This window comes from Triticum aestivum, chromosome 2A (genome assembly GCF_018294505.1).
Source record: "Triticum aestivum cultivar Chinese Spring chromosome 2A, IWGSC CS RefSeq v2.1, whole genome shotgun sequence".
In the NCBI taxonomy this organism is placed as follows: Eukaryota; Viridiplantae; Streptophyta; class Magnoliopsida; order Poales; family Poaceae; genus Triticum; species Triticum aestivum.
The window spans coordinates 561,529,304-561,601,392 of NC_057797.1; positions in this window are offsets into that span (position 1 = coordinate 561,529,304).

The following is a 72,089-nucleotide window of genomic DNA, read 5'->3' on the forward strand; positions in this document are numbered from 1 at the left end:
TGGGCTTTTGGAATCGCTTGATGCTTGCGAACCATGCATGCCTCATGGGCAAAATGACTAAGACTCCGTTCTCCGGAACAATGGAGCAAGCAACTGACTTATTGGAAATAATACATACTGATGTATGCGATCCGATGAGTGTTGAGGCTCGCGGCGAGTATTGTTATTTTCTGACCTTGACAGATGATTTGAGCAGATATTGGTACATCTACTTGATGAAACATAAGTCTGAAACATTTGAAAAGTTCAAAGAATTTTAGAGTGAAGTGGAAAATCATCGTTACAAGAAAATAAAATTTCTACGATCTGATCGTGGAGGTGAATATTTGAGTTATCAGTTTGGTCTTCATTTAAAACAGTGTGGAATAGTTTCACAACTCACGCCACCTGGAACACCACAGCGTAATGGTGTGTCCGAACGTCGTAACCGTACGATATTGAATATGGTGCGATCTATGATGTCTCTTACCAATTTACCACTATCGTTTTGGGGTTATGCATTAGAGACAGCTGCGTTCACGTTAAATAGGGCACCATCTAAATCCATTGAGACGACACCATATGAACCATGGTTTAGGAAGAAACCTAATCTGTTTTTTCTTAAAGTTTGGGGTTGCGATGCTTATGTGAAAAAGTTTCAGCCTGATAAGCTCAAACCCAAATCAGAGATGTGTGCCTTCATAGGATACCCAAAAGAAACTATTGGGTACACCTTCTATCACAGATCCGAAGGCAAGATTTTTGTTGCTAAGAGTGGATCCTTTCTAGAGAAGGAGTTTCTCTTAAAAGAAGTGAGTGGGAGGAATGTAGAACTTGATGAGGTAATTTGACCTTCCCCCGAATTGGAAAGTAGTTCATCACAGAAATCAGTTCTAGTGATTCCTACACCAATTAGTGAGGAAGGTAATGATGATGATCATGAAACTTTAGATCAAGTTACTACCGAACCTCGTAGGTCAACCAGAGTGTGGACCGCACCAGAGTGGTACAGTAATCCTTTCTGGAAGTCATGTTACTAGACCATGACGAACCTACGAACTATGAGGAAGGGATGATTGATACGTTTCCGTCGTGTCTACTTTTCCAAACACTTTTTCCCTTGTTTTGGACTCTAACTTGCATGATTTGAATGGAACTAACCCGGACTGACGCTATTTTCAGCAGAATTACCATGGTGTTATTTATGTGCAGAAACAAACGTTCTCGGAATGACCTGAAACTTCACGGAGCAACTTTTCAGAAAATATGAAAAATACCTGCAAAATATGAAGGCCAGGGGGCCACCACCTGTCCACGAGGGTGGGGGGCACCCCCCTACCTCGTGGGCCCCCTGTTGCCTCTCTGACTCCAACTCCAACTCCATATATTGTGTTTCGGGGAGAAAAATCAGAGAGACGAAATCATCGCGTTTTACGATACGGAGCCGCCGCCAAGCCCTAAAACCTCTCGGGAGGGCTGATCTGGAGTCCGTTCGGGGCTTCGAAGAGGGGAATCCATCGCTATCGTCATCATTAACCATCCTCCATCACCAATTTCAGGATGCTCACAACCGTGCATGAGTAATTCCATCGTAGGCTTGCTGGACGGTGATGGGTTGGATGAGATCTATCATGTAATCGAGTTAGTTTTTCTAGGGATTGATCCCTAGTATCCACTATGTTCTGAAATTGATGTTGCTATGACTTTGCTATGCTTAATGCTTGTCACTAGGGCCTGAGTGCCATGATTTTAGATCTGAACCTATTATGTTTTCATCAATATATGAGAGTTCTTGATCCTATCTTGCAAGTCTATAGTCACCTATTATGTGTTACTATCCGTTAACCACGAAGTGACAATAATCGGGATACTTACCGGTGATGACCATAGTTTGAGGAGTTCATGTATTCACTATGTGTTAATGCTTTGTTCCGGTACTCTATTAAAAGGAGACCTTAATATCCCTTAGTTTCCGTAAGGACCCCGCTGCCACGGGAGGGTAGGACAAAAGATGTCATGCAAGTTCTTTTCCATAAGCACGTATGACTATATTCGGAATACATGCCTACATTACATTGATGAACTAGAGCTAGTTCTGTGTCACCCTAGGTTATGACTGTTACATGATGAACCGCATCCTACATAACTCTCCATCACCGATCCATTGCCTACGAGCTTTCCATATATTGTTCTTCGCTTATTTACTTTTCCGTTGCTATTGCTATCATCACTATAAAATACCAAAAACATTACTTTTACTAATGTTACCTTTTGCTACTGTTATCACTACTATCATATTACCTTGCTACTAAACACTTTGCTGCAGATATTAAGTTTCCAGGTGTGGTTGAATTGACAACTCAGCTACTAATACTTGAGAATATTCTTTGGCTCCCCTTGTGTCGAATCAATAAATTTGGGTTGAATACTCTACCCTCAAAAACTGTTGCGATCCCCTATACTTGTGGGTTATCAACACTATTTTCTGGCACCGTTGCCGGGGAGCATAGCTCTATTCTTTGAGTCACTTGGGATATATATATCTGCTTATCATTATGAAGAACTTGAGAGATCCAAAAACCAAGATCTATCCCTCAACTACGAGGGGAGGTAAGGAACTGTCATCTAGCTCTGCACTTGATTCACCTTCTGTTTTGAGTAAGCTTGCGACTCCTACACCTGCTTCTACTATTCGTTCTGATATGTCGCATGTTATTAATGATGCCACTTCTGCTATGCATGATACTTATGATGAAACTACTTCTATGCTTGATACTACTGTGCCACTTGGTAAATTACTTGATGAACAACTTGATAGAGCTAGAGAGATTGAAAATATTGAATCTGATGATACCGATGAAAGTGATGACACTACAACAAAAACACCCCTATGGCAACACATATCTACCAATGAATCCTAGCTATGTGTTGTTTGGTCGACCTCCCACCTCCCCACCTCGCATAAATCGCTAACCTCCCTGTACCCACCTTCACATTATCGATAGAAAAAAACTTCACATTATCTCTAACTTCTTCGTCCAAATAGTACCACCTAGCCAAGCCAACTACTTTCTCTCCGTGAATATATTACGCCGCCGCCGCCGGATCTGGCTAGCTCTGGCGCTCTACCACGCCACCGCTCACCGGACCGGCTACCCCTCACTGCCCTCCTCGGATACCCCGCCATGATGACGTCCTCCGCACCCCTACATGCGACCAGCAGCAGTCCTAGTGGCCACGGGTCACCAATGCCTCCTCTGGTTTATCTCCCTACTACCCACACGGCACATCTGCGCACGGACGGCTGCCGGCTCGGCCTTGGCTACCTCGACTCCGAAGCCGCTGACGGTTCAGTAAGCCACTCCTCCCATGACACCCTTTTCTCTTTCTTTTTTGTTGTGAGAGACACCCTCTTCTCGTACCTTATCTTGTTGTTTGTGTGTCAAGCCATGGCAGATTCTTTGCCAGTCATCGTGGCGACAATCTGCGGCTGTGCTACATTGAACACTCAGTCTGATCAACCGCTGCTGGCGCTAGCTTGTACCAACATCCATTTCGCTTCAATTCGTAAATCATAGAATGCTCAGCGATGATGGTTTGTCCCCTCCCCTTTTCATTCCTTCCTTTGAGACTTTGTAACTCTGAGCACTCACTTGTTTACCACAATCCCTTTCTCGTACTAGTGCCGCCATGGCGACATTGGAGACATGCACTGACTACCAGAGACAAGGACCTACTCAACACATCCTCTGGCCCTCTGTTCATGCTGCCAAGGTACGGGACAACCATAAACCCTAACTATGGACTCCGTCCAATCCTAAATCCAAGCTGCATCTGCCCAGTTAATCTGCTCCCATAGGCGTACATACTAGAGCTTCGATCCAGAATTTATTCTATTCTTTTGACTCTTAGCAGGAGAGAGGAGTTGTTTGGTCCAACTTGTTTTGGACTCAGATCTGCTATGGAAAACTTGTTGAGACTCGTGAGTTACTATATTGTAGTGCTTATGCAAGTTTACTTTAGTTGAATTTGAGTTTATTAATATTTGCTAGCGTACTCATGTCGATGCAGCCGTACAATCATGAAAATTGTTAATGCAAACTAATGTACGTAAAAAGCCAACACATGGTACTTCTTGCCGCAAGAAAATAATCTGCAATTGATCCACTTATTTTTTTTATGTTTGGAAGGATGGATTCTCTGGGATATTGCAATGAATTGGTTCTCAATCAAGAAAGTATTTTTATAACGAATCTACTATTTTAGGATATTTGGTGATTTATTAGTTTTGTGTGTTATTGATGATGCTTAGTGGCTAGTTTCATGAGAGGAAATTGTGTTCTGGTGTACAACGACAGTGTTGTCCAAGGGACTTCTGTCGGTCTGCAGAAGTTCGGTGGAACGAAATGTAGACCTAAATGTAAGTTACAGGATCAGTTTCTTTATCTTAGTTCAAGTTTTCTTTTTGTCAGGTTAGTTGAAGTTACCCCCACAAAAAAATATGTTAGTTCAAGTTACACTTCCTTATTTCAATGGTTGGACAAAAAAACATATTATGTGTGGGTATCTTAATTAAAGTTACAATTACTCGGTGGCAGAATGCATTTACATTTTTTGTGTAGATTACAGTCTAGATGCCATAACGTCAATATAATCTTTGACCTTAGGATATGATTTTTCTTTTTGTGCCATGAAAAAATATGTTCATTATGGCATGCATGTCTACAACGCTAGATATATGATCCTGATGTATATTTGGCTTGCAACACATGAAAAGGAAAAATAAAGGGACAAATTTTTAGACGAGTGCCTAACACAATGGGATGCCTAGTTCAGATCTATGCATTGTTAAAATTAAATTGAGTTTCTTAGGTAAAAAGAAATGACAAGAATTTTTCTTGATCATTGAGATTAAACTGAACTGATGTGAGCCTTCCCTCAACAAAAGGATCAACTCCAGAATATTTAAGTGTTACATGCGATCTTCCATCTCTGTATGCTAATCTTTTATTCTGTTTATTTCAGCTGTTGGATTAGCACTTTGCCATTCAGACCCAATACCGAGAAATGGACGGGGTGGTGACGATTAATCCAGTAACAATGTCATGGAAGGTATTCACATTAAGTTTTTTTTCGATGGGTATTCACATTAAGTTCATAGAAAATATTATCAGCCAGCATGAATCATGGGAATATGAAGATGGTAGAGTCTAAATCTTACGCATGGCCTTCAACCTTTGTATGTTGCTCCTTTTTTATTTCTCTATTGACTTGATTTTTTTCTCTAATAATACTTTGTTCATTCATGTCAGTTCTTTGTTGCTGAAGATTGCCAAGATGAATGGATGATGCATGGCTAAGTTGTTGATTGCAAGGTGGAGAATGGGGCTGCTACCAGATAGTTTTACACCAAAGTTGTAGAATGTAATTTTCATGGTCAATGTATAGAAAATCATGTATGTATTCTATGGATTGTGTTAATTAATGCAACCCGATTGATTTAATACATGAGCTATTTCTGGTCACTGGATTACTCCTCCTGTGCACTATTGGTATCGACCTAATTATTGTCCACAATATATAAAAATAGTAGTTCATGCTACGTAGGAATGCACAAAAGCGTCTGTTATGTCTGCTTGAAAATTAATTGGTGTATTTTATGACCAAGCATCTGTTATGTCTGCTTGAAAATTAGTTGGTGTATTTTATGACCAACGCATACAAAGTGTTGTTAGGACGCAACTATATACGTTGCTTCATTGCAACACATCTTTACTTCTATTACCAACGCAATTATATATGTTGTTGTAGACACTTCCAACGCCACCAAAGGCAACGCATAATAATCCGTTGGTGTGGACCTTAGCAACAGTTATACAGACATACGACAACGCATCAATACGTTGCTGAAGGGGGGTTCCTGTTGTAGTGTGATGAAGAATCACTTGTTATTCCTAAGGGTTATGTTTTTGATCAAGAAGCTTCTTTAGCTATTTTAGCTTGCAAAAATAGAAATGAACTCAAAAGGTTATTAGCTAAATGGAGTAAGCAATCTCTAAATGCTAGAATGAAACCTGACCCTGCTTTTGCTACTTCACCTATCTTTGTTACTGATAAGGATTATGAATACTCTGTTGATCCTGATATAATTACTTTGGTTGAAGCTGATCCTTTTCATGGCTATGAATCTGAAACTGTTGTGGCACATCTTACTATATTAAATGATATAGCCACCCTGTTCACTAAAGATGAGAGAACTCGTTACTTTTACATCCTTCAAATATTTCCGTTCTCATTAAAGGGTGATGCTAAGATATGGTTTAATTATCTTGATCCTGGTTGTGTGCGTAGTCCCCAGGCTATGATTTATTACTTCTCTACTAAATATTTCCCTGCTCATAAGAAACAAGCTACTTTAAGGGATATATATAATTTTGTGCAATTGAAGAAGAGAGTCTCCCACAAGCTTGGGGTGGCTTCTCCAATTACTTAATGCTTTGCCTGATCATCCACTTAAGAAAAATGAAATACTTGATATCTTTTATAATGGACTATCCGATGCCTCCAGAGATTACCTGGATAGTTGTGCTGGTTCTGTTTTCAGGGAAAGAACACCGGATGAAGCTGAAATTCTATTGAATAATATGTTGGCAAATGAAAATAATTGGCCACCTCTGGAGCCAATTCCTGAGCCTATTCCTAAACCAACTCCGAAGAAGAGGGGTATTCTATTTTTCAGTCCTGAAGATATGCAAGAGGCAAAGAAATCTATGACTGAAAAAGGTATTAAAGCCGAAGATGTTAAGAATTTACCTCCTATTGAAGAAATACATGGTCTTAATTTACCGCCTGTTGAAGAAACATATAATCTTAATTCATTACCCATTGAAGAAACTCATGGTCTTGATAACCCGACATAGGTAGTAAAGGTAAATTCTCTCTATAGATATGATAAAGCTGAAATCCCATTTACTAAGTTTGCTAGCCCATGCTTAGATGAGTTTGATAAAATTATGGCTAAGCAAGAAGATTTTAATTCTTATTTTGGTAGACAATTGAAATACAATTCAAATATGCTTGAACACTTGGGTGATTATATGGCTAATGTCAAAGGTGAACTTAAACTTATTAGTAAACATGCTTATATGGTTACCACTCAAGTAGAACAAGTACTTAAAGCTCAAAATGATTTTCTCAGTGAATTGAATAATAAGAATAATGATCATGCTATAAGAGTTATGACTAGAGGTGGTAAAATGACTCAGGAACCTTTGTATCCTGAAGGCCATCCTAAGAGAATTGAGCAAGATTCTCAGAGAAATAATATAGATGCACCTAGTCCTTCTAAAAGGAAGAAAAAGAAAAATGATAGGATTTTGCATGCTTCTAGTGAACCTATCACCGAAACACCTGAGAATCCAAATGATATTTCTATTCCTGATGCTGAAACATAATCTGGTAATGAACCTGAAACTAGTAATAATGTTAATGATAATGTTCATGATGATGCTCAACCTAGTAATGATAATGACATAGAAATTGAACCTGATGTTGATCTTCATAACCCACAATCAAAGAATCAACGTTATGATAAGAAAGAATTTGTTGCTAGGAAACATGGTAAAGAAAGAGAACCTTGGGTTCAGAAACCCATGCCTTTTCCTCCCAAACCATCCAAGAAAAAGGATGATGAGGATTTTGAGCGCTTTGCTGAAATGATTAGACCTATCTTTTTGCGTATGCGATTAACTGATATGCTCAAAACCAATCCTTATGCTAAGTACATGAAAGATATTATTACAAATAAAAGAAAGATACCGGAAGCTGAAATTTCCACCATGCTTGCTAATTATACTTTTAAGGGTGGAATACCAAAGAAACTTGGAGATCCCGGTGTACCAACTATACCATGCTCCATTAAAAGAAATTATGTTAAAACTGCTTTATGTGAACTTGGAGTCGGTGTTAGTGTTATGCCTCTCTCTTCATATCGTAGACTTGATTTGAATAAGTTGACACCTACTGAAATATCTTTGCAAATGGCTAATAAATCAACTGCTATACCTGTCGGTATTTGTGAGGATGTGCCTGTTGTAGTTGCGAATGTTACTATTTTAACGGACCTTGTTATTCTTGATATTCCCGAGGACGATAGTATGTCTATTATTCTTGGAAGACCCTTTTTGAATACTGCAGGGGCTGTTATTGACTGCGCTAAAGGCAATGTCACTTTTCATGTTAATGGTAACGAGCATACAATACAATTTCCGAGGAAACAACCTCAAGTTCATAGTATCAACTCTATTGGAAAAATTCCATCGATTATATTTGGAGGTTTTGAATTTCCTCTTCCTACTGTCAAGAAGAAATATGATATTCTTATTATTGGGGATGTGCATATCCCCGTTGAGGTAACATAGTGTTATTTGAAATTTCTCCGGTTCCATGTTATTCGGAATGAGTTCGTTAACAAGACTTGATCAACCTTGTTAGTGGATTCCTTTTGATGACCATGAGATGGATGAAACTAGAAGGCACAACCTTCTGTACCCCACTTTTACTTTCCGTTATTTATATTAAATAAAATAGAAACAAATATTTTTCTGTCTGTTATCTGATTATCCATGCAATATAAAAATACCTCAAAAATAAAAGTTCTCCAAATGCCCTGAAATTTAAATATGATTTTTCTAGAATATTTGAGAATATTTGGCAGTGAGAACACAGCAGGGGGTCAACCACCTGCCCACGAGGGTGGAGGGCGCGCCCTACCCCCTGGGCGCGCCCCCTGCCTCGTGGGCCCACAGTGGCCCTCCTCCACTTATCTTTTCACCCATACACTTCTTCTTCCTCCCCCAAACACGAATAACCAGCTCAAACCCGAGTCCAAGCTCATTTTGCTGCCATTTTCGATCTCCTTGCTCAAAGCACCTCTCACAAAATTGCTTGGGGAGATTGTTCCTTGGTATGTGACTCCTCCATTGGTCCAATTAGTTTTTGTTCTAGTGCTTTATTCATTGCAAATTTTTGCTGCTTAGGTGACCCTGTTCTTGAGCTTGCATGTCAAATTTATATGGTCAAAAGTAGTTTTGATGCATGATATATGCTCTAGGCACTTGTAGGAGTAGTTGCTATCAATATTATTGAGTTTGGTTTACTTTTATTTTGAAGTTACTAAAAAATTTCAGAATTTTTCAAAGGAAGAAATATGCTTAGGAAAATGTTCCAAAGTGGTTCTTCAAGGAAGCAAGGACCCAGGCTTGCAACGCGTGATGCTGATGACGAGCCACCAAGAGATGCTCCAGTGCGTCCTTGTGAATGGCCTTCAGAAAATTTTATGGATCGAGCGGGAATTAAAGAAGAATTTAATGCATATTTGCGTAATGTTGATCTTGTGAGATTCAAGGAAGAGAAGTGCAGCCAGTATCACAATCTGACTAGTTCCTTTGTGTGGAGGTTTGAATTTTCAACTTCACGTAATTCTCTGATTGTCCTGTTTTATCTTTATGAAAATTCTTACACTATGGACTTAGAGGATTTTACCACTTCTTGCAAACTTCCACAATGGGGTAGTATAAGGGATCCTCGCAAATCTGAATTAAGAGATTTTTTTTGCTAGTATAACTGTGGGGGAATCTAGAGATATAACACAAGCCACCATAGGGAGCATTAACTTTCCTGCTATACATTATTTTGCTCTCTTCATAGGTAGATGCATTAATGGTAAAGATGAGGCATGTCACATGTGTGTCCCTGACCTCAGTATTCTTCGGAGTGCTGTGTTAGGAGATAAATCTTATAATTTGGGAGCCATTGTTGCATGTAGGTTGCATCTTAATAGATTCAATGGAGATTTCTTTGGTGGAATTTATGCAACCCGCATAGCTAATTTTCTTGGTATAGCCATACGCGAAAATGATATTGAATTACCTCCTGCTTATCTAGATTTTAATGCTATGGTTCACCACCAGTTTGTCGAGAGGAATGAATCACCTCTCCAGTATCGACTAATCTTTGACAGACGCCATGCTGTCCATATTACTCTCCCTGCTCCTGCCTTCTTTGATCATCAGGTAAAAGGAAGATATACTATTACCAGAGAGGAGGTAGATGAATACGAGAGGAGAGCGGAAGCCGCTCGTCACCACACTACAGCTCAGCAGGCGATAGCCGCTGCATCTCAGTACGACCCCAACTACTATTATGGATATCCGCCAGGCCAGCCGTGGCCATAGACCAACTTAGGCCAAAAGCCTAAGCTTGGGGGAGTACGTATTTCCCACCGACATTACATTTATGTTCACACACTCATTGCTAGATGTCGGTGCTCATACTTTTTCATTATATCATCCATGCTAGTTTATTTTCCTTTTTATGCTTTCTTCTTGTGTGTTTAATTAACCTTAAGAAAAACCAAAAAAATTAGTTGTAGCTTTTAGTTAGTTTAATTTCCATGCTTGTAGTAGTAATTAAAAATAAAACCCGAAAAGATTTCATGTTCTTCTTTTGCTTGTTGGGAGCTTTCCCATGTAAATAGTTTTATTTCTTTTCTTTGGGGGTCGATAGGAGAAGACCATGATTAAATTGTTGAAGTGGCTCTTATATGCATTATTGTTGATCTGACAAAAGATCCCATATTGCCTTGTCTTCTCCTGTTTATTGAATGCCTGCAGATTCCAACTTAGTCCAATGCACGTGCACTATTATTATTATTCACATCATTCGGTCGTGCAAGTGAAAGTCAATTATGATGATATATGATGGACTGGCTGAGATGAGAAAAGCTGGTATGAACTCGACCTCTTTTGTTTTTGTAAATATGATTAGTTCATCGTTCCTGATTCAGCCTATTATGAATAAACATGTTTGCAATGACAATTAGAGATCATAGTTTCTTGTGCCATGCTTGATTAGCTATGAGTTATAATGGTTTACCTTGTGTGCCAACATGCTATTGAGATAGTTATGATGCGGTATGATAGGATTGTATCCTCCTCTGAATGATTTAGGTGACTTGACTTGGCGCATGTTCACGCATGTAGTTGAAACAAAATCAACATAGCCTTCACGATATTTATGTTCATGGTGGATTATATCCTACTCATTCTTGCATACAGTGTTGATTAATTTTAATGCATGTTCACGACTGTTGTCGCTCTCTAGCTGGTCGCATCCCAGTCTTTTGCTAGCCTTCACCTGTACTAAGCGGGAATACTGCTTGTGCATCCAATCCCTTAAACCCCAAAGTTATTCCACATTAGTCCACTATACCTACCTATATACGGTATCTACCTGCCATTCCAAGTAAATTTGTATGTGCCAAACTCTAAACCTTCAAATAAATATCATGTTTTGTATGCTCGAATAGCTCATGTATCAACTAGGGTTGTCTGTATCTTCCATGTTAGGTGGGTTATTCTCAAGAGGAGTGGACTCCGCTCCTCACTCATGAGATAAATGGCTGGTCACCGGGATGACCAGTCCCATGCTTTATGCAAACTAAATCAAAATAATTGCAAACAAAACTCCCCCTGGGACTCTTGTTAGTTGGAGGCACTCATTGTTTCGAGCAAGCCATGGATTGATGCTTGTTGGTGGAAGGGGGAGTATAAACTTTACCATTCTATTTGGGAACCGCCTATAATGTGTGTAGCATGGAAGATATCGCCATATCTTGGTTGTTATGTTGACAATGAAAGTATACCGCCCAAAATATTATTCACCTCTGTTTCAAAACCAAGCTCTGGCACCTCTACAAATCCCTGCTTCCCTTTGCGAAGGGCCTATCTATTTACTTTTATGTTGAGTCATCCCCCTCTAATTAAAAAGCACTAGTTGGAGAGCACCGCTATCATTTGCATTCATTACTGTTAGTTTACATTGGGTATGACTTGACCGGATCTCTTTTACCATGAATTACAATGTCTAGTCAGTCCTTGGTCTTTAAAGGTGCTCTGCATTTATGTTTTGCGGTCTTAGAAGGGGCTAGTGAGATACCATCTTGTTATATCATATTATGATTGTTTTGAGAAAGTGTTGTCATCCGAGATTTATTATTATGGATCGCTAGTTGATTATGCTATTGATATGAGTAAACTTGAGACCTATGCTTTATTGCGAATGTGGTTAGTTATAATCTTTGCTGAAAACTTGAATGCTGGCTTTACATATTTATAACATTAAGAGCAAACAAAGTTTGTAAAAGTTTTTCTTTATCACTTTCAGTTTATCAACTGAATTGCTTGAGGACAAGCAAAGGTTTAAGCTTGGGGAGTTGATACGTCTTTGTCGTATCTACTTTCCAAACACTTTTGCCCTTGTTTTGGACTCTAACTTGCATGATTTGAATGGAACTAACCCGGACTGATGCTGTTTTCAGTAGAATCACCATGGTGTTATTTATGTGCAGAAACAAACGTTCTTGGAATGACCTGAAACTTCACGCAGCAACTTTTCAGAAAATATGAAAAATACCTGCAAAAGATGAATGCCAGGGGGCCACCACCTGTCCACGAGGGTGGGGGCGCGCCTGCCCCCCTAGGATGCGCCCCCTGTTGCCTCTCCGACTCCAACTCCAACTCCAACTCCATATATTGTGTTTCGGGGAGAAAAAAATCAGAGAGAAGAAATCATCGCGTTTTACGATACGGAGCTGCCGCCATGCCCTAAAACCTCTCGGGAGGGCTGATCTAGAGTCCGTTCGGGGCTCCAGAGAGGGGAATCCGTCGCCATCGTCATCATCAACCATCCTCCATCACAAATTTCATGATGCTCACCGCTGTGCGTGAGTAATTCCATCATAGGCTTGCTGGACGGTGATGGGTTGGATGAGATCTATCATGTAATCGAATTAGTTTTGTTAGGGTTTGATCCCTAGTATCCACTATGTTCTGAGATTAATGTTGCTATGACTCTGCTATGCTTAATGCTTGTCACTAGGGCCCGAGTGCCATGATTTCAGATCTGAACCTATTGTGTTTTCATCAATATATGAGAGTTCTTGATCCTATCTTGCAAGTCTATAGTCACCTATTATGTGTTATGATCCGTTAACCCGAAGTGAAAATAATCAGGATACTTACCGGTGATGACCATAGTTTGAGGAGTTCATGTATTCACTATGTGTTAATGCTTTGTTCCGGTACTCTATTAAAAGGAGGCCTTAATATCCCTTAGTTTCCGTAAGGACCCCGCTGCCACGGGAGGGTAGGACAAAAGATGTCATGCAAGTTCTTTTCCATAAGCACGTATGACTATATTTGGAATACCAAAGGGCAGCAACATAACCACAAGCAAATTAAATCCATCATAGAAATTCATCAACCACCGATAGGACAACGAAAATCTACTCAGACATCCTAGGATGGCAACACATCATTGGATAATAATATGAAGCATAAAGCACCATGTTCAAGTAGAGGATATAGTGGGTTGCGGGAGAGTGGACCGCTGTAGATAGAGGGGGGAAGGTGATGGAGATGCTGGTGAAGATGGCGGAGGTGTTGGTGTAGATCGCGGTGATGATGATGATGGCCACGCAGCGTCTCGGCGCCACCGGAAGAGAAGGGGAGAGGGGGCCCCTTCGTCTTCTTCTTCCTTGACCTCCTCCCTAGCTGGGAGAAGGGTTTCCCCTCTGGTCCTTGGCCTCCATGGCATGGGAGGGGTGAGAGCCCCTTCGAGAATGGATCTGTCTCTTTGTCTCTCTCTGTTTCTGCGTTCTGTTCTGCTGCCCTTTCACCGTTTCATATATATATGGAGATCCGTAACTCCGATTGGATCGAAACCTTCGCCGTGATTTTTTTTCCAGAAATTAGCTTTCTTGCGGCTGAAGAAGGGCATCAACCGCCTTACGGGTGGCCCACGAGGGTCAGGGGCGCGCCCAGGGGGAGCAGGCGCGCCCCTGCCTCGTGGCCACCTCGGGCACCGTCTCGCGTTTATTTTCTTCCGGAATTTTCCATATATCCCAAAAATAAGCTCCATCCATTCTTATCCCGTTTGGATCCCGTTTGATATGGATATTCTGTGAAACTAAAAACATGCAACAAACAGGAACTGGCACTGGGCACTGGATCAATATGTTAGTCCCAAAAATAGTATAAAAAGTTGCCAAAAGTATATGAAAGTTGAATAATATTGGCATGGAACAATAAAAAATTATAGATACGACAGAGACGTATTAGCATCCCCAAGCTTAATTCCTGCTCGTCCTCGAGTAGGTAAATGATAAAAAAGATAATTTTTGATGTGGAATGTGTCACATCCCTAGTTGTGACAATGCCTAGTACTAGCATCTGGTATTGCATCATGTTTACTTCTCACAGAAAGTTGAAATGGGGATGAGAGAGCCCCCAAGCACCCCCTTAAATCAACTAGGGTTTACTAAAATCATTTTCAATGAACCCAAAATGCCCTTCTAAAATGTTCATCATCTTTGCATTGGTCTAGAACCTCTCCCAAAAATGGTGCCCATTTTTCTAGGACATTATGGATTTTTTTGGAATTAAATCATATTGTATTTGACTTTGGGCATTTAAATACTATAAATAACTTAAATGCTCAAATAATTCTAAAACTAAATGTGGGTCACTGGAATTATCCAGAGAGAGTCCACAAATTATTTCAGGAGTTTACAAAATGGGTTAGTACTTTTACTAATTCAAAACAGAGGAAAAGAAATAGAAAAATAGAAAGAATTAGGAAAAGGCAGAGAGTGAGAGAGTTACCTGGCAGCCATCTGGCTGGCCCATCCCACTAGGGGCAGGGAGGTCTTCTTCCTCCTGCCAGTCGGACGCACGGCGCGTGGCCGACGCACGCAGGCGCGCCCCGGCCACCTCCTGCTTGCTGACGATCCCCTAGACGCGTGGACGATTTTCCCGTGTCGTCCCGATTCCGCTGACCCCCTCGCTCACTCTCCCTCTTCTCTGGCTCTCTCACTCACGCGCGACCAGACGCAGCCATCGCCACCGACGAGCTCCACCACGGCCACAGCCATCTCCGAGCCTCTCCGACGCGCCCCCGAGCTCCGCCATGACGTCCCCGTGCTCTTCACCGAGCCACATGACGCCAGAGCGCCCCGCAGCGCCGCTATCGCTGTTGTCCTCTAACTCTGCTCGGAGCGCCGCCCCGTTCGATTCGTCACTGTCCGGGCTTCCCCGACCTCACCGACGATGCCATAGAGTTCACTGTGATCTCCTGTTGCTTCCCCCTCCGTTCCCGTTCCCTAGCCCCGTCTTCCGACCGAGCCCGAGAGCTCACCGCCGCCGGCCATGGTGCCGCCATAGCTAGAGGCATCCACGACGCATTCGAGCCCGCCCCCGTGCTCAGCGAGTCCGCAGGACTCCGTAGCAACCCGCAGCTCGTCCTCCCGTGCACCAAAACACTGTGTCCGAGCGTGCCCGTACTCCGGCCGCCGCGGAAGTGCTCGCCGTTGTCAACTCCGGCCATCCCAGCTGCTGCTTCTTCCACCACTAGATGCGCGAGAGCGCCAGCAATCCGTAGGAGCAAACCCCGCCTCAAACTGTGGGCTGTAGCGAGATCCCGACGATCTCCGCCGCGCGAAACCGTGGGCTGTAGCGAGATCCCGACGATCCCGACGATCCAGACATGTTAAGCTTCCGCATGTGCTTTGACTTGTATGCTCTGAATGTTGGGTCATGAGACCCTTGTTTGTAATATCTCGCTCCTCGGAGCCTAATGAATAAATACTTTGATTCGTAGAGTTTTGTTGTGATGCCAAGTTGTATTTACACATATCGAGCATATTGTGTGTATGATTGAAATGCTTGGTATGTGTGGGATCCGACAACCTAGTTGTTTATCCTTGGTAGCCTCTCTTATGGGGAAATGTAGTCTTGTGCTTCCATGAGCCATAGTAGTCCGCTACAGCCCGGTTCACCGGAGTCCTGCTAGCCCAGCACTACTGCTCCGGAACACTTGACTGGCCGGCATGTGATTCACTTCGTTCCTGTGTCTGTCCCTTTAGGGAAATGTCACGCGATGACATCCGGAGTCCTGCCTAGCCTGCTACAGCCCAGGTTACCGGAGTCCTGTTAGCCGAGTGCTACAGCCCGGATTCGCACGCTGCTGACCGACATGCTCGAAGTTGATTCATGTATGCCTGTCCCCATGGGTTAGTGCCGCTTTGGGTTCATGACTAGCCATGTCGGCCCGGGTTCTCTGTCATATGGATGCTAGCAACACTATCATATATGTGAGCCAAAAGGCGCAAACGGTCCCGGGCCACGGTAAGGCGACACCCGTGGGAATACCGTGCTTGAGGCCGCAAAGTGATATGAGGTGTTACCGGCTAGATCGATGTGACTTGGAATCAGGGTCCTGACAGCATTGGTATCAGAGCCTGACTGCCTGTAGGTTCGATAAGCCAAACTGGTCGAAGTTGAGTCTAGAAATGCTTTAGTTATATAAGGGAATTGATTGTGGAAGGGAACGTAAGGCTCTTTTTACTCCTTTACTTTATGCCCTTCTGATCTGAGTCATCCTCTTCTCTTATACGGGGATTAAGAACTAGGCCTTCTCATCTATCTATCAGGATGACGAGTTACTATGGTAGAGACTTATAGGATTGCTGAATTCAAGCCTCAGTTCAGTTTCTACTAATTTTAGTATGTTGTCAGTTGAACCAGAACCTTGATATTGTGATTTGAGTGGTTATGCCACAATTTTTGCAGGATGTCTCAAATCTTTTTGAGCATTTATAGCCGTTATGCTGTCTGAGTCATCCCAGGTCTCTACATAGTCTGATGCATTTGCAAATCCTTTCTTTCCGTTCCCGATGTCCTTTTGGGCCAGATTAATCACACTAATCAGTGAGTTGAGGTACTTTGTTACCTCGACATATAGGTTGGAGCTATTATTATGACCCTAGGTGTTTTAGGGAGTCACCTAGTAATCTAGCCATGCTTTGTGTTCCCGGTGTGATGAATCTGGCCACCATTCTCGAAAGCATCCCGTGATGCTACTTAGTTGTAGGTATTCTACTCCTGGGTTTTTGAACCCGAGATTCACCCTACTTACCTCATGTCGATAGTGTTTGCTAGTTTCTTTAGGATATTAGTAACCTTTGCATTAGTCCTCGAGGTCCATGGTAGTTCCTTCTTCCAGATACTACGAACCGCTTATGGCAGAAGTTATTTGAACCAAAAGATCACAACCAGAGTGCTCTTGATGAGTTCTCCATTCTGCATTGTGAATCTGCCCGTCCTACCTTTCTGCATGGGTTGTCCAGAAGAAATGTTGAGCTTGCTCGACATACTAATCTATGCATCCACAACTCAGAAAGTTATATGTTCCTTGAGTTGTTCCTCTTCAGTTGTATCCCGACCATCCTCTATCAGTTGATAGCCAAGAGTATGTGTGCATTTGTGTTCATCGATGCCTTTTATTCTTGTGGTCCGTCAAGCCATTCTATTCCGGAGTGACTAGGAGAAACAAACTCCAGTACCTCATCCATTTCTAGGATTGGGTCAAAGTAGTTGTATCCCGCAGATCAAAATGCCAGTCCAGCTTTTGTTCTGTTCTACCCTGGAGTATTACCATCTTATGTCAAGAATGTCATGAGAACTGTACCACCTCCTATGAATTCTTGATTTAGTGATACTTCTTTCCATCATTGTTCATTCCTCGGTTCCTAGTTGTTGTAACCGGAATGCCGACAAGTGAATCATGATGTGTGAAATCAGTACTCCTAGAAACTCGTTGCTTTGTAGTAAATGGACAATATTCTCATTCTTAGCGTGTTGGTTATTGAATCACCATCCTAGGACTAATCGCGCTACCTAGTCCTTATTTCTGGTGCACTCCTCATTCAATGAGTGAGGATTATTCCATTCCTTGCTTATCTGATCATATCGTCTTGCTCTGAAAAGCAAGATTGTTCTCGAGCTTAGTAACATATCGGTGGTTCATGATTTTCCAGATATCTTCTCGAAAGTGTTACCAGGTTGTCACCTGACCACATTATTGAGTTCATGATCAAGTTGGTTTCTTGTAAACCACCGCTTCTCCAAGAATCTGTGTTGGATACCCCTGAGCTAGTTGGTTAAGCTAAACAACAACTTGGAGAGTTGGAAGATAAAAAGCTTTGCCGAATTAGGTTCTTTCGGAAGGGATATTCTTGTGTGTGTGTGTGTGTTGAAGAAAGATGATATCTCCATTGATTGGTCCTCGTGATCAGTTGTTGGACCTATTGCCTTGTCAAAACTTTGACTTGAGTATGGGCTATTGTCAAGTCAAATCAGAACCAACGATGTTCGTAATGTTGTCTTACCCGTGGATGATCCCTCAAACATACACCATTACATCTTTTGGTCTAACCAATACTATCGCATTGTTCACATAATGGTGTAAGTCCAATGATATGGAAATTCTGATGAGTTGCTGTTGAGCCCATCAGCAGCATTTTGTCTCCCCCATGATTCATGTTGAACATCAACCTAGTGTTGAGAATTTTGTAAGCAATGCCTTCGTGTTCCATTCATGAAGCTTATGCTTGGATGAAAGAAGTGACTTTCTCCATGTTCGCGTACATTAGGTGTAAGTTGCCGCCATGAGTTCGAGAAAGATTGTTTTTGGCTTCCTTTGGAATCATCCCAAGTCAGTTATGCATGTGCGAAGTATACATTGGTTTGTGAGACTAGCTACCTTCATTCTATGTGTATCCCTAGCACACAAAGCCACTGATTGATTTGTTCAAGGAGAAGAAGTTCCTTCTTAAGAATCATGACTTATGTTAGGACTTCGCCATCCTTGTTGATGGTTCCCCACCTGAACTCGGTAGTGTTTTATCATAAGACTACTATGTGGTCATGCTTGTCTGGGACAGCGTGTTCACATGTGTTTAACAGAACCAGCTCATGTTTTGGAGCTTGCTATCTTAGTTCATTCCTCGAGAATCTCGCAACACCATCTTGTCGAATTGTGTTGCAAACTTTCTTTCCAGACATGCTAAGTCTGAAGTATCCTATCACCAATCGGATCTGAGTCTCAGGCAGATATGATGGTTGGAACATTCCCAACAGTTGCATTTTGTTCCTAGCTTGCACCGCCATTGTGCCAATTTCCCATAGGCTGCCCTTCTCAGCAGATGTTGTCCAAGATCATTTTCAAAAGTGGACATACCATGGGTCCCATCCATTTCCGGTGATAAGCAAAAGTCATCCATTGCGTTGTCTTCAACAAGGTAGTCCATGTCATCCATCCTAGTCCGAGTTTGCCATTTCTTTGAGCTCTTTCAAACGATCAATTGTAAATTGCCTTAAGCTGGTATGAAGAGTTTCAATGATCTATGGATCAAAAGTAATTCTTTTTGCCACTTAAGGGAACAATCCATTAAGTCACCTTTCCCAAGGTGCCCCGTTACGGGATCATGGCAATTATTTCCCCGCCACCTTGACACCATCCACCATCTTTCTAAGCATGGAATTGTTGCCCACCAAATCAAAACCCGTCGTTTGTTCTTCCATCCCCCTCGATGCGTTTTGTGTCTCAACTCGAGATGTTTCAACATCTCATTCCGTGAGTTGATATTATATAACTCGATCTTCGAGGAGATCAATCCTAGTAGAGTTTATTTCCGTCGTCATCATGTGGATGAAGATCTCAAAAGTGAGGATGTCAAGATCAACGTATGAAACGAATCAACAACCTTATGGGGTGCAACCTGGATCTCGAAGATTGTGTTGGTCTTGTGCCCCCTCTGTCTTCTTACCTCACATTTTGAATCTCGAGACGAGATTCTTGTTTAGTAGGGGTGAGTTGTCACATCCCTAGTTCTGACAATGCCTAGTACTAGCATCTGGTATTGCATCATGTTTACTTCTCACAGAAAGTTGTAATGGGGATGACAGAACCCCCAGCACCCCCTTAAACCAACTAGGGTTTACTAAAATCATTTTCAATGAACCCAAAATGCCCTTCTAAAATGTTCATCATCTTTGCATTGGTCTAGAACCTCTCCCAAAAATGGTGCACATTTTTCTAGGCCATTCTGGATATTTTTTGAATTAAATCATACTATATTTGACTTTGGGCATTTAAATACTATAAATAATTTAAGTGCTCAAATAATTCTAAAACTAAATGTGGGTCACTGGAATTATCCAGAGAGAGTCCACAAATTATTTCAGGAGTTTACAAAATGGGTTAGTACTTTTACTAATTCAAAACAGAGGAAAAGAAATAGAACAATAGAAAGAATTAGGAAAAGGCAGAGAGTGAGAGAGTTACCTGGCAGCCCATCTGGCTGGCCCAGCCCACCAGGGGCAAGGAGGTCTTCTTCCTCCCGCCAGTCGGACGCACGACGCGTGGCCGACGCACGCAGGCGCGCCTCGGCCACCTCCTGCTTGCCGACGATCCCCTAGACGCGTGGATGATTTTCCCATGTCGTCCCGATTCCGCTGACCCCCTTGCTCACTCTCCCTCTTCTATGGCTCTCTCACTCACGCGCGGCCGAATGCAGCCGTCGCCGCCGATGAGCTCCACCATAGCCACAACCATCTCCGAGCCTCTCCGACGCGCCCCCGAGCTCCGCCCTGATGTCCCCATCCTCTTCGCCAAGCCACATGACGCCGGAGCGCCCCGCAGCGCCGCTATCGCTGTTGTCCTCTTCCTTTGCTCCGAGCACCGCCCCGTTTGATTCGTCACCATCCGGGCTTCCCTGACATCACCGACGACGCCATAGATTTCACTGTGAGCTCCTGTTGCTTCCCCCCTCGCTCTCCCCCTCCGTTCCCGTTCCCTAGCCCCGTCTTCCGACCGAGCCCGAGAGCTCGCCGCCGCCTGCCATGGCACCACCATAGCTAGAGGCATCCATGACGCATTCAAGCCCGCCCCCGTGCTCAGCGAGTCCGCAGGACTCCGTAGCAACCCGCAGCTCGTCCTCCCGTGCACCAAAACGCTGTGTCCGAGCGTGCCCGTACTCCGGCCGCTGCGGAAGTGCTCGCCGTTGTCAACTCTGGCCATCCCAGCTGCTGCTGCTGCTACCACCACTAGATGCGCGAGAACGCCAGCAATCCGTAGGAGCAAACCCTGCCTCAAACCATGGGCTATAGAGAGATCCCGACGATCTCCGCCGCGCGAAATGGTCGACGCCGGCGAAACTCCGGCGACTGATGTCGTGGCTCGTCATTAGCCACTAATGACCCAGCCAAACCACCCCTAGTGCCACTGCCATGTGGGCCCTGTGCCTGTTTAGTTTAATTTAATTTTCTGTTTAGATTAGTTCATAACCCACTGGGACCCACACGTCAGCATTGACTTTGCTGACGCGGCCGTTGACTGGTCCCACATGTCATCCACCCAAACCAGCCCTGTTACACTGACCCGTGGGTCCCAGCCATCAGGTTTGACTCTGGGCGACCCTGTTGACCAGCTGACGTCACAGTGACGCAGTGCTGACGCAGTAACTCCTTTTTCTTGATTTATTCTTATTCAGGAAATTCCAGAAAATAGTGCTAACTTCTAAAAATCATATAAAATAAACCGTAGCTCCAAATGAAATAATTTATATATGAAAAATGATCAGAAAAATCCAATCTATCCATCTGTACCATTTTCATGCATGATAAAACAACTTAGGGCTGCTGTTTAGGCCAAATTTTATAATGGCATTTAAACCTTCACATATGGAGTTTGAATTTGAACCTAGGGTTCAAACCAACTTCATTTAACCTGCTACTAGTTGCATTAGGTCAAACCACAGCATATTGCCATGTCATGATCATGAATCATATTGTGCATTGCATTGATGGTGTTTCCTTCTGTGTTGCCAGTGTTTTTCCCCTCTCAGTAGACGACGTACCGATGATGAGTTTGATGACACCGATGAAGAACTATACTATCTTCAGAAGTGCCAGGCAAGCAAAACCCCCTTGTTCATTCCGATACAATCCCACTCTCTCGCCCCTGCTCTCTTTTACTGCATTAGGACAACAACGATTTAACTGTTACAGGATGCGGTAGCTGAACCCCTTTTCCTCGGCATGACCTGTCATTGCCACAGTAACTAGATGAAACCCACTAGCATGAGTAGGAGTTGTTTGAGCCCTGATGTTCCTACTCATTCATGCTTGTTTGTCATGCCTGCTACTGCTTAGAGTTGAGTCAGGTCTGATTCATCGGGAATGAATTGGAAGTGTCTAAACATGTCCTACTATGTGTGAGCTAAGTGTGTGAACACGATTTGGTAAAGGTAGCGGTGAGAGGCCATGTAGGAGTACATGGTGGGTTGTCTCATTGAAGCCATCCTCAAGAACTGAGTTCTGTGTTTGTGATCCATGAAACAACTACTACCACACGTTGGGCCCTGAAATATGACCCCGCTCGACTTTTTAACCACCCTAGTTCTCTGTCCAGGAGTTGCAAGTAGTTTCTGGTGTTTGTAGTATGCTGGAGGCCGTGCGCAGCGCTAAGCGACGGGTGGGCTGTAATGCGGTAGGCACGTGGCACGATGTACAGGGAGCCTGTTTGGTGTCTCGGGAACCCTGCACACATCGTTCGGGGCCGTATGTGGAAACCTCGGCCGGACTCCCTGCAGATGGAACCTGGATAGGCGATAAACCTAGAGTAGAGACTTGAGTGTTTAGGTAGGTTGTGGTCTACACCCACGTTGGCTTTCGCTTGAAGTCTGCCGAGCACATGACGTGTGCAGACGCTAAGTGGTGGAAACATGTGTGAAGAAGTACACCCCTGCAGGGTTATAAATGATCTATTCGAATAGCCGTGTCCACGGTAATGGACTTCTGGGTTGCCTATAACAGTTCATAGACAAGTGAAAGTGGATACTCTAAAACCTGCAAGATAAGCGTGAGTGCTATGGATGGCATTCTCGTAGGGAGACGGGAGCGGATCCATAGTGGTGTATTGATATGGTGAATATGTGGACTCGTGTGCGCCACCTCAAAAGAGTTACTTGCAGTCATAGTTTAGGTTAGCCACTGAGTCAAAGCTGGCTTGCTGCAGTTAAACTCCACTACCCCCTTTGTTGATACCGATGCATATGTAGTTAGTTCTGATGTAAGTCTTCTTGGGTACATTTGTACTCATGTTTGCCTATTTTATGTTTTGCAGAGAGACGTCAGTCTCGCTAGTAGTTCCATGTGGACTTCGACGTTTAGCTTGATACCTCAGCTACGATCTTGTGCCCTCGGCAGGATCTGGTAGATAGTCTGGCTTCTCAGCCTTTTTCATTTGTAGATGTCTGTACCCAGACATGTTAAGCTTCCGCATGTGCTTTGACTTGTATGCTCTGAATGTTGGGTCATGAGACCCATGTTTGTAATATCTCGCTCCTCGGAGCCTAATGAATAAATACTTTGAGACGTAGAGTTTTGTTGTGATGCCATGTTGTATTTACACATATCGAGAATATTGTGTGTATGATTGAAATGCTTGGTATGTGTGGGATCCGACAACCTAGTTGTTTATCCTTGGTAGCCTCTCTTATGGGGAAATGTAGTCTTGTGCTTCCATGAGCCATAGTAGTCCGCTACAGCCCAGTTCACCAGAGTCCTGCTAGCCCAGCACTACTGCTCCGGAACACTTGACTGGCCGGCATGTGATTCACTTCGTTCCTGTGTCTGTCCCTTCGGGGAAATGTCACGCGATGACATCTGGAGTCCTACCTAGCCTGCTACAGCCTGGGTTACCGGAGTCCTGTTAGCCTAGTGCTACAGCCCGGATTCACACTGTGCTGACCGACATGCTCGAAGTTGATTCATGTATGCTTGTCCCCATGGGTTAGTGCCGCTTTGGGTTCACGACTAGCCATGTCGGCCCGGGTTCTCTGTAATATGGATGCTAGCGACACTATCATATACGTGAGCCAAAAGGCGCAAACGGTCCCGGGCCATGGTAAGGCGACACCCGTGGGAATACCGTGCGTGAGGCCGCAAAGTGATATGAGGTGTTACCGGCTAGATCGATGTGATATGGAATTAGGGTCCTGACAGAATGCTACCTAGCATAATCTTGATCACATATCTAATCATGGCATGAATATTAAGACACGAGTGATTCAAAGCAATAGTCTATCATTTGACATAAAAACAATAATACTTCAAGCCCACTAATAAAGCAATCATGTCTTTTCAAAATAACAAGACCAAAGAAAGTTATCCCTACAAAATCATATAGTCTGGCTATGCTCCATCTTCACCACACAAAATATTCACATCATGCACAACCTCGATGACAAGCCGAGCAATTGGTTCATACTTTTTAACGTGCTTCAGCATTTTCAACCCTCATGCAATACATGAGCGTGAGCCATGGACATAGCAGTATAGGTGGAATAGAATTGTGGTTGTGGGGAAGACAAAAAGGAGAAGATAGTCTCACATCAACTAGGCGTATCAACGGGCTATGGAGATGCCCATCAATAGATATCAATGTGAGTGAGTGTAACGCCTCGGACACACCCGCCAGTGGTCATTACTCCTGGCGAGATCTAGACTGGCCCCACAGATCAATACTAGTCTTTTCTGCGCGCTTTGTCCTCACTCGTGCGCACCTGGGACCAACTTCCCGGTCGGTCACACATCCTGAAATTATTCCAAGTTGAGCACGCTTAACTTTGGAGTTCTGTCCGAATGGGCTTCCGGAAAAGAAGGAATTCCTTATTGATATGAGTAGTCTATCATCACTATTAAGCCAGGCTATCACATACACTCCCACTCAGAGGAACCGACGTCCTCGTCCGGCCACAGGAATGTTCCCTCTTGGCACATACATTTGTGCATCCAGTCCGGTACATGTGCCATGTCGGGTGCCACGACAGGTCACAAACGTCATGAACAACATGACCGCGCACCTGTTCGCAAACATCCGTGTAACCGCGAGGGTCGGCTCTAATACCAACTTGTAATGCTTACAATGCGGTTATGCCTCTAAGTCGTGCTTCGACACGTGGGAGATATAGCCGCATTGTGGGCGTTACAGTGAGTAGGGATTGCTATGCAACAGATGCACTAGAGCTATAAGTATATGAAAGCTCAAACTGAAACTAAGTGGGTGTGCATCCAACTTGCTTGCTCATGAAGACCTAGGGCATTTGAGGAAGCCCATCGTTGGAATATACAAGCCAAGTTCTACAATGAAAATTCCCACTAGTATATGAAAGTGATAACTCAAGAGACTCTCTATATGAAGAACATGGTGCTACTTTGAAGCACAAGCGTGGTAAAAAGATAGTAACATTGCCCCCTTTTTTGTGTGGGCTTCTTTGGCCCCCCTTTTTTATTTAGGCTTCTTTGACCTCTCTTTTTTTCTTGGGGCAATGCTATAATAATGATGATCATCACACTTTTATTTACTTACAACTCGATATTACAACTCGATACTAGAACAAAGATATGACTCTATATGAATGCCTCTGGCGGTGTACCGGGATGTGCAATGATCTAGCGTATCAATGACATGAAAAAACGGACAAACCATGAAAACATCATGCTAGCTATCTTATGATCATGCAAAGCAATATGACAATGAATGCTCAAGTCATGTATATGATGATGATGAAAGTTGCATGGCAATGTATCTCGGAATGGCTATGGAAATGCCATGATAGGTAGGTATGGTGGCTGTTTTGAAGAAGGTATATGGTGAGTTTATGATACCGGCGAAAGTTGCGCGGTACTAGAGAGGCTAGCAATGGTGGAAGGGTGAGAGTGTGTATAATCCATATGGACTCAGCATTAGTCATCAAGAACTCACATACTTATTGCAAAAGTTTATTAGCCCTCGAAGCAAAGTACTACTACGCATGCCCCTAGGGGGATAGATTGGTAGGAAAAGACCATCGCCCGTCCCCGACCGCCACTCATAATGAAGACAATCAATAAATACCTCATGCTCCGATTTCGTTACATAACGGTTCACCATACGTGCATGCTACGGGAATCACAAACCACAACACAAGTATTTCTACTAATCCACAACTACCCACTAGCATGACTCTAATATCACCATCTTTATATTGCAAAACTATTGCAAGGAATCAAACACATCATATTCAGTGATCTACAAGTTTTATGTAGGATTTTATGACTAACCATGTGAATGACCAGTTCCTGTCATCTCTCTAAATGGATATAAGTGAAGCAAGAGAGTTCAATTCTTTCTTCAAAATATATGCCCATGCTCTAACAAATATAAGTGAAGAAAAAGAGCATTCTACAAATGGCGGTTGTCTAAGTGAAGAGAAACAGGCAATCCAAACTTCAAATGATATAAGTGACGCACATGAAGCATTCTATAAAGCCATACTCAAAAGATATAAGTGAAGTGCATAGAGCATTCTATAAATCAACCAAGGACTATCTCATACCAGCATGGTGCATAAAAGAAAAAATGCAAACTAAATGCAAAAGACACTCCAAGATTGCACATATCGCATGAACGAAACGAATCTGAAAGCATACCGATATGTGTTGAAGAAAGAGGGGATGCCTTCCGGGGCATCCCCAAGCTTAGACGCTTGAGTCTACTTGAATATTTACTTGGGGTGCCTCGGGCATCCCCAAGCTTGAGCTCTTGCCTCTCTTCCTTCTTCTTACATCGAGACCTTCTCGATCATCGAACACTTCGTCGAACTCGGTAAGATCCGTTAGTATAATAAAGCAAATCACTACTCTCAGTACTGTTGCAAACCAATTCATATTTTGTTTTTGCATTGTGTCTACTGCAATATAACTTTTTCATGGCTTAATGCACTGATATAATTTGATAGTTTCATCAAAACAAGCAAACTATGCATCAAAAACAGAATCTGTCTAATAGAGAACAGTCTGCAACAATCTAAACATACTTATGATACTTGAAAAATTCTACCAAAATTAGGAAAAATAAACAATTTGTATAAAAGACAGTGCGAAAAGAATCAGCACAATTTGACTTTCCAGCTAAAAATGTAAAATCGCGCACTACAGCCAAAGTTTTTGTCCTGCACCGTACAAACCATCAAGCAAATGTAAACATCCTGAAGGCAAACCTTGACACATTATTTTTATAATACAATGGAATTGTACAAGGGGATAATTATTTTTTTTGAAAAGTTTCTGTAATCAAGATTCACATAGTTTCAGTGAGCATGAAGAAAGTTCAAGGAGCGCTCTCACTTCAACGATGCTTGTCTTTCTCACTTTCACTTTCCTTTTTGAAAAAGTTTTGGGTTCCCCTCTTTATTTTTGTTGTTTTTAAACTATATTAAAGCACTCAACAGAAATAAATGACTCTCTAAAACTTCCGGGTTGTCTCCTTGGTAGCGCTTTCTTTAAAGCTATTAAGCTTGGCATTTAGTGCTCAAGTAATGGATCCACCCGGATCCCAAGGTATATCAAAGCCAATTTTAATTAACAATGATTTATAATTTAGTAGTGAGCACAAAGTAACATATATCATGCAACAACGAAGTCTAACTCTCTTCCTATGCATTTCATGTCATAAAAGAACAATTCATGCACACATAGTAAAGGCCGATGCATAGTATAAACAGTTTCTTGCAATTTTGTTGTATTGGAAACATAGAGAGGTGGAGATATAGTTCCTCTCTCATAATAATTGCAAGTAGGAGCATCAAGCACATGCATATTATATTAATCAAAATCATCATGTGTAATAGTAAAACGCAACCCATTAATATAATCCTTAATAAGCTCCGACATAGTGTAGTTGGGAGAATTCAAAAAGATAATAGGACTATCATGCGTGGGTGCAATAGCAACAATTTCATGTTTAACATAAGGAACTATAGCAAGTTCATCTCCATAAGCATAATTCATATTGGCATCTTGGCCACAAGCATACCAAGCATCATCAAAAAGGGATATTTCAAAAGAATCAACGGGATCATAGCAATTATCATAGCATTCATCCTTCGGTAAGAAAAAAAGGGGAATTAAACAATGTATGAGTTGAAGAGTTACTCTCATTAGAAGGTGGGCACGGGTGATCAATCCGCTCTTCCTCCTTTTGTTATTCGTTCTCCTCCTCATCTTTTTCATCCAATGAGCTTGCAGTTTCATCAACTTCTTCTTCCATAGATTCCTGTAAAATATTAGTCTCTTCTTGGACAGCGGAGACTTTCTCAATAAGTGCATTAATATCAGAATTGTATTCATAATTCTCATAGCAATATTTAAGGATAGCTAAATTTTCAGGTCTATAAACCAAATCATCAAAATATTCAAACTCTTTAAACATAGATTCAATTTCATAAGCACCCATAAAAGCAACAAATTCTTCTATTTGTTCCACATCATAGTAATCATATATACCATTAGCATAAGAAGCTAAGGATTTATTATCATTAAATTCGCATAAAAAGGGAAGGTGTGGAGCCTTCATCCTAGAGCAATAAGTATAATCATATCTCAAGCATATATAGTTGCCTAGCATACCACTTCAATATATGAATTTGATCCCATAATAGTTTCCCTTTTTGTGTCAAGAGGTAATCCCTAAAGTATTCACGTTGATCCAACGTTACTCCCATTACATAATTGAATGGGGTTTTCTCAGGATTATTATAATAGTACATAATATCTTTCACATAACCAGCATCGAGGGTTTTAGGAGGTTCCCCATCTCCATGAGCAGAAAGTACACCTAATTTTTTGGTATTTCGTGTTCCATATCCATAACTAAAGATAAAGAACAACTAAGAACAACAAATAAAAATTACTTAGTGATAAAGCAAACAAGCACGCACGAGAATATTCACCCCACGCTATTGCTCCCCGGCAACGGCGCCAGAAAAAGGTCTTGATAACCCACAAGTATAGGGGATCGCAATAGTTTTCGATAAGTAAGAGTGTCGAACCCAGCGAGGAGCTAAAGGCAGAACAAATATTCCCTCAAGTTGTATCGACCACCGATACAACTCTACGCGCGCTTGATGTTCGCTTTACCTAGAACAAGTATGAAACTAGAAGTACTTTGTAGGTGTCGTTGGATAGGTTTGCAATATAATAAAGAGCAAGTAAATAAAAGGTAGGGGCTGTTGTAAGTAAAGAAGCAGTAAATTAAATATAGCGAGTGTGGACAAGTGGTGGTAGGAGTTGCGAAATTTCCCCTAAGCAATTGACTACTTTACTAGACCGGTAGCAAGTATTATGTGGGAGAGGCCACTGCTAGCATGTCATCCATGACTTGGAATTCTATGCACTTATGATTGGAACTATTAGCAAGCATCCGCAACTACTAATGTTCATTAAGGTAAAACCCAACCATAGCATTAAGATATATTGATCCCCCTTCAATCCCATATGCATCAATTTCTATGCTAGGCTGAAGCTTCTGTCACCCTTTCCCTCCAATACATAGTCCTATCAACATAAAACTAACCCTAGGGTGTGATCCACGCGCACGCTCATATGATGGGCACCAAAGGACAGCAACATAACCACAAGCAAATTAAATCAATCATAGAAATTCATCAACCACCGATAGGACAACGAAAATCTACTCAGACATCATAGGATGGCAACACATCATTGGATAATAATATGAAGCATAAAGCACCATGTTCAAGTAGACGATACAGCGGGTTGTGGTAGAGTGGACCGCTGTAGATAGAGGGGGGAAGGTGATGGAGATGTTGGTGAAGATGGCGGAAGTGTTGGTGTAGATCGCGGTGATGATGATGATGGCCACGGCAGCGTTCCAACGCCACCGGAAGATAAGGGGAAAGGGGGCCCCTTCATCTTCTTCTTCCTTGACCTCCTCCCTAGCTGGGAGAAGGGTTTCCCCTCTGGTCCTTGGCCTCCATGGCATGGGAGAGGCGAGAGCCCCTCCGAGATTGGATCTGTCTCTCTCTGTTTCTGCGTTTTGTTCTGCTGCCCTTTCACCGTTTCGTATATATATGGAGATCCGTAACTCCGATTGGATCGAAACCTTCACCGTGTTTTTTTCCAAAAATTAGCTTTCTTGCGGCCGAAGAAGGGCATCAACCGCCTTATGGGTGGCCCACGAGGGTCAGGGGCGCGCCCCCTGCCTCGTGGCCACCTCGGGCACCGTCTCGCGTTGATTTTCTTCCGGAATTTTCAATATATTCCAAAAATAAGCTCCATCCGTTTTTATCCTGTTTGGATTCCGTTTGATATGGATATTCTGCAAAAGTAATAACATGCAACAAATAGGAACTGGCACTGGGCACTGGATCAATATGTTAGTCCCAAAAATAGTATAAAAAGTTGCCAAAAGTATATTAAAGTTGAATAATATTGGCATGGAACAATCAAAAATTATAGATACGATGGAGACATATCACGTGTTCATGAGACTGGTTCTACCGACGTGCTTTGCACACAGGTGGCTAGCGGGTGTCTGTTTCTCCAACTTTAGTTGAATCGAGTTTGACTACTGCCGATCCTTTTTGAAGGTTAAAACAACACACTTGATGAAAAATGATTGTGGGTTCGATGCGTAGGTAAGAACGGTTCTTGCTAGAAGCCCATAGCAGCCATGTAAAACTTGTAATAACAAAGTAGAGGACGTCTAACTTGTTTTTGCAGGGCATGTTGTGATGTGATATGGTCAGGACATGATGAGATATAAATTGTTGTATCAAATGATCATGTTTTGTAAAAGTTATCGGCAACTAAGAGGAGCCTTATGGTTGTCGCTTTATTGTATGAAATGCAATCGCCATGTAATTGCTTTACTTTATCACTAAGAGGTAGCGATAGTCATGGAAGAAATAGTTGGCGAGACAACAACGGTGCTACGATGGAGATCAAGGTGTCAAGACGGTGACGATGGAGATCATGACGGTGTTTTCGAGATGGAGATCAAAGGCACAAGATGGTGATGGCCATATCATGTCACATATTTTGATTGCATGTGATGTTTATCCTTTATGCATATTATTGTGCTTAGTACGGTGGTAGCATTATAAGATGATCCATCACTAAATTTCAAGGTACAAGTGTTCTCCCTAAGTATGCACCGTTGCTCAGTTCGTCGTGTCGAGACACCACGTGATGATCGGGTGTGATAAGTGTCGGCGTCCTGGGAACGGGGGTACCCAGACTTGCCTGCCTGCAGCCCACGACGTGGCTCCACCCACGACTTGGTACGACCCATCATCTGCAGCAACAACTCAAGACCCTCGCGAGGGGCCAAGCCTCGCAAGGCAGGCGACACCAAGACCTCCCTGGGGGCAGTCGTGCTAGGCTGGCTCCCGAGGAGCGGAGATATGTATGCAAGGGGTACCTCGCGACCAAGGCTAGGCAGGCGCCAGCGGGCGCAGTGTACCAGTTTCCTCTTTGGTGCTAAAGAGGGAGACACAAGCGAGGGGTCCCGAGGCATTAGGCAAAGGTTTCCATATCGGTGAAACAAGACCAAGACCAGCAGGACGGCAAGACGGAGGTCACCAAGGATCCCACAGCAGCTTCACCACCAGAGCCTTTGGTAGGCGAAGACCACCTTTTGTTAGGATATATTGTACTAGTTTTCCCCCTTCAAACTTGGCCATTGTGGGATCCCTTCCCGCCTAAGATTTGGGAAGAGGACCAGGGCCTCTATAAGTAGGACTAGCCACCACCAGGGGCAGGGGGCTGATCTTATCTTGGATTGGATCCATTCCACCAAGGCCATCTCACCAGCTCATTGAGCTCAAGAACACCTCTCCTCCGAAGGTGACACGTCTCCGTCGTATCTACTTTTCCAAACACTTTTGCCCTTGTTTTGGACTCTAACTTGTATGATTCGAATGGAACTAACCCGGACTGACGCTATTTTCAGCAGAATTACCATGATGTTGTTTTATGTGCAGAAAACAAATATTCTCGGAATGACCTGAAACTCCACGGTAGGTCTTAGAAAAAATAACAAAAAATCCTTGCCAAATATGAAGACCAGGGGGCCCATACCCTTTCCACGAGGGTGGGGCGCCCCCCCCCCCCCCCGAGGGAGTGCCCCCTACCTCGTGGGCCCCCTGTTGACCCTCCGACGCCAACTCCAACTCTATATGTTTGCTTTCAGAGAGAAAAAAATCAGAGAGAAGAAATCATCGCATTTTACGATACGGAGCCGCCACCAAGCCCTAAAACCTCTCGGGAGGGCTGATCTGGAGTCCGTTCGGGGCTCCGGAGAGGGGGGTTCGTCGCCGTCGTCATCATCAACCATCCTCCATCACCAATTTCATGATGCTCATCGCCGTGCGGGAGTAATTCCATCATAGGCTTGCTGGACGGTGATAGGTTGGATGAGATTTATCATCTAATCAAGTTAGTTTTGTTAGGGTTTGATCCCTAGTATCCACTATGTCCTGAGATTGATGTTGCTATGACTTTGCTATGCTTAATGCTTGTCACTAGGGCCCGAGTACCATGATTTCAGACCTGAACATATTATGTTTTCATGAATATATGTGAGTTCTTGATCCTATCTTGCAAGTCTATAGTCACCTACTATGTGTTATGATCCGGCAACCCCGAAGTGACAATAATCGGGACCACTCCCTGTGATGACCTTAGTTTGAGGAGTTCATGTATTCACTATTTGCTAATGCTTTGTACCGGTTCTCTATTAAAAGGAGGCCTTAATATCCCTTAGTTTCCGATAGGACCCCGCTGCCACGGGAGGGTAGGACAAAAGATGTCATGCAAGTTCTTTTCCATAAGCACGTATGACTATATACAGAATACATGCCTACATTACATTGATGAATTGGAGCTAGTTCTGTGTCACCCTATGTTATGACTGTTACATGATGAACCGCATCCGGCATAATTATCCATCACTGATCCGGTGCCTACAAGTTTTCCATATACTAGTTCTCGCTTATTTACTTTCCTGCTGCTACTATTACAATCACTACAAAATACCAAAAACATTACTTTTGCTGTCTTTACTTTTGTTGCCGCTACCACCACTATCATATTACTTTGCTATTAAACACTTTGCTGCAGATACTAAGTTTCCAGGTGTGGTTGAATTGACAACTCAGTTGCTAATACTTGAGAATCTTCTTTGGCTCTCCTTGTGTCGAATCAATAAATTTGGGTTGAATACTCTGCCCTCAAAAGATGTTGCGATCCCCTATACTTGTGGGTTATCAAGACCAATTTCTGGCGCCATTGCCTGGGAGCATATCTCTATTCTTTGAGTCAGTTGGGATTTATATCTGCTGAACACTTGGAAGAACTTGAGAGATCCAAAAACCAAGATCTATCCCTCAACTACGAGGGGAGGTAAGGAACTGCCATCTAGCTCTGCACTTGATTCACCTTCTGTTATGAGTAAGTTTGCGACACCTACACCTGCTTCTGCTATTCGTTCTGATATGTCGCATGTTATTGATGATGCCACTTATGCTATGCATGATACTTATGATGAAACTGCTTCTATGTCTGATACTACTGTGCCCCTTAGTGAATTTCTTGATGAACAAATTGCTAGGGCTAGAGAAAAAGAAATTATTGAATCTGAATACGATGATGATAGTGATGATGAAAACATGCCTGTTATTCCTAAAGGTTATCTTTTTGATAAGGAATCTTCTACTGCTATTTTTGCTTGCAAAGATAGATATGAGCTTAAGAGGTTATTAATTAAATGGAACAAAGAATCACTTAGAGATAGAATGAGACCTGACCCTGCTTTTGCTACTTCACCTATATGTGTTCCTGATAAGGAATATGAATTCTCTGTTGATCCTGATATAATTACTTTGGTTGAATCTGATCCGTTTTATGGCTATGAATCTGAAACTGTTGTGGCACATCTTACTAAGTTAAATGATATAGCTGCCCTGTTCACTAATAATGAGAGATCACGTTACCTCTATTTACTCAAAATATTTCCATTCTCATTAAAGGGTGATGCTAAGATATGGTTTAATTCTCTTGATCCTGGTTGTGTGCGTAGTCCCCAGGATATGATTTATTACTTCTCTCCTAAATATTTCCCTGCTCATAAGAAACAAGCTGCTTTGAGGAAAATATACAACTTTGTGCAAATTAAAGAAGAGAGTCTCCCACAAGCTTGGGGGAGGCTTCTCAAGTTACTTAATGCTTTGCCTGATCATCCTCTTAAGAAACCTGAAATACTTGATATCTTTTATAATGGACTAACCGATGCTTCCAGAGATTACCTGGATAGTTGTGTTAGTTCTCTTTTCAGGGAAAGAACACCGGATGAAGGTGAAATTCTATTGAATAATATGTTGACAAATGAAAATAATTGGGCCCTCCTGAGCCAGCTCCTGAGCCAACTCCTGCTCCAATTACTGAGCCTATTCCTAAACCAACTCCAGAGAAGAGAGGTGTTCTATTTCTCAGTCCCGAAGATATGCAAGAGGCAAAGAAATCTATGAAAGAGAAAGGTATTAAAGCTAAAGACATTAAGAATTTACCCCCTATTGAAGAAATACATGGTCTTAATTCACCACCTGTTGAAGAAACATATGATCTCAATTATTTATTTGCTGAAGAACCTCCTGATCTCGATATCCCGACACAGGTAGTAAAGGTAAATTCTCTCTATAGATATGATAAAGCTGAAGTCCCTCCTACTAAAATTGCTAGTCAGTGCTTGGATGAGTTTGATAACTTTATGTTTAAGCAAGACGACTTCAATGCTTATTTTGGTAGACAATTAAAAGAAAATGCTTATATGATTAGACGCTTGGGTGATTATATGGCTGATATTAAAGGTGAACTTAAAGTTATTAGCAAACATGCTTCTATGGTTACCACTCAAGTAGAACAAGTACTTAAGGCTCAAAAGGAAGTGCTTGATGAAATGAATAGAAAGAAAAATGATTATGCTGTTAGAGTGGCTACTAGAACTGGTAGAATGACTCAGGAACCTTTGTATCATGAAGGCCACCCTAAGAGAATCGAGCAAGATTCTCAAAGAAATAATATTGATGTTCCTAGTTCTTCTAAAAAGAAGAAGAAGAAGAAAAATGATAGAATTGTGCAAACTTCTAGTGAACCTATTGCTGAACCACCTGATAATCCAAATGATATTTCTATGTCTGATGCTGAAACACAATCTAGTAATGAACATGAACCTAGTAAAAATATTAATGATGATGTTCATGATGATGCTCAACCTAGTAATGATAATGATGTAGAAATTGACCTGTTGTTGATCTTTATAACCCACAATCAAAGAATCAACGTTATGATAAAAGAGACTTTGTTGCTAGGAAACATGGTAAACAAAGGGAACCTTGGGTTCAGAAACCCATGCCTTTTCCTCCGAAACCATCCAAGAAAAAGGATGATGAGGATTTTGAGCGCTTTGCTGAAATGATTAGGCCTATCTTTTTGCGTATGAGATTAACTGATGTGCTCAAAACAAATCCTTATGCTAAATATATGAAAGATAACATTACTAATAAAAGAAAGATACCGGAAGCTGAGATTTCCACCATGCTTGCTAATTATACTTTTAAGGGTGGAATACCAAAGAAACTTGCAGACCCCGGAGTACCTACTATACCTTGCTCCATTAAAAGAAATTATATTAAAACTGCTTTATGTGATCTTGGAGCCGGTGTTAGTGTTATGCCTCTCTCTTTATATCATAGACTTGACTTGATTAAGCTGACACCTACTGAAATATCTTTGCAAATGGCTGATAAATCAACTGCTATACCTGTCGATATTTGTGAGGATGTGCCTGTTGTGGTTGTAAATGTCACTATTTTAACGGACTTTGTTATACTTGATATTCCCGAGGATGATAGTATGTCTATTATTCTTGGAAGACCTTTTCTTAATACTACAGGGGCTGTTATTGATTGCAACAAAGGCAATGTCACTTTTCATGTTAATGGTAATGAGCATACGGTACACTTTCCGAGGAAACAACCTCAAGTTCATAGTATCAACTCTATTGGAAAAATTCCATCAATTATATTTGGAGGTTTTGAATTTCCTCTTCCTACTGTCAAGAAGAAATATGATATTCTTATTATTGGGGATGTGCATATCCCCGTTGAGGTAACTTAGTGCTATTCGAAATTTCTCCGGTTTCATGATTATCGGAATGAGTTTGTTAACAAGACTTGATCAACCTTGTTAGTGGATTCTTTTTGATGAACATGAGATGGATGAAACTAGAAGCACAAACTTTTGTACCCTCTTTATATTTTCTGTCATTTATATTAAATAAAGTAAAAATAGTAATTTTCTGTCTGTTTCCTGATTTATCTGTGCAATATAAAAATATCCCGAAAATAAAAGTCCTCAGAATGCCATGCCAATTTAATATGATTTTTCGGGAATATTTGAGGATTTACTATGCAAAAATTACCGCGGGAGGAGCTGCCACCTGGTCACGAGGGTGGTGGGTGCCCCCCCTATAGGGCGCGCCCCCTGCCTCATGGGCCCACGGTGGCCCTCCTCCACTTATCCCAGCACCCATCTTCTTCCTCTGTCTCACACAAACCGGAAAAACCAACTCAAGCACGAGTTCCAGCCACTTTTGCTGTGATTTTCGATCTCCTTGCTCAAAGCACCTCTCGCGAAACTGCTTGAGGAGATTGTTCCTTGGTATGTGACTCCTCCATTGGTCCAATTAGTTTTTGTTCTAGTGCCTTATTGTGACGCCCCCGATTTAATCGTACACTAATCATGCACGCAAATGTGTACGATCAAGATCAAGGACTCACGGGAAGATATCACAACACAACTCTAAAACATAAAATAAGTCATACAAGCATCATAATACAAGCCAGGGGCCTCGAGGGCTCGAATACAAGTGCTTGATCATAGACGAGTCAGCGGAAGCAACAATATCTGAGTACAGACATAAGTTAAACAAGTTTGCCTTAAGAAGGCTAGCACAAACTGAGGTACAGATCGAAAGAGGCGCAGGCCTCCTGCCTGGGATCCTCCTAACTACTCCTGGTCGTCGTCAGCGGCTGCACGTAGTAGTAGGCACCTCCGGTGTAGTAGGGTCGTCGTCGACGGTGGCGTCTGGCTCCTGGGCTCCAGCATCTGGTTGCGACAACCAGAAAGAAAGGAAAGGGGAAAAGGGGGGAGAAAGCAACCGTGAGTACTCATCCAAAGTACTCGCAAGCAAGGAGCTACACTACATATGCATGGGTATATGTGTAAAGAGGCCATATCAGTGGACTGAACTGCAGAATGCCAGAATAAGAGGGGGATAGCTAATCCTGTCGAAGACTACGCTTCTGGCAGCCTCCGTCTTGCAGCAAGTAGAAGAGAGTAGATTGAAGTCCTCCAAGTAGCATCTCCAAGTAGCATCTCCAAGTAACATCTCCAGTAGCATAATCCTACCCGGCGATCCCCTCCTCGTATCCCTGAGAGAGAGCGACCACCGGTTGTATCTGGCACTTGGAAGGGTGTGTTTTATTAAGTATCCGGTTCTAGTTGTCATAAGGTCAAGGTACAACTCCAAGTCGTCCTGTTACCGAAGATCACGGCTATTCGAATAGATTAACTTCCCTGCAGGGGTGCACCACATAACCCAACACGCTCGATCCCATTTGGCCGGACACACTTTCCTGGGTCATGCCCGGCCTCGTAAGATCAACACGTCGCAGCCCCACCTAGGCAAAACAGAGAGGCCAGCACGCCGGTCTAAACCTAAGCGCACAGGGGTCTGGGCCCATCGCCCATAGCACACCTGCACGTTGCGTACGCGGCCGAAAGCAGAACTAGCCCCCTTAATACAAGAGCAGGCTTACGTTCCAATCCGGCGCGCGCCGCTCCGTCGCTGACGTCTGAAGTGCTTCGGCTGATACCACGACGTAGGGATACCCATAACTACTCCCACGTAGATGGTTAGTGCGTATAGGCTCGTAGCCGACTCAGATCAAATACCAAGATCTCGTTAAGCGTGTTAAGTATCCGCGAACGCCGAACAGGGCCAGGCCCACCTGTCTCCTAGGTGGTCTCAACCTGCCCTGTCGCTCCGCCACAAAGTAACAGTCGAGGGCCGTCGGGAACCCAGGCCCACCTCTACCGGGATGGAGCCACCTGTCCTTTCAGCCCCCTCGTCAGAATCACTTGCGGGTACTCAATGAGCTGACCCGACTTTAGTCACCATCTGTATAGTATGTATGTATGTATAGTATATACCCGTGATCACCTCCCAAGTGATCACGGCCCGATAGTATAGCAAGGCAGACTGACAAGAATGTAGGGCCAATGATGATAAACTAGCATCCTATACTAAGCATTTAGGATTGCGGGTAAGGTATCAATGACTGTAGCAGCAATGACAGGCTATGCAGCAGAATAGGATTAACGAAAAGCAGTAACATGCTACGCTACTCTAATGCAAGCAGTATAGAGAAGAGTAGGCGATATCTGGTGATCAATGGGGGGGGCTTGCCTGATTGCTCTGGCAAGAGAGAGGGGTCGGCAACTCCGTAGTCGAACTGGTCAGCAGCAGCGTCGGTCTCGTAGTCTACCGGAGAGAAGAGGGGGAAGAAATAATGAATACAGAGCAAACAAAGCATCACAAATGATACAAGGCAATAACGATGTTCGGTGTGCCCTAACGCGGTAGTAGGTGATACCGTGAAGGGGGGAAACATCCGGGAAAGTATCCCGGTGTTTCGTGTTTTCGGGCAGAGGAGCCGGAGGGGGAAAGTTGCGTGTTTGATATGTTAGGGGTGTGTGGTGGACGAACGGGCTGCGTATCCGGGTTCGTCTCGTCGTTCTGAGCAACTTTCATGTAGAAAGTATTTTCATCGAGCTACGGTTTATTTTATATTAATTTTAAAAGATTTAAATCATTTTTTTGAATTTATTTTAATTTGAAATAGAAGCTAAAATGCTACAAGTACCCGCTCTGTGTACACAGATGTGTACCCAGAGGCTGACAGGTGGGCCAAGGGGGACCCAGTTGACCGGTCAAAGCTTGACTGGTCAACAGGGGTGGGGCCCCCTGTCATTCTCTTATTTACCTAATTATAGTTTAATTAGTTAACTAGCAGGTTAACTAAAGTTAAGTTAATTAAGCCGCTTAATTAATTAGTTAATTTTAATTCTTTTTATTATTACTTTTTTAATCGTTTTCTGGGGCGGGTCCCACTTGTCATTCGGACAGGGGCCTTAACGGGTCGTGGGTGGCAGTTCTCGGGCTCCAGCCCGCCCGGTAGGGCGCTGCGGCCAACAGGTGAAGGGGGGCGGCGCCTGGCCCGGCGCCGGTGACAGTGGCCGGAGCGGGGCGGCACAGCGAGGTGCGGTGGTGTGAGCGGGCGCGCACTGGGCCGCGGCTGGGCGAGCGCGCGCGACAACTGGCACGGCCAGAGGCCCGCGAGCGTGGCCAGTGAACATGGTGGGCGCCGCGATGGACGGGCGTGGTCGACGCGCTGTGAGCGCGAGCGCCCGCGCGGAGGGGAACGGGGCGACGACGGCAGCGAGACGCAGCGCGGGACAGACGGGGGCGCGGTGACCGCGGGTTCGAGTGTGCCCCAGGCGAGCGAGGACGAGGACGGGGACCGTGCGGGAGCGAGGGCAGAGGAGGGAAGGAGAAGGGGTCCTCACGTGCGAGGAGAGAAGGGGGACGACGAGGCCTGGTGAGGCCGTCGAGGAGGAGGACGAGGAAGCGGGCGACGAAGGCGGTCCAACGAGGTGGTCCGACGACGACGGGCGACGGCGTCGGGTCGGGGCGGAGGAGCTTCGGGCGGCGGGGACGAGATGATGAAGAGGCGTCCGGCGAGGTGGAGGTAGACGAGGGGGTGGCTCCGGCGATCGTGGCTGGCGACGGCGGTTCCATGCCCCGATCCAGAACGAGCACTGAGGGGGAGGGGATCGGTCTCGATCCAGATCCAGCGAGGGTGGGGGAGAACAAGAGAGACGTGGGGGGGGGGCTCGATCCCGATCCAGGAGTGGATCGGGGGGAGGGAGAGTGGGGGCGCGAGTACGGGGAGTGGGGGGGTGTCGGTGCCTAGGGTTTCGGCACCAGGGGGTTAAGGGAGTGGGGTGGGCCGGCCGGTTGGGCCTTTGCCCAGTTGGGCTGGTGGCCTGCTGGGCCGAAGCCCAGTGATGGGGGGTTTGCTTTTTTTTGTTTTACTTATTTTTAATGTTTTCATTTAAAGTTTCTTTTATTTTAGTTTCATAAAATACCTAGTCAGCACCTAAATAGTATTACTAATTAGTCCACTGCCACAATTATTTTGGCACACTACTAATTTAGTTTTATTATTATAACTTTATAAAAGGCATCTAATTAATTGTTTTTGCTGTCATTTCTATTACTTTAGTGCATTTAATTATTTTATTAAAAGATAATTTATCCACCAATATTTACTAAGGAGTACTAGACACATTAGGAACAATTTAGTTTTGACTTTTGAAAACTTTAATTGTTTAACTTAAATTCAATTTTTGAATATGAATCGTTTCGAACTAACGTGAGATTATCCACAGTAACCGAGGTGTCATGGCATCATTAGCGGGGATTACTGTAGCTTAATTACCCGGGCGTCACAATTCTCCTCCACTACAAGAAATCTCGTCCCGAGATTTAAGCGGTGGAGTAATGGGGGAAAGGTGTTGGTAGCGAAAAATCTAACGAGTCTTCTCGGTCTTGGCTGCCCTTTCGAAGAGGTTGATCCCTTTCATTGATGTCTTCATTTCTCTGTTTCAGGTCCTCATGATGAAGTCGGCTCTTTTCTTCGGGAACTTTCATCATACTAACGAAAGATTAAGGGGGTATACCGAAGAATGGATCTCTGCAGGGTAGATTATCTGGTAGGCAACAACGAGGAAGGTGGCGGAAAGTAACTCTCGAATTGAAATTTAAGACAATATCGAGAGCATAGCAAGAAGGTGCAAAATAGAAGTTTCAAGCGCATAGGTAATCGTTCGTTGCCTGAATCGAAGTGTGAAAGGGGTTCAGAGCAATGGGAATAAGTATTGCGTCTGATACCAAATTGATGATCTCATCAGAAGGTGGCTCGTGAATTACACATGAGGCCACGCGTGAGGAATAACTTTGGGAACAGGGGGTGTACATGAGAGTCAGGTTTCGATCCTGTGGAACTGTGGGTTATGGGCCCACCATGTGGGTTAAAAATAGGAGCGGTGACATCTCGCACGGTCACAATAGCAAGGCATGTCAGAGAGTAGCATGTCAGTTATGTCGGCAACAATGTCGGTACCCAGGGCGAGGGACGAAGAGAACCATTTTCCTGCTCGTTGAACGAGGCGGACCAGTAGGCAAAGTTCCCGTCCATCGGTGGTTACCGGAATGTCATCAACAAAAGTAACAGGGTCTTACTGACAGAATTGTACAACGAGGTGTTTACATAAGCAGGAGAATATTACTGCTCAGATCATATAGTTCACAAGAAAGGTTAAACCAACACTGGAAGGAAAATATGATCATCAGATTAAACAGAACAATGGAAAGGAAATTATGTTTAAACACATATTTCAAGGGTATATCCTTCCCAAGGACAAGCAGAGCATGATATCCATGACAGGATATTATGTAGAAAACTCCTTAGGTAGGGGAGAGAAATTTCATGATATTACCCATACAGCGGTGTTTGGATAATTGGGCAGGAAACATTTAACATTGGGCTTCAAATGTTCTTGTTGAAAATTGGGGTACCATAGACATGCTTCGAGATAGCATTGACAAGGTCTTCAGGTGAAGATCAGACTTTGGAAACACAAAGGATCCATCAGGAATAACTTGTGGAATAAGTCTTACAATTTCCTCATGGATGAATGGATAACCTTGCTGAAAAGGAATCTATAATGATAGGTCCTCCAGCCGGGGGGGGGTGCTAGGCATGACATCATGTTACCGGGTCATCAAAGGATCAACATCATAACTCTTGGAAAGTTGTCCCATCCATCATATCTGACCGAGATTCATATCCAATTGGTGTCATGATACCTCAGACTCAAGGGGTCCGAGAGGAAAAGGTGCAACACAATTCGACGAAATGACATTGCAAGATTCTCGGGAAATGAACTATGGGAGCGGGTTTCAGAAGCAATAGTTCATCATTAAACCAAGGAGAGGATGAGGAGGTGGCTGATAGGCTCAGCAACAAATCATCGAGATTTCCAAAGGATTTATTTCCACAATTATGTGAACAAAGAAATATCATTTGTCAGATCAATTGATATAATGATGTATGCTCGAGGGAAAACATACACAACTGAAAAATTGGTAGAAGGGTGCACCCAGGAATCTGGACTAGGCAGCACGATCAATGTTCAAATGATGATTCAATAAGCAATAGACTTAGAATGAAACTGTAGACCAATAACTTCAAAGCAATAGGGTTGCTAGAAGTTTAGAATTTACACATCACAGACCATTTGTTGGTATTCCGGTTAGAAACAACACGGAGACCAGGAAAAGAATGGTGATGGTGATAAGTATCACTTGTATCAAGAATTCTCCAGAGGTGGTGAAATTCTCACAACATTGAGGACATAAGAGATGTTAATGTTCCAAGGTAAAGAAGAACATTTACTGGATAACAAGGAACTCAAGGTATAACACCAAACACGAACAAGCTTGTGTTGGTGGGAAGGCAATAAAGTGGTCAATGATAACACAATCATCAAGGGCAAGGATGGTATTTCTCATCATGAACTCAATTGATATCCTGGAAGAGCTCAGAACGGTCATGATGATCACGACACATTTGTCGAGAGATTCCATGAAGACGTAATCGATCGGTGATGACATCAAGTCAAAAGAATGATGAAGCTAGAGGTTATTGGGACCATAGGTACGACACAAACTTGAAATCTAGCTTGTTGTTCAAGGCGAAATGATATGACGAGGAAGATCGACGTAAGCTTAGCTATCGTCGCAAATTGGTGCTCCGAGAATAAGGACCAGGTAGCACAGTTAGAATCATCACGACAATGATGTAGCCAAACAGGCTAGGAATGGCGTGATCGGGTACAAACTCATACTTATAGAAGCTTACTGAAGAGTTGTTGAACCGTAGAGCGGACTCGGTTCAGTTATCGGTGTCTTTGAGTGTTTAATAACTCAGAGCCCGTGAAAAATTGGAATCAGTGGTAAGGTAGCACTTGATGAAGAACTCATAAGAAGTTATGCAGTACCATGATAATCTCGAGATACCAGGGGGGTAATACTCAACACAAGATCAAAGTAAAGGTCGGACTGGTGTATTGATCCATAGAAGACAATTGTTTTAACTTGTCCGAGAAATGGAATCAAAGAAGAACAATCATGGTCGGAACCACGGTTGCAAGGGATCAATTCACAGATACCATATGTTAGCTATCAAGGAAATAGTTATTATTACAAGAAGCTTCCATGATAGGATATACATCGCGTCCATGGGCATGAACACAAAGTTCAAGGTCGACTCCCACTTCTCCAATGCATAACCTTTCATTCACTTCTCACGTTCGATGATGTTGCAGTGTTGAAATTTTATCTGGTGAAGCACCAGAAGAGTATGACTCGTGAAAACTTTCGGGTTCACACGGTTTAGAGAAGGCATATGTTCAACCCATAGGGGCTTCTTAGAAACATATACCACGAGTTTCAAGAGTAAATAACACAAGCCCGAAAGCAGAGCATGGTTGACCAAGCAGAGGATACAACTTAACAAAGGCATTATGTATCAGGGGAAGAACTCACAAGGTGATCAAATGTGAAGGACACTGTCGGATAACAATCCAACAAAGGACTTGATGGTCCACAAAGGATCTGATACGAGTATCGGTACTCAACTAGAGGAAGAAGAATGCAAGGAGATCAGATTATAGAAACAACTGACTAACTCAATTGTCAAATGCAAAGGAATTATGATTTCCAAATCAAGGGATCAGAAGCAATGCTCTGATTAGGGATGGATAAGTTGAATAGCCTTAGGGTACAATCAACGACAATTGGATTGGTCGAGAACCAATTCCAGTTAAAAGAATGGAAGCTCAGCCGGAAAGGTAATTTATAAGGATCAATGATGATTGCGTGTATTCGCAGCATATTGAGTCAACAGACTCAAAATGATAATGACAAGGAATGTCAATAAAATTTCTATACTTATGGAATTAATCATAATGAAAGCAAACAAGAAATTCCAGAGCAATAGGTTGCTGAGGATTTTCGGAATATCGGGTGGTATTTCGAAGACTTTTGTGTAACACATGAACAACTGGGGGATGAGCGGATACTCGATAAGTGCGAGAATTAACCGTAGGGGTATTCAAGTGACAAAGAACAGTAAGGCAGTAAGCTCAAGGGATTATTGAAACAACGACGAGTTTTTCAGGGTATCTTGTGATAACAAGACCACTGGGGATGAATGTAAGAATAACAAATGCAAGTAGTTATCCATAAGGGTTTGCGGTGGAAGGTGAATTGCAAACGCGATGAACACAAGTTCTCGGGTTAACAGTGGAGAGTATCTTCAGGGTCTTCTGGTGCAGCAGACGATTATTAGTAATAAGGGGCTCTCCGGGTGAAAGTGATAACGAGATCCTAATGTTAGATTTAGTAAATTTTGTTTAACCCGAATAGAAGAGAGATCAGAGTCCCAGAGTAAAGGTCGAGGAGTAAAAGATGCTAGTACCACCCGATGGCGACGTGGGCCCGTAAGGCACACAACCAAGTTAGTAAAAGTTTTGCAATGTCTAGACTCGACTTCGGCCAAGGAGTGTGGAAGGGGGATTCCTACAGGCAGTCGGCTCTGATACCAACTTGTGACGCCCCCGATTTAATCATACACTAATCATGCACGCAAATGTGTACGATCAAGATCAGGGACTCACGGGAAGATATCACAACACAACTCTAAAACATAAAATAAGTCATACAAGCATCATAATACAAGCCAGGGGCCTCGAGGGCTCGAATACAAGTGCTCGATCATAGACGAGTCAGCGGAAGCAACAATATCTGAGTACAGACATAAGTTAAACAAGTTTGCCTTAAGAAGGCTAGCACAAACTGAGGTACAGATCGAAAGAGGCGCAGGCCTCCTGCCTGGTATCCTCCTAACTACTCCTGGTCGTCGTCGTCAGCCTGCACGTAGTAGTAGGCACCTCCAATGTAGTAGTCGTCGTCGACGCTGGCTCCTGGCTCCTGGACTCCAGCATCTGGTTGCGTCAACCAGAAAGAAAGGAAAGGGGAAAAAGGGGGGAGAAAGCAACCGTGAGTACTCATCCAAAGTACTCGCAAGCAAAGAGCTACACTACATATGCATGGGTATATGTGTAAAGAGGCCATATCAGTGGACTGAACTGCAGAATGCCAGAATAAGAGGGGGATAGCTAATCCTGTCGAAGACTACGCTTCTGGCAGCCTCTGTCTTGCATCAAGTAAAAGAGAGTAGATTGAAGTCCTCCAAGTAGAATCTCCAAGTAGCATCTCCAAGTAACATCTCCAGTAGCATAATCCTACCCGGCGATCCCCTCCTCGTATCCCTGAGAGAGAGCGACCACCGGTTGTATCTGGCACTTGGAAGGGTGTGTTTTATTAAGTATCCGGTTCTAGTTGTCATAAGGTCAAGGTACAACTCCAAGTCGTCCTGTTACCGAAGATCACGGCTATTCGAATAGATTAACTTCCCTGCAGGGGTGCACCACATAACCCAACACGCTCGATCCCATTTGGCCGGACACACTTTCCTGGGTCATGCCCGGCCTCGGAAGATCAACACGTCGCAGCCCCACCTAGGCAAAACAGAGAGGCCAGCACGCCGGTCTAAACCTAAGCGCGCAGGGGTCTGGGCCCATCGCCCATGAGCACACCTGCACGTTGCGTACGCGGCCGAAAGCAGAACTAGCCCCTTAATACAAGAGCAGGCTTACGTTCCAATCCGGCGCGCGCCGCTCCGTCGCTGACGTCTGAAGTGCTTCGGCTGATACCACGACGTCGGGATACCCATAACTACTCCCACGTAGATGGTTAGTGCGTATAGGCTCGTAGCCAGACTCAGATCAAATACCAAGATCTCGTTAAGCGTGTTAAGTATCCGTGAACGCCGAACAGGGCCAGGCCCACCTGTCTCCTAGGTGGTCTCAACCTGCCCTGTCGCTCCGCCACAAAGTAACAGTCGAGGGCCGTCGGGAACCCAGGCCCACCTCTACCGGGATGGAGCCACCTGTCCTTTCAGCCCCCTCGTCAGAATCACTTGCGGGTACTCAATGAGCTGACCCGACTTTAGTCACCATCTGTATAGTATGTATGTATGTATAGTATATACCCATGATCACCTCCCAAGTGATCACGGCCCGATAGTATAGCAAGGCAGACTGACAAGAATGTAGGGCCAATGATGATAAACTAGCATCCTATACTAAGCATTTAGGATTGCGGGTAAGGTATCAATGACTGTAGCAGCAATGACAGGCTATGCAGCAGAATAGGATTAACGGAAAGCAGTAACATGCTACGCTACTCTAATGCAAGCAGTATAGAGAAGAGTAGGCGATATCTGGTGATCAAGGGGGGGGGCTTGCCTGATTGCTCTGGCAAGAAGGAGGGGTCGGCAACTCCATAGTCGAACTGGGCAGCAGCAGCGTCGGTCTCGTAGTCTACCGGAGAGAAGAGGGGGAAGAAACAATGAATACAATGCAAACAAATGCATATCGATGCATGACATGACAAGTAACGATGCTAGGTGTGCCCAATCGCGGTAGTAGGTGATACCGACGAAGGGGGGAAACATCCGGGAAAATATCCCCGGTGTTTCATGTTTTCGGGCAGAGGAGCCGGAGGGGGAAAGTTGCGTGTTTGGTATGTTAGAGGTGTGTGGTGGACGAACGGGCTGCGTATCCGGGTTCGTCTCGTCGTTCTGAGCAACTTTCATGTAGAAAGTATTTTCATCCGAGCTACGGTTTATTTTATATTAATTTTAAAAGATTTAAATCATTTTTTTGAATTTATTTTAATTTGAAATAGAAGCTAAAATGCTACAAGTACCCCGCTCTGTGTACACAGATGTGTACCCAGAGGCTGACAGGTGGGCCAAGGGGGACCCAGTTGACCGGTCAAAGCTTGACTGGTCAACAGGGGTGGGGCCCCCTGTCATTCTCTTATTTACCTAATTATAGTTTAATTAGTTAACTAGCAGGTTAACTAAAGTTAAGTTAATTAAGCCGCTTAATTAATTAGTTAATTTTAATTCTTTTTATTATTACTTTTTTAATCGTTTTCTGGGGCGGGTCCCACTTGTCATTCGGACAGGGGCCTTAACGGGTCGTGGGTGGCAGTTCTCGGGCTCCAGCCCGCCCGGTAGGGCGCTGCGGCCAACAGGTGAAGGGGGGCGGCGCCTGGCCCGGCGCCGGTGACAGTGGCCGGAGCGGGGCGGCACAGCGAGGTGCGGTGGTGTGAGCGGGCGCGCACTGGGCCGCGGCTGGGCGAGCGCGCGCGACAACTGGCACGGCCAGAGGCCCGCGAGCGTGGCCAGTGAACATGGTGGGCGCCGCGATGGACGGGCGTGGTCGACGCGCTGTGAGCGCGAGCGCCCGCGCGGAGGGGAACGGGGCGACGACGGCAGCGAGACGCAGCGCGGGACAGATGGGGGCGCGGTGACCGCGGGTTCGAGTGTGCCCCAGGCGAGCGAGGACGAGGACGGGGACCGTGCGGGAGCGAGGGCAGAGGAGGGAAGGAGAAGGGGTCCTCACGTGCGAGGAGAGAAGGGGGACGACGAGGCCTGGTGAGGCCGTCGAGGAGGAGGACGAGGAAGCGGGCGACGAAGGCGGTCCAACGAGGTGGTCCGACGACGACGGGCGACGGCGTCGGGTCGGGGCGGAGGAGCTTCGGGCGGCGGGGACGAGATGATGAAGAGGCGTCCGGCGAGGTGGAGGTAGACGAGGGGGTGGCTCCGGCGATCGTGGCTGGCGACGGCGGTTCCATGCCCCGATCCAGAACGAGCACTGAGGGGGAGGGGATCGGTCTCGATCCAGATCCAGCGAGGGTGGGGGAGAACAAGAGAGACGTGGGGGGGGGGGCTCGATCCCGATCCAGGAGTGGATCGGGGGGGAGGGAGAGTGGGGGCGCGAGTACGGGGAGTGGGGGGGTGTCGGTGCCTAGGGTTTCGGCACTAGGGGGTTAAGGGAGTGGGGTGGGCCGGCCGGTTGGGCCTTTGCCCAGTTGGGCTGGTGGCCTGCTGGGCCGAAGCCCAGTGATGGGGGGTTTGCTTTTGTTTCTTTAATGTTTTCATTTAAAGTTTCTTTTATTTTAGTTTCATAAATACCTAGTCAGCACCTAAATTAGTATTACTAATTAGTCCACTGCCACAATTATTTTGGCACACTACTAATTTAGTTTTATTATTATAACTTTATAAAAGGCATCTAATTAATTGTTTTTGCTGTCATTTCTATTACTTTAGTGCATTTAAATATTTTATTAAAAGATAATTTATCCACCAATATTTACTAAGGATTACTAGACACATTAGGAACAATTTAGTTTCGACTTTTGAAAACTTTAATTGTTTAACTTAAATTCAATTTTTGAATATGAATCGTTTCGAACTAACGCGAGATTATCCACAGTAACCGAGGTGTCATGGCATCATTAGCGGGGATTACTGTAGCTTAATTACCCGGGCGTCACACTTATTCTTTGCAAATTTGTGCTGCATAGGTGACCATGTTCTTGAGCTTGCATGTCAAATTTATATGGTTCTAAGTAGTTCTAATGCTTGATATAGGCTCTAAGCACTTGTAGGAGTAATTGCTATCAATATTATTGAAGTTGGTTCACTTTTGTTTGAAGTTACTAAAAAATTCAGAATTTTTTAGAGAGAAACAATATGTTTAGGAAGATGTTCCAAGGTGGTTCCTCTAAGAAGCAAGGACCTAGAATTGCTATGCGAGATGCTGACGAGGATCCACCAAGAGACGCTCCAGTACGGCCTTGCGAATGGCCGTCAGAAAATTTTATGGACCGTGCAGGAATTAAAGAAGAATTCAAATCATATTTGCACAATGCCGGTCTTGAGGATTTTGAGGCTAACAAAAGCCCCCAGTATCATGATCTCACAAGTTCATTTGTGAGGAGGTTTGAGTATTCATGTTCGCGTAATTCTCCTTCAGTCATGTTTGATCTTTATGACAAATCTTATACCATGGACCTAGAGGATTTCACTTCTGCTTGCGAACTTCCATCATGGGGCAGTATTAGGGATCCCCCTAAATCTGAATTTAGAAACTTTCTTGCTAGTATAACTGTGGGGGAATCCAGAGACATAACGCAAGCTACCATAGGGAGCATTCACTTTCCTGCTATACATTATTTTGCTCTCTTCATCGGTAGATGCATAAATGCTAAGGATGAAGCATGTCACATGTGTGTCCCTGATCTTAGCATTCTTAAGAGTGCTGTGTTAGGAGACCAATCTTATCATATGGGAGCCATTGTAGCTCGTAGGTTGCATCATAATAGACATAATGGAGATTTCTTTGGAGGAATTTATGCAACCCGCTTAGCTCATTTTCTTGAAAAAGACATTCGTGAGGGTGATATGGAGTTGCCTCCTGCATATTTAGATTATAACTCTATGGCTTCGCACCAGTTTGTCGAGAGGCCCGAATCACCTCTCTTATATTGCTTAATTTTTGATAAATGATGTGTTTTCCGTAATACTCTCCCTGCTCCTGCCTTCTTTGATTCACAGACAAAAGGAAGATATGTTATTACCAGAGAGGAGGCAGAAGAGTACGAGAGGAGAGCGGAGGCAGCTCGACTCCATGCTGCAGCTCAGCAGGCGATAACCGCTGCACATCAGTATGATCCCAACTATTCTTCTTCATCACAGTACGACTCCAACAACTATTATTATGGATATCTGCGAGGCCAGCCTTGGCCATAGACCAACTTAGGCCAAAATCCTAAGCTTGGGGGAGTACGTATTTCTCACCGACATTACATTTATGTTCACACACACTCATTGCTAGATGTCGGTGCTCATACTTTTTCATTGTAATATCCATGTTAGTTTATTTTCTTTTTCCTGCTTTCTTCTTATGTGTTTAGTAAACCTTAAGAAAAACCCAAAAAAATAGTAATAAGTTTATTTTTCTGCTGTAGTAGTAATAATTAAAAAGAAAACCCAAAAATATTTCCCGTTCTTCTTTTGCTTGTTGGGAGCTTTCCCGTGTAAATAGTTTTATTTCTTTTCTTTTCTTTGTGGTTCAGTAGGAGAAGACCATAATTAAATTGTTGAAGTGGCTCTTATATGCATTATTGTTGATTTAACCAAGAGCCCATATTGCCTTGTCTTCTCCTGTTTATTGAATGATCGCAGATTCCAGCATAGTCCAATGCACGTACACTCTTATTATTATTCACACCGTTCGGTCGTGCAAGTGAAAGGCAATTATGATGATATATGATGGACTGACTGAGATGAGAAAAGCTGGTATGAACTCGACCTCTTTTGTTTTTGTAAATATGATGAGCCCATTGTTCTTGATTCAGCTTATTATGAATAAACATGTTTGCAATGACAATTAGAGATCGTAGTTGCTTGTGCCATGCTTGATTAGCTATGAGTTATAATGATTTACCTTGTATGCAAACATGCTATTGAGATGATTGTGATGTGGTATGATGGGGTGGTATCCTCCTTTGAATGATTTAAGTGACTTGACTTGGCACATGTTCATGCATGTAGTTGAAACAATCAACATAGCATTCACGATATTTATGTTCATGGTATATTATATCCTACTCATGCTTGCATCCAATGTTTATTAATTTTAATGCATGTACATGGCTGTTGTCGCTCTCTAGTTGGTCGCTTCCTAGTCTTTTGCTAGCCTTCACTTGTACTAAGCGGGAATACTGCTTGTGCATCCAAAATCCTTAAACCCCAAAGTTATTCCGGATGAGTCCACTATACCTTCCTATATACGGTATCTACCTGCCGTTCCAAGTAAATTTGTATGTGCCAAACTCTAAACCTTCAAATAAATATCCTGTTTTGTATGCTCGAATAGCTCATGTATCAACTAGGGCTGTCTGTATCTTCCATGTTAGGCGGGTTATTCTCAAGAGGAGTGGACTCCGCTCCTCACTCACGAGAAAATGGTTGGTCACCGGGATGCCCAGTCCCATGCTTTATGCAAACTAAATCAAAATTAATTGCAAACAAAACTCCCCCTGGGACCTGATGTATGTTGGAGGCACTCGTTGTTTCGAGCAAGCCATGGATTGATGCCTGTTGGTGGAGGGGGAGTATAAACTTTACCATTCTGTTTGGGAACCGCCTATAATGTGTTTAGCATGGAAGATATCGCCATCTCTTAGTTGTTACGTTGACAATGAAAGTATACTGCTCAAAATACAATTTATCTCTATTTCAAAATCGAGCTCTGGCACCTCCACAAATCCCTACTTCCCTCTACGAAGGGCCTATCCATTTACTTTTATGTTGAGTCATCACCCTCTTATTAAAAAGCACTAGCTGGAGAGCACAACCATCATTTGCATTTGTCACTATTAATCTATGTTGGGTATGACTATGATTGGATCTCTTTTACCATGAATTACAATGTCTAGTCAGTCCTTGATCTTTAAAGGTGCTCTACATTTATGTTTTGCGGTCTCAGAAAGGGCTAGTGAGATACCATCTTGTTATATCATATTATGATTGTTTTGAGAAAGTGTTGTCATCCGAGATTTATTATTATGACTTGCTAGTTGATTATGCTATTGATACGAGTAATTGTGAGACCTGAGAATTATTGCAAATGTGGTTAGTTATGATCTATGCTGAAAACTTGAATGCTGGCTTAACATAGTTACAACAACAAGAGCAAACAGAGTTTGTAAAAGTTTTTCTTTCTTTCTTTCAGTTTGTCAACTGAATTGCTTGAGGACAAGCAACGGTTTAAGCTTGGGGGAGTTGATACGTATCCGTCGTATCTACATTTCCAAACACTTTTGCCCTTGCTTTGGACTCTAACTTGTATGATTTGAATGGAACTAACCCGGACTGACGTTGTTTTCAGCAGAATTACCATGATGTTGTTTTATGTGCAGAAAACAAATATTCTCGGAATGACTTAAAACTCCACGGGAGGTCTTAGAAAAAATAATAAAAAATCCTCGCCAAATATGAAGACCAAGGGGCCCACACCCTTTCCACGAGGGTGGGGCGCCCCCCCTAGGGCGCGCCCCCTACCTCGTGGGCCCCCTGTTGACCCTCCGACGCCAACTCCAACTCTATATATTTGCTTTCGGAGAGAAAAAAATCAGAGAGAAGAAATCATCGCGTTTTACGATATGGAGCCGCCGCCAAGCCCTAAAACCTCTCGGGAGGGCTGATCTGGAGTCCGTTCCGGGCTCCGGAGAGGGGGATTCGTCGCCGTCGTCATCATCAACCATCCTCCATCACCAATTTCATGATGCTCACCGCCGTGCGTGAGTAATTCCATCGTAGGCTTGCTGGACGATGATGGGTTGGATGAGATTTATCATGTAAGCGAGTTAGTTTTGGTAGGGTTTGATCCCTAGTATCCACTATGTTCTGAGATTGATGTTGCTATGACTTTGCTATGCTTAATGCTTGTCAGTATGGCCTGAGTGCCATGATTTCAGATCTGAACCTATTATGTTTTCATGAATATATGTGAGTTCTTGATCCAATCTTGCAAGTCTATAGTCACCTACTATGTGTTATGATCTGGCAACCCCGAAGTGACAATAATCAGGACCACTCCCAGTGATGACCTTAGTTTGAGGAGTTCATGTATTCACTATGTGCTAATGCTTTATTCCGGTTCTCTATTAAAAGGAGGCCTTAATATCCCTTAGTTTCCGATAGGACCCCGCTGCCACGGGAGGGTAGGACAAAAGATGTCATGCAAGTTCTTTTCCATAAGCACGTATGACTATATACGGAATACATGCCTACATTACATTGATGAATCGGAGCTAGTTCTGTGTCACCCTATGTTATGACTGTTACATGATGAACCGCATCTGGCATAATTAACCATCATTGATCCAGTGCCTACGAATTTTCCATATACTGGTTCTCGCTTATTTACTTTCCCGCTGCTACTGTTACAATCACTACAAAATACCAAAAACATTACTTTTGCTGTCTTTACTTTTGTTGCCGCCACCACCACTATCATATTACTTTGCTACTAAACACTTTGCTGCAGATACTAAGTTTCCAGGGTGTGGTTGAATTGACAACTCAGCTGCTAATACTTGAGAATATTCTTTGGCTCCCCTTGTGTCGAATCAATAAATTTGGGTTGAATACTCTACCCTCGAAAGCTGTTGCGATCCCCTATACTTGTGGGTTATCAGGAGGCTGTTCACACATTGTACTAGTTCATCCTTAGCCCCCGAGGCAATCCACCACCACCACACTAGAGTAGGGTATTACACCACAATGGTGGCCCGAACCAGTACAAACCCCCGTGTATCTTGTTCTTCGGGCTCGTCGAGCTAGGCTGTGAGATCGTTGAGCGAGCAAACTAGCGAGAGAGAGAGAGAGAATCCTTCATGCACATCCCAGAGTTCGAACCTCACAAGGATTTGCCGGAACCCAGAATCCGACATTTGGCGCGCCAGGTAGGGGTGCACTAAAGCTTTTCCTGCGTCGATCCACGCTCCACCGCTCCGCCAGCTCCATGGCCGACACTCGCCGAGCCCGCTTGAGCGTCGGGCTGCTATCAACGCCTGCGTCGCTCAAACGGCGCCCCGTTGGCAGGCCTCCCCGTCGCTCACCATTGCCCGCTGCCAACGCCGCCACCAGCCCGGTAGCGAACAAGCACCAGGCTTCATCATTGCACCCCTCTGTGTGGCGGGACGGATGCACCGCCACCCCGTCGCTGACTCTGGCCGGCTCATCGTTCCATGCTCATCGCGCGCCCATGGACGCGCAGGCCGCGCTGCTCATGGCGCGCGAGCTCCTGCGCTACCACCCCGTCGATGACCTCTACGATGACTGGATGGACCGCATCGCCGAGCTAGTTAGCGCCGCTGGGGGATCTCCTGCCCCATCCCTCTCGCTGCCTCGTCCGCCTCATGCTGCGGGCGACATGGCCCATGAAGCGCCTCCACCACCTCCACATCAAGACAGCGCCTGATACATCTCCAACGTATATATAATTTTTTATTGTTCCATGCTATGTTATATTTTATTTTAGATGTTTGTTGGGCTTTAATATACACTTTTATATTGTTTTTGGGACTAACTATTAACCGGAGGGCCAACCCAAATTTCAGTGTTTCAAAGGAAAATGATATCAAAGGGAGTCCAAACAGAATGAAACCTTCGGGAATGTGATTTTCGGAACAAATGTGATCCAGAGGACTTGGAGTCTACATAAAGAAATCAACGAGGAAGGCACGAGGTAGGGGGTGCGCCTACCCCTGGGCGTGCCCTCCACCCTCGTGGGCCCCTTGTTGCTTCATCGACGCATTTCTTCCTCCTATATATACCCATATACCCTGGAAACATCATATACGGAGCCAAAACCCTATTTCCACCGCCGCAACCTTCTGTACCTGTGAGATCCCATCTTGGAGCCTTTTTCGGTGCTCTGCCGAAGGGGGCATTGATCATAGAGGGCTTCTACATCAACAGGATAGCCTATCGGATGATGTGTGAGTAGTTTACCTCAGACCTTCGGGTCCATTGTTATTAGCTAGATAGCTTGTTCTCTCTATTTGGATCTCAATACAAAGTTCTCCTCGATCTTCTTGGAGATCTATTCGATGTAATCTTGTTTTGCGGTGTGTTTGTCGAGATCCAATGAATTGTGGGTTTATGATCATGTTTATCTATGAACAATATTTGAATCTCCTCTGAATTATTTTATGTATGATTGGTTATCTTTGCAAGTCTCTTCGAATTATCAGTTTGGTTTGGCCTACTAGATTGATCTTTCTTGCAATGGGAGAAGTGCTTAGCTTTGGGTTCAATCTTGTGGTCTCCTTTCCCAGTGACAACAGGGGCAGCAAGGCACGTATTGTATTGTTGCCATCGAGGATAAAAAGATGGGGTTTATATCATATTGCATGACTTTATCCCTCTACATCATGTCATCTTACTTAAAGCATTACTCTGTTCTTATGAACTTAATACTCTAGATGCATGCTGGATAGCGGTCGATGTGTGGAGTAATAATAGTAGATGTAGAATCGTTTCGGTCTACTTGTCTCTGACGTGATGCCTATATACATGATCATACCTAGATATTCTCATAACTATGCTCAATTCTATCAATTGCTCGACAGTAATGGGTTTACCCACCGTAATACTTATCCTCTTGAGAGAAGCCACTAGTGAAACCTACGGCCCGGGGTCTATTTTCCATCATATTAATCTTCCGTCAACAAGCTATTTTCTGTCGTCTTTTATCTTTGCATTATTTACTTTTACTCTTTATCACAAAAATACAAAAAACATTATCTTATCATATCTATCAGATCTCACTCTCGTAAGTGACCATGAAGGGATTGACAACCCCTTTATCGCGTTGGTTGCAAGGTTCTTATTGTTTGTGTAGGTGTGTGGGACTCGAGCGTGGTCTCCTACTGGATTGATACCTTGGTTCTTAAAAATTGAGGACAATACTTACGCTACTTTACTACATCACCCTTTCCTCTTCAAGGGAAAACCAACGCAGTGCTCAAGAGGTAGCAAGAAGGATTTCTGGCGCCATTGTCGGGGAGTCTACGCACAAGTCAAGACATACCAAGTACCCATCACAAACTCTTATCCCTCGCATTACATCATTTTCCATTTGCCTCTCGTTTTCCTCTCCTCCACTTCACCCTTGCCATTTTATTCGCCCTCTCTTTCCTATTTGTTGCTTTCTTGCTTGCCTTGACGTTATGGCCAGTCCCTTATCTTCTTCGTTGTCTCCCGAGAATGTAAAGTTCCTAATTTTAAGCAAAGGGAGGGAGAAAATCTAAAAGACGCTTGGTATAGAATTTGCAATGCTCAAAATAGATCTACCAGGAAGCAATCTACTTCCGTTCTTCTCCGCAATTTTTATGTAGGAGCTACTCCTTGGTACAAATATATTCTTGATACCATTACCGGAGGATATTTATTGGGTATCCATAGAAAGATGGCAATACTTAGATCTATCCTTGTTTTTATGCCTAGCTAGGGGCGTTAAACGATATCGCTTGTTGGGAGGCAACCCAATTTTATTTTAGTTCTTTGCTTTTTGCTTCTGTTTAGGAATAAATATTTGATCTAGCCTCTGGTTAGATTTGTTTTTTATGTTTTAATTAGTGTTTGTGCCAAGTTAAACCTATAGGATCTTCTTGGATGATAGTTATTTGATCTTGCTGAAAATTCCAAGAACTTTCTGTTCACGAAAATAATTGTTAAAAATCACCAGAACGTGATAAAATACTGATTCCAATTGCAGTATATCAATATACAAATTGTCTAGGTCTTCATATTTTGGTGGAATTAGTTGAGTTACAGAAGTTTGCGTTAGTTACAGATTACTACAAACTGTTCTGTTTTTGACAGATTCTGTTTTTCGTGTGTTGTTTGCTTATTTTGATGAATCTATGGCTAGTAAAATATTTTATAAACCATAGAGAAGTTGGAATACAGTAAGTTTAACACCAATATAAAGAAAGAATGAGTTCAATACAGTACCTTGAAGTGGTGTTTTGTTTTCTTTCGCTAACAGAGCTCATGAGATTTTCTGTTATATTTTGTGTTGTGAAGTTTTCAAGTTTTGGGTAAAGACTCGATGGATTATGGAACAAGGAGTGGCAAGAGCCTAAGCTTGGGGATGCCCATGGCACCCCAATATAATCTAAGGACAGCAAAAAACCAAAGCTTGGGGATGCCCCGGAAGGCATCCCCTCTTTCGTCTTCGTCCATCGGTAACTTTACTTGGAGCTATATTTTTATTCACCGCATGATATGTGTTTTGCTTGGAGCGTCTTGTATGATTTGAGTCTTTGATTTTTAGTTTACCACAATCATCCTAGCTGTACACACCTTTTGAGAGAGACACACATGATTCGGAATTTATTAGAATACTCTATGTGCTTCACTTATATCTTTTGAGCTATATAGTTTTTGCTCTAGTACTTCACTTACATCTTTTAGAGCACGGTGGTGGATTTGTTTTATAGAAATTATTGTTCTCCCATGCTTCACTTATATTATTTTGAGAGTCCTACAAAACAGCATGGTAATTTTCTTTAATTTTGAAATGAGTCCTAATATGCTAGGTATTCAAGATTAGTAAAAACTTTCTTATGAGTGTGTTGAATACTAAGAGAAGTTTGATGCTTGATAATTGTTTTGAGATATGGAGGTAGTGATATTAAAGTTGTGCTAGTTGAGTAGTTGTGAATTTGAGAAATACTTGTGTTGAAGTTTGCAAGTCCCGTAGCATGCACGTATGGTAAACGTTATGTAACAAATTTGAAACATGAGGTGTTCTTTGATTGTCCTCCTTATGAGTGGAGGTCGGGGATGAGCGATGGTCTTTTCCTACCAATCTATCCCCCTAGGAGCATGCGCGTAGTGCTTAGTTTTTGATGACTTGTAGATTTTTGCAATAAGTATGTGAGTTCTTTATGACTAATGTTGAGTCCATGGATTATACACACTCTTAACCTTCCATCATTGCTAGCCTCTTCGGTACCGTGCATTGCCCTTTCTCACCTTGAGAGTTGGTGCAAACTTCACCGGTGCATCCAAACCCCGTGATACGATACGCTCTATCACACATAAGCCTCCTTATATCTTCCTCAAAACAGCCACCGTACCTACCTATTATGGCATTTCCATAGCCATTCCGAGATATATTGCCATGCAACTTTCCACCATTCCATTTATCATGACATGTTCATCATTGTCATATTGCCTTGCATGATCATGAAGTTGACATCGTATCTGTGGCAAAGCCACCATGCATATTATTTCATACATGTCACTCTTGATTCATTGCCCATCCCGGTACACCGTCGGAGGCATTCATATAGAGTCATACTTTGTTCCAGTATCGAGTTGTAATCATTGAGTTGTAAATGAATAGAAGTGTGATGAACATCATTCATAGAGCATTGTCCCAAAAAAGGCCAAAAGAAAAAAGGCCCCAAAAAAAGAAAATAAAAAGGGGCAATGCTACTATCTTTTTCATACTTGTGCTTCAAAGTAGCACCATGATCTTTATGATAGATAGTCTCTTGTTGTGTCACTTTCATATACTAGTGGGAATTTTTCGTTATAGAAATTGGCTTGTATATTCCAACAATGGGCTTCCTACTTCGTGAGCAAGCAAGTTGGATGCACACCCACTTAGTTTCTTTTGTTGAGCTTTCATACATTTATAGCTCTAGTGCATCTGTTGCATGGCAATCCCTACTCCTCACATTAACATCAATTGATGGACATCTCCATAGCCCATTGATTAGCCGCGTTGATGTGAGACTTTCTCCTTTTTTGTATTCTCCACATAACCCCCATCATTATATTCTATTCCACCCATAGTGCTATATCCATGGCTCACGCTTATGTATTGCGTGAAAGTTGAAAAAAGTTTTAGATTACTAAAGTATGAAACTATTGCTTGGCTTGTCATCGGGGTTATGCATGATGAGAGCATTCTTGCGTGACAAAAATGGAGCATCACCAAACTATATGATTTTGTAGGGATGAACTTTCTTTGGCCATGTTATTTTGAGAAGACATAATTGCTTAGTTAGTATGCTTGAAGTATTATTACTTTTATGTCAATATTAAAATTTTATCTTGAATCTTTCGGATCTGAATATTCATAGCACAATTAAGAGGGTTACATTGAAAATTATGCCAATTAGCATTCCACATCAAAAATTTTGTTTTTATCATTTACCTACTCGAGGACGAGCAAGAATTAAGCTTGGGGGTGCTTGATATGTCTCCAACGTATCTATAATTTTTTATTGTTCCATGCTATGTTATATTCTGTTTTGGATGTTTGTTGGGCTTTATTATACACTTTTATATTATTTTTGGGACTAACCTGTTAACCGGAGGCCCAGCCCAAATTGTTGTTTTTTTGCCTATTTCAGTGTTTCGAAGGAAAAGGATATCAAACGGAGTCCAAACGGAATGAAACCTTCGGGGACGTGATTTTTGGAACAAACATGATCCATAGGACTTGGAGTCTACGTAAAGCAATCAACGAGGAAGGCACGAGGTAGGGGGCGCACCTACCCCCTGGGCGCACCCTCCACCCTCGTGGGCCCCTCGTTGCTCCACCGACGTACTTCTTCCTCCTATATATACCCATATACCCTGGAAACATCATATACGGAGCCAAAACCCTATTTCCACCGCCGCAACCTTCTGTACCCATGAGATCCCATCTTGGGGCCTTTTCCAGCGCTCCGCCGGAGGGGGCATTGATCAGGGAGGGCTTCTACATCAACACCGTAGTCTCTTCGATGATGTTGAGTAGTTTACCTCAGACCTTCGGGTCCATAGTTATTAGCTAGATGGATTCTTCTCTCTCTTTGGATCTCAATACAAAGTTCTCCTCGATCTTCTTGGAGATCTATTCAATGTAATCTTCTTTTGCGGTGTGTTTGTCGAGATCCGAAGAATTGTGGGTTTATGATCAAGTTTATCTATGAACAATATTTGGATCTCCTCTGAATTCTTTTATGTATGATTGGTTATATTTGCAAGACTCTTCGAAATATCAGTTTTGTTTGGCCTACTAGATTGACCTTTCTTGCAATGGGAGAGGTGCTTAGCTTTGGGGTCAATCTTGTGGTGTCCTTTCCCAGTGACAGCAGGGGCAGCAAGGCACGTATTATATTGTTGCCATCGAGGATAAAAAGATGGGGTTTATATCATATTGCATGACTTTATCCCTCTACATCATGTCATCTTACTTAAAGCATTACTCTATTCTTATGAACTTAATACTCTAGATGCATGCTGGATAGCGGTCGATGTGTGGAGTAATAGTAGTAGATGCAGAATCGTTTCAGTCTACTTGTCTCGGACGTGATGCCTATATACGTGATCATGCCTAGATATTCTCATAACTATGCTTAATTCTATCAATTGCTCGACAGTAATTCGTTTACCCACCGTAATACTTATGCTCTTGAGAGAAGCCACTAGTGAAACCTATGGCCCTCGGGTCTATTTTCCATCATAATAATCTTCTGTCAACAAGCTATTTTATGTTGTCTTTTATCTTTGTATTATTTATTTTTACTCTTTATCACAAAAATACCAAAAATATTATCTTATCATATCTATCAGATCTCACTCTCGTAAGTGACCCTGAAGGGATTGACAACCCCTTTATCGCGTTGGTTGTGAGGTTCTTATTTGTTTGTGTAGGTGTGTGGGACTCGAGCATGGTCTCCTACTGGATTGATACCTTGGTTCTCAAAAACTGTGGGAAATACTTACGCTACTTTACTACATCACCCTTTCCTCTTCAAGGGAAAACCAACACGGTGCTCAAGAGGTAGCAGCGCCCTCGAACCAAGACACGCGGCCCCGCTGCGTGACCCACCACGCAGGGCGCCAGTGCATGAAGAAGGAAGGTGCCAAGAAGTTCGTCGGTCGGAACAAGAAAATGCTCCTGCACTCCCAGCACCACCATGTCAGGACCGTGCGCCGCCCGTGGCAGCTGCGCGTGGGTACCAGTACCAGGGTCTGCCTCCACGACGGGCTTCCATGACTACAGTGGGTTGTCGTGCCTTCACCCCCAAATTACGCAGCCGTCTGGCCTGACAAGTTCAAGCCAGGCCTGCCTGCGCGCTATGACGACACCCCCGACCTAGCTGAGTTCCTTTAGCTCTACGAGCTGAGCATCGAGGCGGCCAATGGCGACGAGAAAGTCCTGGCGAACTGGTTCGCCATGGCTCTCAAAGATGACGCGCGCTCGTGACTCCTGAACTTGCCCGCGGGATTGATATCCTCCTGGGCGAGATGCGCAAGCATTTCGTCACCAACTTCCAGGGCACTCGCGACTGCCCGCCGACCGCGGGTGACCTGCGATGCATCAAGCAGCTGCCAAGGGAAACCCTGCAGAAGTACATCCAGCGCTTCAACAGCATCCACCTCAAGATCCCCAAAGTGACAGACGAGGCCATCAGCTTTGTGTTCTCCGATGGCGTCCACGACGTCAAGATGAAGGAGGAGCTTGCCATCCACGAGGAGCTATGCACGGCCCTGGAGGTGTTCAACATGGCAACCAAGTGCGAAAGAGCTGAAGAGGGGCACCTCTCCCTCCTCGAACTCCCTGCTACCGACCTAGAAGACAAGAAGGCCAAGCCAAGGATGTGAAGCGCAAGGGAGCGGCCGTGCTCGCGGCTGAGCCAGAGATGAAGCGTGGTTGCGACCACCCAGAGTCTTCGAAGGGCTGCTGTCCGTTCTGCGCCTTCCACAACATGCACAACCTCAACACCAATGACTGTCAGGAGCTCAGGGCCATCCACGATGGGCGTTTCGGTCGATGCCCCGAGCGCAACGATCGAGGCTACGACCGAGGTGGAGGATGAAGCAGAGGACGCTGGGATGACCGAGGCCCTCGCCGGGAGTGGCGTGACCAGCCTCGTGAGGACCGCTGGCAGGACCAGCCTCGCGAGGGCGCTGGGGGGAGCAACCTCGTGAGGACCGTCCTTAGGGCAAGGCTGGCCTCCCTCCACTGCCGCTGCCACCAAGGAGGAACGAGGACCATCATCAAGACGAGGGGGCTGGGGGCTTCCAGGAGCCGCGCGCCATTGCCTGCAACTTGGGTGGCGCTTAGGCCCCAGCCTATCAGCGCGTCTTCAAGTAGTTTGCCCGCGAGGTGAACGCTGCTCTTCCCAGGCTCGAGGCCACATGCCCGCTCAGGTGGTCCAAGTGCGCCATTACCTTCAGCTCGTCAGACCAGCTCAAGTGCACAGCCACTATTGCTGCCCTCCTGATGCTCTGCTCACCCGTCATCAGCAATGTCCAAGTCACAAAGACCCTCATCGACGGCGGTGCGGGGCTCAATGTCCTATCCGTCGAGACATTCGACCGCCTCCAAGTGCCATACGATCAGCTGCAGCCTACCAAGCCCTTCTCAGGAGTGACCGACGGCTCTACCACCCCGATAGGGCAGATTCACCTCCCTGTCACCTTCGACCAGCATGACAACTACATCACCGAGCTCATCGACTTTGACGTTGCCCACATCCGCCTGCCGTACAATGCCATCCTTGGGTATCTTGCCCTGGCCAAGTTTATGGCAGTGACTCATCACGGCTAAAACATCCTCAAGATGCCAGGGAGCGGCGGTGTCATCTCGGTCGCCTGCGAGGAGAAGGACACGGTGTGCTCCCTCGAGCGCGCTTACCAGGCTGCAGCGGCCGAAGACCCAGACAATGAAGGCACCATGTACCCTCCTGAGGCCATTCCCAAGAAGAAGAAGCAACTGCTCCACCAAGGACCTCAGGAGAGTGGAGTTTCCAGCGGCACCACTTCAGGACCTGCACCCATGGATGGGGCGACTCCATCCCTCGCATAGGAAGGCGTGCCCGGCGCCCTCCTCAGGCTGGGCTCGAGGGCTCTCTTCCGGAGGGCCTCAGACCAAGCCCATGTCACAAGGGAGGCGCTCAGACACCACGTGGAGGAGTGCTTCACCGCACGCTTCCCTTAAGAGGGAACAAGGCATGGAGTGCCTAGTGCTCAGGAGTTCAGCACCAAGGCGACCCAGAAGCTTCAAGAAACAAGGACCATGCGTGGCGACCGCCGCCCACCAGCTGGCGTAGCTCCACGTCCTAGCGAGGACGACGAGCTGCGCGTCTGCGTCGGCGTTCCAGGGCTCAACAGGGCCGCATCTCAGGGGTTCTTCTGGCCATCGAGCATTGGTCGGTGCGAGGGCCTCCCACACAGCTACGCTCGCATGCCCTTTAGCCTGCCGAACGTAGCTGTCACCTTCCGTTGGCTCATGCAGGGTGCCCTGGCGGCTCGCGAGGCCAGGCGCCAGGCTGTCCTAGGGGAGGAGGAGTCGGAAGCTCCGGGGTCCCCTGGGAATCGGCCACCGGATGACTCATTAGGAGCAACTTCTTCAGCGCGCATCTTCAGCTACTTCAACATCTCTCCAGCAACGGTACCAGGTGACTCTTTCCAGTTCATTCAGCTGGGGGTGCCCCTCGGGCTGCATCACCCCCAGGTCCCATGGGCATGTCCGTGCGACATGTATCCTTTTGCATCTTTAGCTTACTTTGTTGGGGGCACCCCTCGGGCTGCATCATCCCCAGGCCGCTTGGGTCCGTCCCAGTGGCATGTATCACTCTTGCATCTATCTGAACTAGCTAGCCTCCTTGCATGAGTTGCTTTATGATCATCGCCTACCTAGTTATTGCTCATTGGGCCTCCCACGTTGCTGATCGTCCACTTTCTCATCCCGCAACGGGGCTACACGTGTTGGCAGGACGCTTGTGCTCGGGTCCGTCCATGCAACACTGACAAACCTGAGTGGTCGAGCTCTGGCTCGCGGCACACCCCGCGCACGTCACGTCACCGGCCCCTCAGTGCCTTCATCTTCTTGCGGAAAGACCAGCGGCAGGGCAGCAAACGCGATTGCAATCTGTATTCTCCCCTCGCGCTAACCTGTGGGTATCTCCGGAGCCGAACTATGGGCGACACCACAGGTTTCTTCCTTTTCTCGCACAATTCGCTTGCGCGTTAAAGCGGGGGCTCCTGAGCATCGCATCTCAGGAGCTCTTACTGACTCTCCAGCCCTCACCCCCTGGCATTGACCACGGCACCACGACCTGGCATACCAGTGGCGGCTGAGCTCACTCGAGGGTCGGGACCCGAGGATGCGGAGAACCTAGAAGAGCATGATAAAGAGGGGAAGCCGGCGCGGACCTAACCTGGCAGTATCACCATCAGCTGCGCATAAATCGGGTGCTACACAAGGAATCGACCCAGGATCACTAAGATAAGTCACACATTCAAGTCAGCCCAACACGTGACTTGGGATTTTTGGCTCCTGCAGCCTTGCTCCAACAATGTCGCCTTCCTTTACTACCTTTAGGAAGCTACTTGTACGCCAAGGGGAACCTCTTTAGCATCGCACCTCAGGAGCTCTTACCGAATCTTGGGCCGCTCACCTCCTGGCCTTGACCACGACATCGCGACCTGGCATACCAGCGATGGCTAATGCCTGCCTGGGGACTGGGACCTGTCGGCGTAGAGCACTAAGCTACTGCGAGGGCGAAAAGGGGGGACAATGCCAAAGCAAGATGCTCAATCATGAATTTCATAATGGGAATAACATCGCTGCAAAAGCACTATAGATTCTTTACATACCCCCACAGGGTTCACCTTGATTCCTCGCATGGAACAAAAGAAGAAGGATTCCAAGAGTCATATCTACATGCATTGCCGCCGACGCCATCATCAACAGTGGGTCACGAGGGGCCGATGCCAACCCCATCCAGATCAATGACGACGACGAGCGGATGCCGTTGCTGCGCTCCGGGCATGGCAAGAGCTCGGGGGCACGTAGCTGTCGTTGCTCATCTCCAGAGTCTCGTCAGGCTCAGGAGAGTCGCTGGACTCCCAGGAGCCGCCGCTGCTGCTGGAGGAGCTATCGACAGGGCCAAGGGTGGGCCCAGCGCCAGCCTCCACGCTGTCCTGGCGACCCCCTCCAAGGCAGCATTCTAGGCGATGGCCTTCCTTGTCGAAGATCTTGAAGAACAGCGTGGAGGCACCGTCGTACTCGAAATGGATGGCGAGGGCCCCCTCCGCGCGACAGACGCAAGCGACCTCATCCCATCCATGGGTCATGAAGATCTTGCCCGGGGAGACGACCTCGACCTCTGATCCCGTTGCCAGGGAGCTGCACTCGGCATGTTGCAGCCACAGCTCGAGTGGCCCCCTCGGTGGCATCTCTTCGACAAAGAATTGCGGGAACTTGATTGTGGCACCCCGGCTCAAAGAAACCAGAATGCCCCGTATTCCAGCCCAGAGATCAAGGAGAAGTCTCTGGAATACAACACTGCTTGACATAGAACAAAATCATCTCTTATTACAAGAATAATAATACAAGGGTTTGATGTAACAAAGAAGCACATCAGCACGGCGACACTATGCCTGCGATACTACACTTGCTCTATGCTAGCAGTGGAACGACTCGAAGCAGCGGAATACTTCTAACATCGGAACAACGACGAAGGTGGTGAACTCCACTCCACAGGGACTCTGGCTGGGACACGATCTAGCTCGCATGCACGACAACCTCGACAAGCAACCAAGCAATCATGACATCACCTGCAATCTGGCATGACACGCCAGGTCAGTACATTGAATGTACTTGCAAGCTCACAACAACCATAAACATCAAGGCAAGACAATAACATAGCATTAGCAGGTTAATTAATTAACAACTACCATGATGAAGCAACTACTAAGCATGGTATGAAACAAATACAATACTGATAAATCACCATCTCAGATCTCCATAACCATATCACTCTTGGCTAACCGGCCTAGCAATATACCATCTCGATCACCTCGTGATCAAAACCAAACGGTGATCATTCACGGATCACAAACGGAAGATCCACATGATCACCTCGTGATCAAAACATCCACATGATCACCTCGTGACCACATCACAAACTGAATGATCATCCTCAAGATCATCCCAACATTATCATCATCATCCTACCAAACTGTTACAGCTCACAATATCAACATATACATCACCTATAAGTCATTCCATCATGTGAGTGTTGATCGAATGGTGTGACCTAGTATGAACTTATGCCCATGACCGAGGACACGACTATCGATAGTTTAAACAATCACACTCTGCAGAGGTAGCGCACTTTACCCACACCACAGAACCCATGGCCTCGCACTCCCATTCGGGTGGACCAATGGCGTTCCGACAAAACCGACCTACTGCCATGACACTCTCCCGGCCACTCCGACCAACACCCCTTTTTGGGTTCAGTCCTGGGTGGCCCCGTGCCTACCAAAGGCACCAACGGCCACCGTCTTGGCAAAAAAAAGGTCCCAAACAGGGACAAGATATCTCAATACCAACTACAGGCACACAAGGCTTATGCCGTCCTACCTGATCAGGGTAGCGCCCGCGCATAACCTTCCCTCGTTGGAAGCACCGGCGAGAGGCACGACAATAGAGCGCATTAGGGCCTTCCCAAAAAGGCAAATGTGGTTGCACTAGAAAAGCCCGGTTCGGTGGCACCTTACCAACTTAATGACAAAATTTATCCCCAAAATATAAAAGTATTAACTGATACTCCGATATCATCAATCAACCTATAATCCAAGTCATAGCAATATCCAACAAATAATCCAAAGCTTAATATCGTCTTACCAAAATACTCCGAGGATAGCATAACACTACTATCATGATGAATCCAAGAACAATAAAACTACTACTCAAATATCAAGAACTAACTATCCAACTATGATCCACATGCAAGCATCATCTCCAACATCATACTCCAAAACATAATATCATCTAGCATCATGACGAAAATAACACTAGCCACTAATAATCCAAAGGCAACATGATATCCAAAGTAATACTCCAAAATAATACCAGATACCATCATGAAAATAATCATAATAGCCACTAAGAACCCAAAGGCACATGTCATCCACATAATGATCAAAACATAAGTCCTAGAACTCCAGGCAATATCATGGCAACATCAAGATCAAAACAATACTCCGAGAAATGTCATGAACAAATCATACATAACTAATGCAATATTTTAAACAACTTCAAATAAATAAACCATGTCACTGTATTGCAATCATGCAAATGGAGGGTGTGGCTTTCCTAGGGTGGAAGAAATCACCGGGAGAAAGTGCGAGAAGCCCGTGGAACAAATCGCCAGAAAACGTTCTCTCCCGGAGGGGCTGATTAAATGCAAGGGCAAAATGGTCATTTTGAGAATGTCAAAACATAGTGAAAATGACTCCATCGGAACGGGCTCGACGAAACGAAGATGTGGGCTTTGGATTCACCTGATTTGGAGCTATGGGTAAAAAGATAGAATAGTTTTTCTCCTAGGGACCCATTTGGAAATAAAATCATCACAAACATGCCTTTAGCCGGAAAAACAGAACGCGCACTCCAGAAAATACGCCCTCTCCTCTGGAAAACATATTCCTCGCTGTAACAAAGAGAAAATATGCCTTCAGTAAAGGAAAGCATACTTTGGCTGAAGTAGAAGCAGAATACGCTTTCGGAAGAAGAAAACGAAATGCGTGGGAGTTCGTCTCCACTTATCTGACATGGTGGGGTGGGGTCAATGGCTAAGGGGCTGACATGTGGGGCCCGCGGCCAGCTGGCAGGGGGTCATCGTCTCCTTCTTCTCCTCGCTCATGCCCGCGCCTGGCCGAGGCAGAGCCGGCCCTGACGGCACTCGCCAGCGGCACAGGCCACCGCAGGGCGGCGCCCGACCTACCCATGGGCTCAGGAGACAGAGCCGCGTTGCCTGGGGTAGGCCTCGTTCACCGTAGGGCACGGGGAAGGGCATGGCGATGGTTGCAGCGGAAGAAGGCTTCAGCTGCCAGTGAACTCGGGGCAAACGACCATCGAAGGAGAAAGAGATGTGCTGGGGCGGCTCGGGGTGGTGGTGGAGCTCTCTGGTGGTGGTGGACTAGAAGGAGGGGGACGGTGTTGAGCGAATTTAGGCCGAGGCCGAGGCGGGCACGACGGCCATGGAGGAGGAAAGGGGGGCGGTCGAGCTCCGGGGAGCAGTCGGGGAGGCTGCTAGGAGTGAGTGAGGTCGAGAGGCCTGAGGGTGGGCTTATATAAGCGGGGGAGGAGGGGGTCAAGCTGGCGTCGGTGCGAACGAGTGTCTGGCGCCACGGACGCGTGCCCACGCTCGCGAGCTCGGAGGTAGGCGACGTAGGAGGAGCAGTGGAGGTTCTCACGGGGAGGAGAAGGTCAAAGGAGCGCAGGGAGGAAGAAGACGCCAAGCTTCGAGCCAATCCGCCACTATTCGCCCGTGGGCGAGCGTCGGTGAGGAAGTTGCCGGAGGGGTAGAGGGGTCCAGTGGAACGGCGACGATGAGGTGGAGCCAAGGGACACGCTCACGCGCGCGAAGACGATGAGAGGAGGAGGTGCTGATGCACAAATACCGCCTGGGCACGGCCACAACGCACAGAGCGCGTGCACTTTTATGCCATTAACATGGTCACCGCGTGCACTAGCATGTAGCAGGGGCAATGAGCTGGAACGTGTTGTCTAGTGGTAAGTTCTTCCAAGGGAGGTTTCAACTGCGGTGGTAGATCGATGAAAAACTCTCTGGTTAAATGGTAATCATCGTATGAAGTTTACTGCAGTAAACTTGGCCATGCACTGGTGATCAACAGGAAACTGATTGGGGGAAATGCTGTTGTTTGGGATGATTAACTACAGAAGGACTATGATCCTGGAGGTCTTGGGGCATAATGGAGCACAAACTAATATAGTTGCTTTGTAACTCACATTATGGGTCCAGAAACGTGATTAGGAAGGTGCACTCACATGGAGATGCCACTTGAGCTGAAATTTGGCAAGGCCTAGTGATTTGGTCATAAGAAGATGCTGTAAGAAGTTTGCACCAAATGGATTCACCAAAATGGTACTTCCTTCACAGCTATTCCCTCTGTCCAAAAACTTGCAAAAATTCTAGAGGAATATTTTCTTGAGGAATTGATTCCAAATTTGGTGGAGAAGTTATTTGGGTAGAGGAATGCTTTGGTAAATTTTCAGGCAAAATGAAGCAATATAAAATGTACATGCTTCACAATCTGAAACTTTTAACAGAATCAAATATTTGATCCTGTGCTCACATAGTTGATTTGATGGGGCTGAAATTTGGATTAGTCTAAATATATGAGCACATTAAGGAGTGTGCAAAATTTCAACTCATTTGGATAACCCTAGCTAGTACTTCCTTCACAAAGCCTTCTGTCTGACAGAAACTTTGAAAAATCACCGAGGAAGGTTGGCTAGGCAAATAAAGTTGAATTTTGTGCATGGGACAATTATTTGGACATAAAATAATGCCCAAAAAGTTTGGGAGCAAACAAGGTTGGATAAATGGCACTTCCTTCACAAAGTGCCTCTCTGGACAAAAATGAAGAATAATTATTGGGGAATTATTCTTGGGCTAGGATAGGAAAGTTTGGGCATATTTGAGAAACATATGATGCAAAGAAATTTTGAGAATTTTTTGGGAATTTTGGTATGGACAGAAATATAGGTTCCTTCAAAACCTAGGGTAGATAGGGTTATTCCTTTAATTAGAAAAAGGAATATTTCCTAGGAAAAGATTTTAGGGTTTAGTATAGAATGGACATGATATGGTCTTGGGCAAGGTTTTGAGAATGATGAGCCACTTGGGAGGGGAATGAGGATGATTTCCCAGGTGGCTAGGCCACAGCACCACTCCAAGAAGAAAAACAGAGCAAAAATCAAAGAAATCAAAAGAAAAAAGAAAAGGGCAAAAAACTGGCTGTTACAACTCTTACTCCCTTAAAGAAATCTCATCCTCGAGATTTAGTTGCTCAGGGAACAAGTATGACTTGAGGACCGTTTCAGCTCGGGTATCCTTTTTCCTTTAGTTATTGTTCCCCCGAAAATTTCAGATGATCAACTTACCTTGCGCTGGGGTGGTTTGCTTCACCTTTCCCAAATTCTGTCAGGTTTTTTCTCCTATACCAATTCCTTTTGTTGACATTGATTTTTCCATATTTGTGCTAATATCCAAAGGATCTAAGCATAAATTTCCTTTTTCATGAAAACCTTTTTACTTCTGTCATGGGGTTGCTTCAAATAAATGCAGGCCTTCTGGTTTCAATACATGTTGAGAATTAATCATGGCCATCTTCTGTCGGGATCTGACTGCTCATAGATGGTACTGATTTATTTCGATTTATTCCCTTGGCTCGAGTATGAGATATGTGCTAATGATTCAACTGCCTTTTGTTGTGAGCAATATAATGGTGTATGGAGTTATAGCTGTGTCATACCTCAAATAATTACATCTTGAGACTGGCCCAACATGGGGCTGACGGACAAATGCTTTTCCTGACCGTGTACTTGATTTCGTCGGTGAGTATACCGGGTCTGAGCTGATTGTTCAGCTTTTGATTTTCTCATTTTGTCGGTATACCGAATTGGATTTTCCCACACTAACCATTCCAAGCGGGTCAGCGGGACATGAAATCCTTGTAAAATAGAGTAATCCTCTGAGGGTATGCCTTTGTAGATCCATATGGAAATTATGGTCTCCAACTGACTTGGGTATCCGGACCCTGATGGTCGCGCAAAAATCATCATACCTTTGCTGTCAGTCTCACCCTTTAACGGTCATGATTTCCTCTATTAGGATACCTTACTGAAATAACTTGGCCTCATCTGTCCTTGATTCTTCGTATGACCATGGTTGTGGTTAGTGCAATATTTTTGACATTATTCCTTTTGCTTGGGTTCTGCACGTATATGACATATACTCGGGGCTTGTAACTATACAGAGCTTGTTGTTGAGTCAAATCATAGAAGAGCGTGACAAGAGTTCATATATCACCTTCTAAGGCGCGGGAATAATTGTCTTGATGACTATTGTCAAGACTGTGGATTCTGCATTGTCATCTTCAGATCTTGTCGATCATTGTATTACATGAGATGTATACCTGCTCATTTTCCTTTGCCTAACTCATGAGGTTGTGGGATCCTTACTTTCCTTAGGTATATCTGTTGGATCCTTGCCGCATCTCGTATGAGTGACTAATGTGACTGGGGATGCATGCTCACCATATATAAAAATCATATGCAACCAAACACTTGATTCTTGAGGTAGTTATATGTTTTGACTCCATTGTACCTCTGACAATTGCAAATCTGACCCTTGAACTGCACTTCTGCTCAAAGCTTTTGTCTAGGTAGCGTGCAGAAGAAGCCTCGATAGCTTACACATGAAGCTTGACCTGAGTATTGTGCAGGAGAAGCCGGGTTCCCATACTTGAGAAGTTTCTCCTCGGGTTGCTTATTGAGAAAGATTCATTTTCCGTCTGTCAGAAGGTTTTACTAAGGTATCTTGCTGTGAAAGACTAGGTATCTCGGACCGGAATCTGTCCATGCATTGTATTGAGGAAAATCGGGAATCCTTGCATCATAAGCTTCTCCCGATAGCGTGTGGAAGAAGACTGAGTTTCTTACATCCAAAGCTTCATACTAATATGCAGACTGAAATCTACACACACGCCCATAATATTCTGTGGCTGATTATTTGCATGAGAAAATTTGTTTGACTGTCTTCCTTGAGCATATCACATGCTGACTTTATTTCAGATGATAACATATTTCAAGCATCATGCATTGCTGAGCCAAAATTTTGTATATGATCCATACATTTGATTGAAAATATACCGTTGAGCTTGCACCTGACTTGTCTTGTTGCGGACTTGATTATTACTGCTGTGAGGGTTTTGTACTGATGTAGACTTGAGTTATTAGTACTATTGTGAGGAGTGCACACTAATGCAAAATTGATTATCAGCCCCAAAATAAGATATTTCCCATTTCACTGCAGTCGGCTGAGAATTTCATTTTGCTTAGCTGAGTTTCCAAATATTTGAACTCCTTGCTGATTCATCAGGTCCGGTGTCGGTTGATGAGCAACTCTTTATAGGGGAAAAATAATGTAACACCGGGGCCCAAAAGAAAGAAGCAAAAGAAAACTCAACTAAACAAAAGCACACAACAACAATCAATTCACACACCATCAGTGTCACATATTACTGCTAATCACACAATATGCATGCCTACTTAAGCACACAAATCTCGCGGATCTCCGGTTCTACGATCTAGCATGCTGTGACGATGTGCACGAGGACGAAAAAATGTGTGGAAGAATTGGTGTAAACAACGCTACACCAAGTGCTAGCTTAGCCAGGTAGCAACCTGGACTAGCTTAGAGGCGAGGACGTACTTGGTAACCATGTAGCAGGACACAAATATCGTTGCCACATTATTATCAAGCGGACGGAAAAATATCCGTACTCGTCCAAGAAATAAGGATAGCGGGGAAAAAACTGAGGCTGCTGACATTGCCCTTTTTATGATGACCGAGACCATTAAGGGTTGCCAACACGACAAGATAAAAAGGACGATCCGGGATAGAAGCATGTCTATCAACGAAATGATAGGCAAGGCTAA